General features: G+C 41.2%; 1 protein-coding gene and 2 long non-coding RNA genes across 3 annotated transcripts; 1 reads left to right on the forward strand and 2 right to left on the reverse strand.

Moving 5' to 3' along the window:
* Nucleotides 1-31,491: 31,491 nt before the first annotated feature.
* On the forward strand, nt 31,492-42,088 carry LOC118556786. The gene is made up of 2 exons (XR_004927374.1): nt 31,492-31,590; nt 37,700-42,088. It is a non-coding gene; the product is annotated as an uncharacterized LOC118556786 (long non-coding RNA).
* LOC118556785 lies at nt 32,258-33,747 on the reverse strand. Its single transcript, XR_004927373.1, has 3 exons — nt 33,554-33,747; nt 33,289-33,448; nt 32,258-33,027 (listed from the first exon to the last, which is right to left on the reverse strand). It is a non-coding gene; the product is annotated as an uncharacterized LOC118556785 (long non-coding RNA).
* A 16,967-nt stretch (nt 42,089-59,055) lies between the features above and the next one.
* LOC105922194 (C-C chemokine receptor type 3) lies at nt 59,056-64,729 on the reverse strand. Its single transcript, XM_021313884.2, has 3 exons — nt 64,671-64,729; nt 64,382-64,564; nt 59,056-60,440 (listed from the first exon to the last, which is right to left on the reverse strand). Exons 2-3 carry the CDS (start codon nt 64,549-64,551, stop codon nt 59,549-59,551), a joined length of 1,062 nt encoding a protein of 353 aa, XP_021169559.2. The 5' UTR covers nt 64,552-64,564; nt 64,671-64,729; the 3' UTR covers nt 59,056-59,548.
* Nucleotides 64,730-72,089: the final 7,360 nt, after the last annotated feature.

Raw genomic sequence — 72,089 nt, forward strand, 5'->3', positions numbered from 1 at the left:
CCGCCGTGGGTTACTGCTTCATTTCTTTTCATCTTTTTCCCTGCTTTCCCCCCTCTCTCTTTTCGCTTCTTCTTATCAATTTAATCTCTTTGTCCGAGCTCAAGTCGCGGGCTTTGCTTTAAACTCCCAGTTAGCTGCGCCCTCTCGAAGCGAGGCATTATCCCATCAGCGTAAGCGTGGTTACGTCATTAGGACCTCCCCTCATACGTCATCGTAGCAGCCATCTTGGGAGGGTGACGTGTATCTGAACTGTGAGTTAAGTTAAGATCTGCTAACCACTCATTTTAATCCTTTGTTTATTTTTGTTTTGTTCTTTATTTCCACATATATATTTTGCATGTTAGTTTAGTAATGAGTAAGAATTCCAAAGTTGTTGAATCAGAGAATTACTGTAACAGGGAATTGCTTTTGGTTCAATAAAACCAACGACTGCGGAATAGACATTGTTTTGTGTTCAGTCCAATTCACAGTTGCCTGGGTATTCAGAATTCAGAGCTAACCTCCTTTGGAGTTAACATCTGATATTAATACAGAGACAATATCATTGGATGGTGATAAGGAATAAGGATTTAAACTCTAATTGCAGTTACATTAGGGTTCTCACAGCCTGCTGGATAAACCTCGTCGTTTAACAGTCCGACCTGATCATTTATTCCAGCATAAATGAGTTCATAACAGCAAATTAACTAATGCATTAGTGGTATAAATACTTACAAGCTTATAGCTAACATCACCACCATTTGAACTATATTTGTTATAGCGGAAAATTGAGTTGAATGATTTATTATTTAAATTATAATACCAAATTATAATTAATAATAATAATAATAAGCATATTCAACCAGCTTATGGCATAACACCACATTTCAAGTAATGGTCAGTATGGATTCAGAACTAATCATTCTACATCAATGGCAGTTATGGAATTTACTGAAGAAATTTGCAATGCAATCGAAAACAGAAAATATTTTGTAAGTATTTTTAATCGACCTCAAAAAGACTTGACACTAGAGATCACTCCATTCCTTCTTCACAAACTGAGCAAGTATGGTATAAGAAGGGTAGCACATCAATGGATGCCAAGCTATTTAGAAAATACAAAGCAGTATGTACAGATTAATGATGTAAAATCTGAATTATATGATATAAAGTTTGGAGTACCTCAGGGGTCTGTCTTTTGGCCTAAACTTTTTATCTTGTATATAAATGATTTTGTTTATGCGTCCAAACTCCTTAAATGCATTTTACTTGTAGATGATACTGCCTTATTTTATTCTGGGGAAGACATGACACAAGTGTTGAATGTGGTTAAAGAAGAAATCAAGAGAATTAAGTGATGGTTTGATGTGCACACGTTATCATTAAATCTTGATCAAACAAACTTCATAATATTCAGTAATTGACATAAAAAAATTGATTTTATGCTTAATATTGATGGTACTGAAATTAATAAAATACCTAAGTTTACTTAAGTTTTTGGGTGTCATGCTTGATGATAATTTAAGATGGAAATCACATATAAATTATACACAAGTAAAACTTTCAAAGGCAATTGTGAAATTACATGAAGTGAAGGATTCACTAGATAACAAAGAATTATATATTTTATATAACACTATGATTGTTTCATATCTGACCTATTGTGTGGAAGTTTGGGGAACTGCAATTAAAATTCCATTTTGCGAAAAAGCACCATAAGAATAATAAGTGGAAAACACAATAGAGAGGCAACAAATCCATTATTTCTTCAGTTAAAATAGTTGAAATTTGATGAATCAATAAATAATACTTTGCAAACAATGTTTATATTGTTGATAGAACTAGAGAACCCTAAATCCTTAAACCAAAAAGTTTAGTTCTAAAACGTTTATTGCAATAATGAATAGGGGATGAAGAGCCAGGAAGGCAGTAATAGAGAGGAGACCAGAGCCAGCCAGGCCCCAACTTGTTTCTGATACAGAATCTGTGGAGGGAAATGAATCTTAATCAAACTGTGATGGCTGCATTTACAGCCACACAGATGTGGTAACAAATGCCATTTATGTAATTTAGTTTCTGTCATATAGGGTTTCATTTACATTAATTTACATTATTTGGAATTTATTTATCAGCATAACACTGTGTTTCAAAATTAGTGTGCACATTTTGGTTTACCCTGTTTGGTTATGACTGAGTTTTTCAGTTGCTCTAGTCCCTTGGCTCTAGTTCCCCCCCCCCCCCCCACATCAGTGCTATGGGGGGAAATGGGGTTTTGCTTGATTTGGTTTAGTTTGGTTTGTGTATGTTTTGCCCCATGTGTTTCTTTTGTGGACTGATCAGCCACTATTTAAGTTCGTCTTTGTCCCATTAGTCAGGTCAGTTTGTTTGAGCTAGTTCTGTTATTAGTTATTTTGAGTAGTTTTGTTTCTTTGACCTCTTTTGCTGAATCCATTTTTATTATATTTTATTTTATATTTTTGTTATATTTTATCCTGTTAGATAAAATAACCCTGCTTTTTGAAAATACACCTGTTCCTGACTCCTTACTGCTCGGTCCATCACACATACCCATGGCTAAATTAAGTTATTTGGTTTTCAACAGTTTTTGGTTTTGACAGATTGTGGGTTAAAGTCAATGAAGTGAAGTCTTAGTGGAGTCTTAGGAAGCGAGGAATACCCGTTACACCATCTCAATGTCAATCCATCACTAGGCGATTAGTGGAGTCCACCAGAGCGACTCGCACCAGACTCACCACAGAAGAATGATAGCTACCAGTTGACTGGTAGAGGAGTCAATCAAAAACCAAAACTTTTTTTTTCGGCTTGAAAAAAATGATTGCTTACAGCTGTAAATAATCCATTCTGTAATCCACAGAACATGCATAAGTGGGAGAAAATGGTGCACTTTTTTTCTCATGCATTGACCTTTCCTGGCAAATCTTCCACAATCTTCCAGACATCCCTGACTGCCATCATTATCTCCATTCTATAATTTCTGAACATTCGGCCATCTTGGCGCAGGGAGCCAAAATAAGCGCAGTTTATCTGTGGAAGAAAAGTGATCCAGCAAACGTGCACTGCCATTCTGAAATAATATGCAAGAAGTACAAATAATACAAGATTGAAGGATAGCTAATGCTCTTTTTTAACGGGTGCTAACGGTCTCACACATAAAGCCACAGTCAGCAGTGAGGAAAATAAGCACTGCAGACCCTAAAGCCATGTTAGAAGTCAGGACAGGGTGCAGGGTGCATGTAGCTATAATCCTTCAATTAATTCTCATTCCCCACAAGTGGAGGACCCCTGAGAGCTTCTTGACACTTCTATTAAAAAGCAAAAATGAAACACAGCATGAAGGTGAAGCAAGAGCGATCTCTTTCTACAGCCCATCTCCACAGAGAGCAAAGTTTTGCAGCCTTTTGGGCAAATAGTTACATTTTCTTTCCTGCTCTGTTCAAAAGATAAAGAGTTCTTGTATCACTCCAGGAGAGGAGTGTTGCAAAAGACATTCAGTTCAGGTTTGCATGCTAAATGTATTTTTTTTTTTTTCATTATCACAATAGAAGAAAAAAACTATTCGTTGCTAGTAAATACAACAGTACTACAATGTTTCATTACATTTAACAGGTTCGAAGTTCTCAGCAGAGTTGGAGAAGGATCAAAAAGACATGTTTTGTAACTGAATTAAAACTGTGCTCCTTTTATTTTTACTCCTTCTGTGACTTCTTTTTTTTGTTCATTGGGATTTTTGGAAACTTTATGAAATCTCTTGAAAATACTCGGCCGCATCCTTTTCCCTGTCGGCACAAATCAGACTGTAATACAGCAGCTTCTTTCACAAAGCATGTTAAATCCTACAGCTTCTCTAAACTGACCCTTCTTCTACACAAACCCCCCAGTGCTTCTGTCCAGTTCCATGCACAGGTCAGTTTTAATAAAAGATGATGGCATTGCAGAACCAAAGGAGACATGGATTGGAACTCAGTGGTTGAATCATCTCCTAATCCTGTCAGCAACTTCTGCAGGAGCCTACATCATGGACCAAAATTGCTTGCCTCTGGGCTAGTATCTCCTTCCACATTGCCCCTCTACCTTATTGAGAAAAAATGCTATGCTTTTTGAAACAGTTCAGACTACAGGCCTTTATCATAGGTCCAGATTTATTTGAAGAGGCAGGAAAAAAAAGTTGTGGCAAAATGATAGTATGATTAAAAAAAGGACTTGTTAGTTTGAGAAAATACATGAATACAGCTGAATAAAATTTGACCCATGCTTAACAAGCCATTTTGAACATGTTCATATTTGCACCAAAGAAATTGAGAAGGTATGAGTAAAACTGTATCATGAAATTCCAGTAGTCTATACCCCTTGAACATTTTAATGTTTCTTAACAGTAGAAACCATGGTAAAGAATTATTCAGATCAAACAAATTTTCATACTGGAAGACAACTTGACAAAAATAAAATCAGTTTTAGTAATAAGATTTAGTTTATTACAGGATTCAAACCAACTTAGTCCTATGTGGGGAAAAAAAAAATTCTACAAAATAAAATAACATTCCCAGCTTATCAGAATCAGAATCAAGTTTAATCGCCAAGTAGGTTTGCACTTACAGGGAATTTGACTTGGTGTTGATGGTGCAGACAAAAAATAGAAATACAATAAATTAAAATTGATATATATACACAGAAGCTAAATAAATTCAGTAAACTGTGCATTAATGTAACGCAGAAGCTTGTAAGTCCTGAACGGGGGAGAGAGGCAGTGTCCAGTGTCAAGGGCGGCTCTTGGCCTTGTTCATAAGGCTGGTAGCAGATGGGAAAAAACTGTTCTTGTGGCGTAAGGTTTTGGCCCTGTACGCCTCCAGGACTCTGAGGCGTCCTGGAGGCATACAGGTCCTGGAGAGATGGAAGATTGCAGCCAATCACCTTCTCTGCAGACCGGATGACACGCTGCAGTCTGCTCTTGTCCTTAGCGGTGGCGCCAGCATGCCAGATGGTGATGGAGGAGGTGAGGATGAATTCAATGATGGAGGAGTAGAACTGCACCATCATTGACCTTGGCAGGTTGAATTTCTTCAGCTGCCGCAGGAAGTACATCCTCTGCTGGGCTTTCTTGGTGAGGAAGTTGATGTTCAGCTCCCACTTTAGGTCCTGGGAGATGATAGTTCCCAGGAAGTGGAAAGACTCCACAGTGTCGATGTTGGAGTCACAGAGGGTGATGGGGGTAGCTGGGGCTGAGTTCTTCCTGAAGTCCACAACCATCTCCACTGTTTTTAGAGCGTTGAGCTCCAGGTTGTTCTCCCTGCACCAGTTCGCCAGATGGTCAGCCTCCCACCTGTAGGTGGACTCGTCACCATCAGAGATAAGTCAAATGAGAGTGGTGTCGTCCACGAACTTCAGGAGCTTGACAGACTGATGACTGGAGGTGCAGCTGTTGGTGTACAGGGAGAAGAGCAGAGGAGAAAGAACACAGTCCTGGGGGGAACCAGTGCTGATGAGCTGTGAGTCCGAGACATGTTTTCCCAGCTTCACCTGCTGCTTCCTGTCAGACAGGAAGTCTGTAATCCACCTGCAGGTGGAGTCAGGCACATTCAGCTGGGAGAGCTTCTCCTGAAGCAGAGCTGGGATGATTGTATTGAAGGCAGAGCTGAAATCCACAAATAGGATCCTGGCGTAGGTTCCTGCAGAGTCCAGGTGCTGGAGGATGTGGTGAAGGGCCAGGTTGACAGCGTCGTCTGCAGACCTGTTGGCTCTGTAGGCAAACTGTAGGGGGTCCAGGAGGGGATCGGTGATTTCTTTAAGGTGTGAAAGCACAAGGGGCTCAAAGGACTTCATAACCACAGAGGTCAGAGCGATGGGTCTAAAGTCATTAAGTCCTGTGGTCCTTGGCTTCTTGGGAACAGGGATAATGGTGGAGGATTTGAAGCAGGCTGGCACGTGACATGCCGCCAGTGAGGTGTTTTAAAATGTCTGTGAACATTGCTGCAAAGCCATGAACAATGCAGACGACTCTCCCTGTGGAGAGGAGTGAATGCTGCTTGTCGGGACTTTGATGCAATCAACTGGTTCCCTTATATAGGACATTTTTGACCAATCTGTATAGTATGATTGGTTTTGACTTTGTAAAGTGCCTTGAGATGACATGTTTCATGAATTGGCGCCATATAAATAAAATTTAATTGAATTATATTTACTGGTAAAAAGAGGATGAGTAAATCTAACTACACTCTAAAAACTGAGGACAATTTAAGTAGTCTAGATACTTCCGGCTCTTGTGAAGTTTCTGACTGGTCAAACCATGCACCTAAAAGCCTGTAGCACCTCTGCAGATTACGTCACCATGGCACAAGTGTGTAAACTGCTGGAACTCACCAGAAGGATTTTTAAAGAAATTTGCTCGGGCACAAGAAAAAAAAAAAGCTTCAAAAAGTTGTGTCCATTATGGAATCTTCTAATGGGATCATTGAACTCCTACAGCAAGCCTATGATCTCAAAGTGGGCCTTAAAATGACACAAAAGGACTTTGATGATCTGAGAAAGTCATGCTGAATTTATTCCAAAAACTGCTGTGAAATTAGAGCTAATGTGGACATAATCAGAACAAGCTTGATCTGTTTCAGGAAAGACAGATTATCAAGAGGGTCACATGAGAGCCCGTGTTTTTGTGCAGAGCATTAAAGAGTGTGAATGAAAAAGCATCTCAACCTGAAGAGAAAGCAAGAAAGATTTTCAGTGATAAACTGCACTTTTCTTATCATTTCATGCGGCTGACCTTTTGCTATTTTACACCAAGTCTTAGTTTAACGATTCATGTGCTTCTGTAAATTCACTGTTCATCAGTGACAATACTAACAGAAAATGCCACTGGAAATAAAAGAAAAAAAATGCAAGGATATAGTTTGGTTCATTATGTAAGAAAATGTTTAAATGGAGATGGAATATCACTTTACTTTCAAGGTGACTATGAATTTAGAACATGAGAAGATCTACAAGATGACGATTTAATTCTTTAGAAAATGTAACAGCACTGAAATATTTGGTGGAGTTGATCAAGGTTCCATTCTTGAGCCATTGTTACATAAAACTTATATAATAATTTAACATCTGTCCAATAGTCTTTCTGTAATGATCAGAGGCAGGGGACCCAGAATTCAACCAGGCCAGCAGAGGTTCAGATCAGGTTTTTTAACAAAAATCAAAAACAGGGACAAAAGCCAAAAACACCATTGACCCAAAAGACAGCAGAAAAACAAACAGTGCAGCAAGGCAGGTAAAAACAGGAACAGACAGGCAGAACAGAATAGCTCAGGTTTCTGGAGAAAACCAGAAACCTGAGCCGAACCTGGGTCGAAAATCCAAAAGCAAAGCAAAGTAATCGCAAGTAAAACATATTACATAAACAGAATCAATGTACAAAATCAACCCAAAACCCACACTATGGCACAAACCAAACTAGGACATAACCTAAACTAAAACAGAACTCAAAACTATGACACCAACCATGTTTGGTTATAATACAACTCTGGTTCTTCCGTTCACATTTTTGATTGAATTCTGAAGGTTGCTTATCACTGTTTGAGCTTGATGTTCAGAGTAAAAATAAAAGATGCATATAAGGTCATATTTTGGGAAATATTTACACATTCCTAATAATACATTGGCATAGAGATACCTCAGCTATCATTAAAAACATTTATTGAAGTTGTTGATGAGCACCTACGATGGAAGCATTATACTAATAGGGTTTGCTGGGAAATACACAAATCGAAAGTTACTGCTGTAACTACGGTTCTATGAATCCCGGATGACCGCCAGAGGCGGTGCTTTAAGCACTGAATAATCATTCTTGCGCATGCGCAGGTCGAGTACTAATGACAACAAAGTCACCTGTGACCTGCCGGGGACCCACGTGACTCTATATAGTCACGTGGCACCCGGCGTTCAATCCCTCAATCTTCTCGTGAAAAGCAGAGATTCCGAGGGACCAAGCACTCTGGCGGTCATCCGGGATTCATAGAACCGTAGTTACAGCAGTAACTTTCGTTCTATTTCATCCCTACTGACCGCCAGAGGCGGTGCTTTAAGCACTGGATGACTTATGTCAACAAGGTCACGAGGAATCAGCAATATTCACCTAACGTGTTGTAGATGTATGCTGCTCCAGAATTCTTTGAAGGGGATGAGGCGCAGCCACATTCACCCTGTAAAACCGAGTAAAGGTACTCTGTGATTTCCAGGAGGCCGCACGGCATATAACATCCAACGGCACCCCAGTCATGGCAGCAAACGATGTCGACATGCCCCTTGTAGAGTGGCACTTCACTCCTGTCGGCAGAGGCTGGTCCTGCAAGGCATAAGCCTTGGAGATCAAATCCACAACCCAGTGTGCCAGTCGCTGCTTAGAAAGTGCCTGACCTTTCCTTGAGCCGGCGTAGCAAACAAAAAGGCTATTTGTCTTTTGAAAGGATGCCGTGACATTGATATATGCCTCAAGGGCACGAACAGGGCACAGTGGTTCGGAAGGGCATCCCGTATCAAACCGAGCAAGATGGAGTGGCTGGTTACCGTCCGCCCCCAGTGACACCTTAGGAATGAACGCCGCGTCAGGCCACAGTGTGACACCTGACCCATCAGGATTCCACCGGCAGCAGGGCTCGGCCACCGAGAGAGCCTGCAATTCACCCACACGCTTTGCTGAAACCATCGCCAAAAGGAACGCTGTCTTCAGTGAGAGCCATTTGAGGTCTGCTGATGCCAGGGGCTCAAATGGGTGGGATCGAAGAGCTTCAAGCACCAGAGAAAGGTCCCATGCCGGTGACACAGGGCGGTTGGGTGGATGCAAACGCCGAGCACCTCTCATAAACAGCACAACGTCCTTGTCTCGGCCCACTGTGCAACCATTCAGCCCGACATGCCGAAAGGAAATGGCAGCTACATATACTTTTAAGGTAGATGGAGACCGCCCCTGATCCAGCAATTCCTGCAGGAAGGTCAGTATGTCAGAGACTGAACACTGCACCGGGTCCTGTCCTTTATTACGGCACCAGGTTGCAAAGAGAGCCCACTTGTTATCATAGACAGCTCGTGTGGATGGCGCCCATGCATTAGCCATTGTATGCCCTACTGACCCAGTGTAGCTCGAGAAAGTGGACCCCGGCCTTGCACGGGCCAAATCCAGAGCTGGAGCCGGTCTGGTTTGGGGTGCAAAATCTGACCCCCCAGCTGGGAGAGGAGATCCGTCCTGCAGGGGAGATGCATTGGCGAGCCGGAGCTGAGCTCGTGCAGTAGAGGAAACCAAGTCCTTGCTGGCCAGAAGGGTGCTACCAGCAGAACCCTGTGCCCTTCCTGGCGTACCCTTAGGAGAGTCTGAAGAAGCAGACTGAACGGTGGAAAGGCGTAAAGGAGGGTCCGGGGCCAGTCGTGTGCCAGCGCATCGTGGCCCAGAGGGCTGCTGTCGTCCAAGGAGAACCACAGGGGGCAGTGAAATGCGTCCCTTGAGGCAAAGAGGTCCACGTCCGCCCTGCCGAAGACCTTCCAGATGTCCTCCACTACCTCTTGGTGAAGCTTCCACTCTCCTGGAAGCGGCTTCTGGCGGGACAGAAAATCTGCTGGCACATTCTCTGGCCCGGGGATGTAGGCTGCTCTGAGGCTGGCCAAGTATGGAGTTGCCCAGGTTAGCAGCTGTTGAGTCAAACACAACAGTTTCCTTGACCTGGTACCCCCTTGGTGGTTGATGTGAAAAACCACAGCAGTGTTGTCTGACCTCACTAGCACATGCTTTCCCTGCAAGCCTGGGAGAAAGCTCTGAAGAGACAGAAGTACAGCCTGTAATTCCAGGACATTGATGTGTTCCCTGCACTGCCGCTGGGACCATGTCCCTTGTGCCATTTGGCCCCGCCAGGTTGCACCCCAGCCCGTGGAGGATGCATCCGTAAACACAACTTCCCGACGACACGGGAGGGAGCCGAGCGGAACCCCTGTCGTCATAAATGCCCTGACCCTCCACTGGGACAGAGACTGAAGACACTGAGGCCCCACCCGAAGTCGTCTGAGACGATGAGTGTTCCGTGTGGAGTCCAGACCGAAGCTGTTCAACCACATCTGGAGGGGCCGCAATGACAGCAGTCCCAAGGGCACTACGGCGGATGCGGCTGTGAGCATGCCCAAAAGGCGAAGATACCGCACAAGAGGTGGTGCCATGCCACGCCTGAATTCCGGAAGGATGCTCAATACGCTGTTCACCCGCTGGGGTGACGGGCAAGCGGTCATCGACACAGAATCCATGGCAATGCCCAGGAAGACAGTCTGCTGTGAGGGAGTCAGACTGCTTTTGTCCATGTTTACCTGCAAGCCCAAACATCCCACATGATGGAGCACTAACCGGGTATCTCGGATCGCCTGGTTCCGTGTCGCGGCACAAATGAGCCAGTCGTCCAGGTAAGGGAGGATTCTTATTCCTTGTGCCTGCAGAGGAGAGAGGGCCGCTGCGACACATCGGGTGAACACCCTGGGAGACAGCGAAAGTCCGAACGGGAGGACCTTGAACTGGATGTGCCTCCCCTGAAAGGCAAAACGAAGAAACCGCCAATGTGGCGGAGCGATTGGAACATGAAAATAGGCATCCTTGAGATCTATTGAAGTGAACCAATCGCCCGGGGAAATTGCCTGCAACACTTCCTTGATGGTCAGCATATGAAAAGGCATGACCTTCAGGTACGCATTCAGGCCTCTGAGGTCCAAGACTGGACGCAGGCCCCCCGTCTTCTTCAGAACCAGAAAATATATTGAATAAAAGCCCCCTGGATCCCGCAGGGGGTCCACAGGCACTATAGCGCCCTTGGCCAGCAAGGTGCAGATTTCCTGGTTTAGTGCCTGTGCCTTCACCGGGTCGCGGATCACAGTCATCCTGACCCGGCCAGGGACGGGTGGCCTGCGGCGGAATTGAACACGGTACCCCCTGGACAGTGTGGACAACACCCACAAATCTGGGGTGTGGGCAGCCCAGAAGCCGAGCTGTCCTGGGGTAAAACAACCGACCGCAGGCCCTAAGGCGTCATCTGCGGGCCCCCCGGCCCCTTGAAGGCTTGGGAGGACGCCGACCAGACTGCGTGGCTCGAAAGGAATGAGATGACCTTGCCCCAGCTTGGTCCAAGGCCTCCAGTGCTGCAGAGCCAAAAAGTTCCCCCGGAACGACAGGCAGGGCCCGAAGGGTTCTCCTACAAGGATCAGTAAGAGGCGACTGCGCCAACCAGACCTGGCGGCGAGCATGAACTAGCGTGGACAGTGTGCGTCCAAGCTCTCTAGTCATGAGAGCAAAGGCCTGCAGAGATGCATCAACCAGGCCTTGCGTGGCGTGGTCCAGTGGAACAGACTCCAGTGAGGAAGACAGGGCCAACATAAGATGGGAGAGAGAGTTCCCAATCCGGCCCATGCGGGCCCCAGAGTCATAGGCCTTGCAGAGAAGGTCGTCAGTAATGCGACACTGAGGACGCGGACAACGCGCATTGGGCCGCAAAACCTCATCAGGTGGGACAATAAGAGAGGCAATGCCAGGTTCCACCGCTGGCATCTGCCCCAAGCCAACCCTGGGTGCCTCCTGCATAGCTGCCAGGACCCTGCCATCTGTTGTCAGACGTGAAAGCGCCTTGGTGTCTGACCAGCAAGCATGCAGCTCCCGTATATACTCCCCAGAGGGAGGAACCACAAAGGCAGTCTCTGATCTACTGCGCTTAAAGAAGGCGCTGGAAGCTGCAGGCTGGGTCTGAGGAACATCAATATGTAAACGGGCAAGAGCCGTTCGGATGGCGGCTGTCACAGACTCCCCCGTATCCTCCTGGGAGGCAATGGAATCAGACCCGGAGGCCCCGGAGCCCAGCTCCTGGAGGTCCTCACAGAAGTGGGTGCCAGAGGCCGCCACAGAAATAGCATCATCATCATCCATGACTGACACTTCATCCTGCTGGGGAGGGAGAGCTGCGCTGCCATCACCCCCAGCCTGAAAGGACTGGAGAAGGGCCTTCATTTCGGCCAGCTCCGAGGTGAGATGATCCACTCTTGTGGACAATCTCCCTGCATCAGTCTGTCTGGCTCGTTTTGGCGGCACCAAAGGTGCAGCCACAGTTGGCCGTTTGCACATCGTCTTTCCCGGTGGCAACAGACTATGCGGCGCAGCGCCCGCCCAGTCGGTAGGCTGCTGCAGCGCAGCCAACCGACTCAGTCTGACCGACCGGGGCATGACGGAGCAGTTGAGGCAGGCGTTATCCGACAGCGCCTCCCGGAGATGTTCCACACCAAGACAGGAGGGACACAAATCATGCCCGTCGTCGGGCTGAAGCGGAGCCAGACAGGTCGAGCAACACAAATTTTCCAGCATCATAATGCTAAAGGCGTGATCAGCCCGCCACCAACAAGAAGTCACCACGAGCAGGAAACGCCACCGGCGACTCTGTTGTAGGAAAACTCCCTTAGAGGTTTCGAAGACAGCGTGAGCAGAAACGCCACCAGCGAGTCCGCTTGTTAACCAAGGATGAACTCAACGCGAGCAGAAAACGCCACTGGTGAGTCAGATAAACAAACTTATAGTGAACTCAACGCGAGCAGAAAATGCTACAGGTGAGTCAGATAAACAAACTTATAGTGAACTCAACGCGAGCAGAAAACGCTACTGGTGAGTCAGATAAACTTATAGTGAACTCAACGCGAGCAGAAAACGCTACTGGTGAGTCAGATAAACAAACTTATAGTGAACTCAACGCGAGCAGAAAACGCTACAGGTGAGTCAGATAAACAAACTTATAGTGAACTCAACACGAGCAGAAAACGCTACTGGTGAGTCAGATAAACTTATAGAGAACTCAACGCGAGCAGCAACGCTACTGGTGAGTAAAAAGAACCACAAAAATTACCGTGGTAACTCAGCGCGAGCAGTAAACTACTGCTGAGAAAAGAACAAAACTTACCAGTTCATGTCGCGGCGACCGCAAATCTGGTAAGGTGAAAGCAGCTTGTGCAGCCCCTGGAGGGCGAAACTTACCCGCAGCTCCGACCAAACCCGGTCACGGGGCTACCAGCAACAAGCAGCTAGATTTAGCACGTGCTAAACACAGAAGCAGTCAGCTTCACACGACCATACCTGCGCGCGAGAAGAACGAAGGGATTGAACGCCGGGTGCCACGTGACTATATAGAGTCACGTGGGTCCCTGGCAGGTCACAGGTGACTTTGTTGTCATTAGTACTCGACCTGCGCATGCGCAAGAATGATCATTCAGTGCTTAAAGCACCGCCTCTGGCGGTCAGTAGGGATGAAATAGAACTACAGTTATGATAATGACGGTTAGTCATTACATTACTGCAGACTGTGTTATTGGAGTGGTGGCCTAGTGGTTAGGGTGCCAAGGGGTTGTTTCTTGGAGAGGCTTCAAAGCTCAATGGTTTGAAACTGAGCCTGTCACTCTGGGTCCCTGAGCAAGACCCTTGACCACAGAGTTCTCCTGCGTGCCACTCAGTGTGGCAGCACCCTGCTGCATCAGGGATGGGTTAAATGCTCAGACACATGTCCACTCTGTGGGATTATAAAGGGAAGTCTTTATTAATTTACACTTTAGCATAGTTTGATATACCCATATCTAACAATGTTCTGAAAGTCAAGAGAATATACCAATAGATTTAACTGTGTGTTTCAGGGGCGATTCTAGGATCTGACCTTTAGGGGTGCTCTGCCCCCAGTTTTGACTGTGATCCCTGGCATGAAAAACAGGCTTTCCATTTTTAGTCCAGATGTAAGATTCTTAATGTTGACACATTTTTGAGCTAAAGCTCATCAAACAAGCTAAAATATAGACCCATCCAAAAGCAATGACAAAAAGATTGAAATGTTTTCACTCGATAAAACCTTGTGCATTTGTAAAACCTGCATGATGGCAATAGTTAGACTATTGGTAATTTGTCTATGAGGGTAATGGAAAATGAAGAAATAGGCTAATCTGAACTAACTAATCATACTCTTTTGAATTAGTGAATTACAAACAGTACACTGTGATGTGGAGTGCATACAAACTCAACAGTTGCACATGCCACAACTGCACCATAATGAGTAAGAGGCCTACAGCATGATATCACTTTGTGTTTGTTTATGGGTGTCATGTCATGATTCAGCCTGTCTGCTGCACCATGCACAGGCTCAGACACTTTCCACCTTCCATACAACTCTAGTCTCCTGTTCAATAATCATCCACACCTGTCAGCTACTAATTAGCCAGTATTCGGCACACCTGTCAGCCTCACTATTTAAGCTCACTGCATTCTGTCATTCCTCGTCGGTTCGTTCTGTTTTCCTGCTTACCTCTGTTTTTGCTGCTCACCTCATCCAGTCCGTAGTTCCTCCATTCTCCGCCAGCCTGCTGCAGTTCTGGTTCCAAGTCTCCATTCTGTCGTGCTGCTGGTCAGGCCTGGTTCCAAGTCTCCATTCTGCTGTGCTTCTGTTTCTGCTGCCTCCGTGCTCTGGTTCCAACCTGCTTGCCAGTTCCTGTCTTCACCATCCTCCTGCTTAAGCTCAGTACAGACTCTTGGTTCTTCCTCCACTATCCACAAATTTCAATAAACTGTTAAAACTTAACTCTGTTGTGGTTGTGTTCGGGTTCAATAACAAAACATGACATGTCAATGGTCTTAGTGAAATGTAGTGGTGTCAAAGAGGCATGAAAAATCTTGACCCTTGGACCAAGGTTGCTAGTTGTAATTGACTCACTGCAAGTCATCCTATACTCTAGTGATGCCGAGATGAAGCCTCATGAGGCATTGAACCACTCAGCCAACTGGTTCGAGAAAAGGTTCATTTCTTGTCGGTTCATGTGCACACAGCACCACCTACTGGCAAGTTGTATAATCACAGCCAGCTGTATCTTAACACGTGTGATGCATATCATTTTTGTCTATTATGGCTCTTGGGAATGACTTCACAGAAGGTGTAGGACGAAATCATTTGTCTACATAAATTTTGTATACACATATGTGTATAATAAAATATTGTTTGAATGTATTCTCTGTGTGTAATTATTCCCAAAATAGTAGTGTCATGTGATATGGCATGGTGTGTAATAATGTTTTCCTGTGACTCTAGAAAAATGGCATGGGCTTAATCAGGCAGAGGACAATGAAAGTGCTTGTGGAACTAGGCAGGGGGTAATGAATACGCTAATGCTTGTGCAACTTGGATAATTTCATGCATTTCTATTAAGAAACAATAATTTCTCCACAGTTTTTGGTTTCAAACGACTTCTCTTTTTTGATACTACTTCTCCAACCTTTGAAAAGACACGCTCACATGGCACAGATGATGCCGGGGTGCATAAATAAATAAGTGCAAGTATGTACAGATTGGGGTACTGTGACCAATGATTAGCCCAGTACTATACGGTCCCACAGTTTCCCCTCAGCAGCAACACTGAAGCACACAGAGGTTCCCGCTGCGTCTTTACGCACGATCCAGCTGCTGATGTCTCCTCTCTTTTCAGCTCAATGCAATTCTAGACAGTAACAGTTTATAACATTCTCATCACCTTTCACAGCGACAGGTTTCTCATCTCAGTCGACCAGACAAATCTCTATTGCTCTCCTCAGTGCGCTCTGGGCGGTGAGGTGGGAGGATTTTACCCGATGGTGCGCTGTGTGCGAGGGATAAACAGGGTGGAAATGCATAAATAAAAACTGCAAAGGGCTCCTATACAGTGATCATAGGAGCTGACCGGTCTGAGATCAGCCTCCTGATGTTACAAGTTCTTTAAAATGAAAGCGCGCACCCAAATTACAAGTAACGTAATTTTGCGCACCTGAAAAATTTTGCGCTGAGGCACAGAAATACGGTGCATGTAGTTAAAAAATGCAGAATTAATAAAAACAACTTATAACCAGACGTAGCGTTTTAAACTGCATCTGGTGAGCAGAACTGTTTTATGATCCAGAGTGCAGCCATCACTGGTTCTGAATGAAGGCAATATCTGGCAGCAGCTCTGTTCCCCCGCCCCCTCCCCTCCTGCGTACGTAGTACAGGACTTTACCGGCACACTTTCAACCGCTGGTTAAGACTAAAATTATTCATAACTCTGATCACTCTTCCTGCCGCTCTGTTAACATGAACTGCAGCAGGAATTACTGATGGCCACAAGCTGTGAAAGAAGCTGAAACATCTCAGCAGAAGGCGGAGTTTTTATCATCCGCTGCCCAGATGGGCGTTGGGATTTTTATGCGTGAAAAATGCCATGTTTGCGTGTGACCGTGTGAAGTCAGTGACGGTCAATGCGTGATAGTTGAGAGCACTGATCTCCTATCTATCTATCTCTCTCCTAAACTCTCCAAACACCAAACTAACTGTCTCAAACTAAATAACCACTATCCAAACTCTGCTATCCAAACTATCAAAACTCTATCCACTCTCTCAACTGACCGCAACTCGCCTACAACAACCCACATTTTGAATGGAGCCTGTGGGGTTTCTAAAAGCTGTCGAAGCCACGGAAACATCTGAACCACTTCCCAAAGCAGTCACGTGGTACAGCCGGCCAGCGAGGCTTCGGACGTCATCGTTTTCGGCTCCTCCCCTAAATGAAGCAAGCCTCGATACGCGCTTCACGGAAACGCCCCCTCCATTACTCGAGTTCGACACACGCCTCGAAGCCTCGGCACATAACGTAACATCACTACTATACTCATACGAAAATAAAAATGCAAGAATTCCTCTATAGCAGGAGGGGTAAATTTACCATGGAATAACCTCATTCAATTATTGACCAATACACCCTTCATCTAAGAACAGTACCTTTATTGATAGGTCTCAATCGCTTAACTTGTACAATCACTTTTCTTTTATAATCAACTTGTAAAAACACGTAATATAGCTGGACAGGCCAAAGAAGCCTTAAAAAAAAAGTCCATCTCAAACCACAAATCTCCCCCTCTTCTTTTGGAACACAACATCTTAAACTGGAGGGGTGGGAGGGGGGATTATCCTCACTTTAAAGGTGGCAAATCTAGTAACCAATAATTATTCACACCCTCAAACTGGTAAGAACATATGCCAATAATAATAATAATAATAATTATAATGTATTAATATAACTGATGTTGTCAAGTAGCTAATGGAAATTAACTGACATCACAGTCAAATTATGGAGTCTGTTTTGCCCCATAGTTCTCCTGGCCAGGTGTGGAGACGATGTAAGGCACCTAAAGACCTCTCACAACTGCAACTGCTAACAGGAATGGTTAAAGCTATCTCAATAGTAGCTTTTAGAGAAGGAAACATGTCATCATCCAGCAGGTTGTAGACAGTCAGCATGTCCTCAACATCCCCAGCCTCAGTCTTCCGACGCCTTAAATAGTTCTTAGCTACCATCAGCTCCTCTGACTTAAGGTCAGTGTGATAATGAAGTGCTAGTGCTGACAAATGTGGCTCGGACAAGAATAGGGCAGCTTTCTGATTGCATGCTTAAATTCCATTGAGGAGTTCCTCCCCAACATCAGAAAAATGCTTTTCCAACTCTGTTACCATTCTATCCAAGCAAGGAAATAGAAGCTTCTGTTTAAGAGATTCTGACTTCGAAGAGCCACTAGCCTCACTACCTGCCCCACAAGTAGACTCTACAACATAATCATCCATTCACTTTGTCTCACGCCTCTGGTTAGACAATAGATCTGGGACAGATATATTGTTAGCCTCACATAAGGCCAGAGCTCTGGCATGAAGATCTGCAGCTGTGGCATCACTGCTGCAGATCTTCCCTAAGCGAATCAATCACTGCATTTTTGTATTCCACAGTTTGGGCAAGATCATTGGACTCCTTCTGTAGATATGTGTGTAAACGTGCTGTTACAGACAGGCGAGAATGGAAAACAAACAGCAAATACACTGATGACAAGTTAGAAAGTGTTGCTCTCAGTCCCACTGCAAATGGTGTATTGATGGCATGCAGGCATTCAATGATGGCAAAAAAATTGTCAAGTACTGCATTCACTGAACGAAGTTGGCATGCCCAACGTGTATTTGACAACTGGACGAGTTGACTTGACTGCAACCCTAGCTTTTTTTGTGTGTCTGCAAACTTGTGATGGTTCACAAGTAAGACAGTGAAAAAACAGCAGACACTTTCCAGGATGTCGAAAAATTCTTTGGCCTCAGAAATGGCTCTCCATCATAGGTTTGAGCCACGCATTTCAAGTCATCAATGCTTTTCACCGTCAATTGCTCCTCAATTGTATTGGCAATTGATGCAGCATCAAAACTTTTTAATTCTGTAAGAGATAGCAATCTTTCTCTCACTGTACCCCCTGAAACATACCGAACACAGAGTGACAGCTGCTCCGTCTTTCCATCTTTGGCTTCATCAGCCATAATGGCATACATCTTTGACTCCTTCATCTCGCTTACAACAGCTGCAGTTACCTCTTCTGAACAACACTGTATCATTTCATTCTGAGTAACGGATGAAAGATAAGTAGAATTTAATGGAGGAGTGTATCGTTGCATGAACGGGTCAAATTGTTTCAAAAGATCTATGTATGCCAAGAACATCCCTTTATGGTGACTTTCAGAGGATTCATCATGGCCTCTGAAAGGAATCCCTTGTTTGCCCAGCATGCAGGTGTTATGGAAATATATAATCACTTATATGATAATAGTGTATTTTAAAGTTATACGGATATCAACCCTTAACCCAGTAACCTAAAGATGAGAATGTGTCCAGAGCACAAAGGTGGATTCAGACTTCAGCAAGCGTGTCCCAGCCACGGAATGGATCGGGGAATTTATGAGAGCCTTGTGGAGCAGATAGTGTCTTTAAAATCCCTTTCTCAGGCTCTCAATGTTATTTCAGTTAACTCCCAGCAACCGAGCTAGGGTAGTAGATTACATTTAACGGTCAAATGTCAGGAAACACATGTTTTATCCAGACTCAGCCTCTGCATTAAGATTTGGAGGCTGCACGAAGTAAGTTGCAACTTGTAAGTTGTCTCCCACTTTGGAATTCCAAATTGTAATAAATATATGTTAAACTGTTTTTGCCTCTGAATTCACTGTCTCTTCTCTTGTGGCCAAATCATCGAACCGCTGAACGAGACGGGCCGTGGTGAGCCCATATGAGTCTCGACACAGGTCACTGCTATGACAAGTTTCAGGTACTCGCTTCTCTGTTACCTCAGAGACACATGCTTTCTCTATTTGCTCCACAACACTGGCTTTTGACAGACTAGCTTGGTAACTTTGCCAACGCAGTACACTGTCTTTGTGAGACTAAGTGGTTTCATATTTCTGGAACTATTGCAGTGCCTTCCTCCAATTTTTGACCCTATCAGTCACAAATACATCTTTTTTAAAATTTCGGCCAAACACCCTACAACAATAGCAGAATGCAGCATTCCTTCTACATGAGTATTTAAGCCAGTTGTAGCTTCTGGAACCAATCATATTGGAAGGCTCTCTTTTGAGTGCCAAACAGATCTAGTTTGGCACTCAACAGACTGGGGCAGCTTTACTTGTTTTGGACCAGTGTCTTTGTCACCTAAATCCAAGGTGGAGTCTATAGACACTGTTGCTGCTCCTGATACTACAGCCTGCGCTTGTAGTTCTGTTTCTCCATGCACCACTTCTCCCTGCCCCATACTGTTATGTTACCTCTCACGTTCACTATACTCTCCCTGTCCTTCTCCCTCTGCTTGTATAGAAAGGTAATTCTCATTCCCTCATGCCTAGCCTACTATCTGAACATGTAGCCCACCCGGGACACTACAATAGCTATTATAGACAATTACACTGTTAATGAATTCAATACTGAATGAACTAGGTTAACTTTTACATCTCTAAAACATATCATTCCTGATAGCCCCACCACACTATCACATCAATGACCTATTGTTGCTTAGCCTGCCTGAAAGGATTGAGCTACCATTCAACGTGAATGCTGGGCTATCTAGATGGCAATAGCCTACCGAAGTTTTGTCCCAAACCGTTAAGTTTTTGATTTTAATTGCGTTAGAATTTTAGCCTACCTATCCACTGTTTTCACTAACCTTAAGTGTCTCTGCCTTAATTTTGTTGTCTGCCCGTCCCAACGTTACTCTGCACATCCATGTGTACAGTCACCAGCCTCAGGATGTAAAGGTTGAGTTACGTCATCAACCTGACAGGTAGGCTACATGTGGAGTTCATCAGAGAAGATTCCGATTCAGAATGGAGGATTGAGGATGAGGTTGACCGGTTAATTTTAACATGTCATGGTGTAAAGTTTGTAGTATCTTACAATATCAAAAGTATCTAATGTAGCAGCCAAGCCAATACTTTAAGCCACTGAGGTGCTGCACCGAGGTAATAGAGTTGATGCGCTGATTGTTACCTTGTTGAATAAATTAGAGTCTGAATTGTCAGGGCATGTTGAACACTTTGTCCATTTATTTTCTTCCCATCTTGTCAAAAGTCCATCACAACACAAACATTTCGCCAAGCAGATTTGTTTGTATTTACCTTTTCAGCGGTCAAAAACTGTTTTCCCCTTCCGGGTGGAACACCTAACAAAGAAAAGTTCCTACCTTAAATAGTCATGACCGCTGATTAACCAACTAATTAATTTGCGCTCCTACAGTATCAAACGTAAAATCAGAAATTTTTCAGGGATGCACTGAGCTAAAATTTAGGGGTGCTTGAGCACCTCTAAAAAATGGCCTAAATACGCCACTGATGTGTTTCAAGTCAGTTTTCAGGTGCTTTCTTGTGCATCTTACTAGAGTTCAGCCCTACATCCTCCTAAACATCAGTCCAGCAGAGGTCAGTTCTCAGTCCAATACAGGGAAGCTCAACTTTGGAATGGATTTTCCCACATAGCAAAAGACAGGCCTTTGGTAAAAGGATTCCAAAGGCATCTCAAACTGTATTTGATAGAAGAGTCCTGATTGTGACTTTAGTCAGTATTTATGTATTATATTTCAATTCTCATTTCTATCTTTGAATGTGGTGTTTAAATGTTTTCACATTAATATATTCAACAAATTTATGATCAGCTGAACAAGGATTGTTCCAGCTTTTATTGTTTGGATCATTAAATAAGAAAAATTTTGCCAGATAGATCTCCTGCTCCTTCATCTATTATTGTTTTCCAGGAGCAAACTGAAGGTTAACAGCCTGAGAAGAGACGGCCAGACCTCCTCCTTCACAGTTATCTCTGCCAGCTCTGACAGCCTACAGATAGAATCTCTTGGGAGTGTTCACAGTCTGCCCTCATGCCTCTTCCTGGTGGGACATATCCAAAACATCTTCCTAAGGAGACATATTTATCAGATGCTCAGCAGGAGCAAGCATTCTACCCAGTCCTCCAATAGTCTGTAGAAACCATTAAAGGCCATCCTTTTTTAAACGCCATCCTTTTTTAGCAGCATCTATTTGCAATTAAATTATTTGGTCAATATTAATAGCATATGATCAAGATTTAAGGGAAACTGACTAGTATGTCTACACCACAGGATTTCCACTTAGCTCTACTTAGACTCATATGTCTTAATGTCTCTAGATATTACCCTAGTTTATTGATGAATCTTATTTATACATTTTTTACAACAGCTGTTTCTCCGGGCTTCTTTTGCCCGCTTTAAATTGCCAAAATGTAAATTCAGTAAACTCAAGGAGTTTATTGTATTTGTCCTCATGTCTGACCTTTAAGAAAGAGTAGCAAAAAGAGAGCCTTTGTTGAAAGAACATCATAACAAGTCCCCTTTGTAGTTTGTGAAAAACTACAAAGCCATTCAGATGAGGGCTAAAACTGTACTTTCTGGCCTACATGCAAAGCCAAAGCTCACACATAACTCCAACTGATAATATGTGACAAGACTTTAAAAATACTCTTCACAAATGCTTCTATACAATTTGAATAAAAAAGATTGAGTTGTTTAGCAAAGAATGGGCATATCTCCAAATCCTGCTTCTGTTATTGCAGCAAAATGATGGTTCTAGAAAGTATTGACGCAGGGGGGCTGAATACAAATGGATGCAATTATTTTATAGTTGTGTCAGTAGGAAACTAAATAAAAATTTTTTTCTTGTACTTCGCTAATATGCATACTTTGTGTGTTTGTCATGTGCAATCCTGATAAAACACATTGAAGTTGTTCTAAAACTTGAAAAACATTTAAGGGTTTAAATATTCTTCTATGAACTTTGTTTTCTTACTTCAGTAAATGATGAAAAGTGAACACTAAGGCCAAGAAATTAATTAAGCCATGTCATACCTGAGGCCCACCACTATTGGCATTGTATGGTCTTTCATAATAATCTTACATTTATTGAACACAGAAAAAAAACTTTCAAGAAATAAAACTCTTGTGCTCTATTGTCCTTTCTTTGAACCTTTAGACTCCTGACTGTGGGAAGTAGGGAAGAGACCAGTGGATTCCAGTATATCTAGATGAAGAAGGGGTCACCAACAAAGTTAATCCAACGCTTCCATAAAGAAAAATGAGCTAGAGCCACTACTGCAACACAGAGTCTGACATGTCTGGGTACTTTTACTCGGTACAACAGCTTAACTCAGAGATCACTCAAACTCACTCTATGTAAAAGCTTTATCTTGTTACCTCACACTTGGAAAAAAAGAAACATTGTCTGATCAGTGATGGTGTGGTAGCTCAATTGTTCCAGCAATCAGCAGCCTTGGGAGAACTAACTTTGCTCTGTTTGAAAGAAAGCTCCAACTTAGTGTTGACCCTTGGGTCCAGGAGCAGCAGTTTTGACTTTTTTTAGCTGTGGGAAAGTGAACTAGATGTTTACTTCCATGGAGATGCTAGGGGAATTTGTTTGATCATTTTTCTGTAAGGTCATTGCATGCTTCTGATCAGCAAATGGTCAAAACGCCAACATTCAAAGAGGTAGTTATCTGATGATGGTCAATTATTCAAATGTTTTTATTAGCAATTAGCTACTGTACTTTTACTACTAATACAGGGGAAGCAGCCTGAATATACTTGGGCTTTTATACACAGCATTCCAATTTGTCTTTACAATAAATAACGACAGTGTGGAATCTGTTCTGTGTTACTGGACATTTGAAATTCAGCTGAAATAATTGATCATTTTTAATGTTTTGTGGGAAGTAAAACTCTTAAACTGACAGATGGTGTACTTTCTTTACCATGACCAAATGTGAAAATATCAGGCTACAAAGTCTTCTTCCAATGCACACAGCCCACGCTGTGACTCACCTTGGTGTGAATAATTGTATAAAAAGAATGTATAGTTGATGCCAACTCATTAGCAGCAGTTCTGCATGGAGGAGAGGGTTTTGTGATAATGAACACTTGATATTCAGTTGTTGTTGGCTAAAAAAAAAAATCATGCCGAGAATGATGAGCAGCAGTTGGGGAGCTTTAACAAAACTTTATCTGGAATAAATTCTGAGAAAACTCCAAGTTTGCCTCTGCTCAGAAAAGAGCTATTTATATTTTTGGAAAGAATAAAATTACAATAAGTGCCGTTCCTGAGCCATCATTTGGAAGAAGCCTTCAATTCCTCCATGTAATTGGGGATAAATTCATGGACATTTGTACATATCACTTGTGATGGCATGATGGCATTTTTGGATATTAGGTTCCACATATGCTGATTTAATTTTAGGATTGTATGATTTTTGAAATATTCCCTGTAGGGTTTTAAAAAAGGTTTCAGGTTAAATCTTTTATGATAGCATGAGGGAAAATTATAGTACCAAGATAAAAATAACAAAAAGGGGGGGGAAAAAAACAATTACAATAATATCCATCCATCCATTTTCTGATCCGCTTAATCCCTCATGGGGTCGCGGGGGTCGCTGGTGCCTATCTCCAGCACCCACTGCGCGAGAGGCGGAGTACACCTTTGACAGTTCGCCAGTCTGTCGCAGGGCCAATACAATAATAATTATTTCAAAACTGGTTTAATTTGATTTTCATCAAATTCATCTAAGAATAGTAATCTATCAATTAAATTTAATTTTATATGTATAGTGCCAATTCACAACAGGTCATCTCAGGGCACTTTACAAAGCCAAATTCAATTAAATCATACAGGCAGGTTGGTTAAAAAGCTTCCTATCTAAGGAAACCCAATAGATTGCATCTAGTCTTGACAAGCAGCATTCACTCCTCATGAAAGAGCGTAGAGCCACGGTGGACAGTCATTTGCATTGTCCATGGCTTTGCAGCAATCCCTCATACTGAGCAAGCATGAAGCGACATTGGAGAGGAAAACTCCCAGGAAGGAAAAACCTCCAGCAGAACCGGGCTCAGTATGAACGGTCATCTGCCTCGACTGAGTGGGGGTTAGAGAAGACAAAGCAGAGACACAAAAAGCACAGAAGCTCACATTGATCTAGGAATATTTTCTGTTATATGGCAATAGCAGAAGATCTGGGTGATGATGGATGATGTCACAGCTACTAGAACACCAGACCAAATGTATCTACTATGGAGAGAAAAAAGATAGAACAGGAGGTGAAAAGTTGAAATAACAACAAATGTTGCAAAACCGGAGAACAGTAGGAGAACTCAGCATAGTGAGAAAAATAAACCCTGATGTCCTCCAGCAGCCTAAGCCTATAGCAGCATAACTATAGAGGTAGCTCAGGGTAACATGAGCCACTCTGACTAGAAGCTTTGTCAAAAAGGAAAGTTTTAAGATTAGTCTTAAAAATAGATAGGGTGTCTGCCTCATGGACCAAAACTGGGAGTTGGTTCCACAGGAGAGGAGCCTGATAGCTAAAGGATCTGCCTCCCATTCTACTTTTAGAGACTCTAGGAACCACCAGCAGACCTGCAGTCTGAGAGCGAAGTGCTCTGTTAGGAACATACGGGGTAATCAGAGCTCTGATATATGATAGAGCTTGATTATTAAGCGCTTTATACATGAGAAGGAGAATTTTAAATTATATTCGTGATCCAATTGGATGCCAGTGAAGGGAAGATAATATAGAACTCTTGCTGCAGCTTTTTGGATCAACTGAAAGCTTTTAGCTGTATTTTGTGGACTTCCGTATAGTACAGAATTACAATAGTTCAGCATTGAAGGAGCAGATGCATGGACCAGTTACGTTAAAATGTAACGTTAAATGCAACAAGAGTAACATTACTTTATGAAATAATGTACGAAACTTTATACATTGCCTGAATCTTTCACCAAAAACATAGTAATCAGAGGCACACACATTGAACAATGTCAATCAGTAATTCAAGCTGTGAGGTAATTAGGCAATTATTTTAGCACAACAGTTTCAGAGGAAAAAAGAAACATTAAAAACTATATTATATTCATATCCCACTTTGTAATTCAGGTCTGAATAACCGGCAGCTTTGTGCGTTATACATGGGGGGCTGTGGCCCACCACAAGAGTGGTGGTTAGGAGTAGAAACTATCATACGCAGATTAGAGACTTAAAACATGTAGACAAACATGCGGACATGCTGGTTCCTCTGTGTGATTCATGAGAATAACCACACTATTTTGTTTGTCTCGTCTTGCAACTGGAAGATTGTGGGTTCGATTCCAGCTTCCCCCATCACATGTCGATGTGCCCTTAACCCTTACCGCTGCCGTGAGACAGTAAAGATAGACAGATTGCTGTTTTCAAGTTGCTAAATTGGCAAAAACAAAGTGAAAGGTTTCTAGTCAGTTTTTTGAATAAAAGTTGCTAAATATGGTGACTCTACCGCCATATTTGGGGACTTTTCTATATTTGTGAAGTGCAGAGTCGCTAAGTTAGCAACACTGGACTGTAATCTCTTTTTCCCTTCATTGCCGAGAGCAGGGCAGCTCATGGTAGCCACCAGTAGCCTCATTCACCAGCAGCTTTACAGCGAAAACAGACAGGAGCAAGGGGTGTTGCTTTTTCAAAATAAAGTACATTTTAACACATCATGAAATTCAGATTCATTTGAAACTCTAATTATGATTCGAATAAGTGTGGAACTATACAGTAGCTATGCCATATCTTGTAATGATTCAGAATGAGGACCCAGTATTCAGCCAGACACTTCGGTAGAGATTAACAGGATTTATTTGAAGTGATGAGGGGGAGGATCCGGCAGGCAAAAACAATCCAGGCAGGGTACAGAGCAGAACATCCGAGCAAAAAAACTAACAGGAACTGGGCAGAGTCAAAAAAGCAAACAGGTCAGATACAAAAAATACAGAATGCTGGAGAGCTCTTACCCAGGGGCTGGAGAACGGGTGAGTAAACATGTGCGGCATGAGAAATGACGTTCTGGCAGGGAAGCAGCAAAAGAGACAGACTTAAAAAGGCAGGAGAACAAAGGAGAGAGGGAGAGCCAGTTAAAGAGAACAGGTGGAAGTAATCAGAAGTGGCTGAAAGACTGACAGGAACAGTGGCAGGGAACAGGACAAAACTGAACTGAAAGCTTGCAGAACCCTGACAGAATAATATAAAACAAAGACTAAAATCAAACCCAAACTATTGTTACTGTTTCACCGTGCCGTGACTACGGTGAAGCACCCTCGGTGGACCCAGTTCGTTTTACCCAGTCAGGCGACTCCCACTTACTTTTTACCTTGAATGTAGGACGCATAAAACAGACAAGTATGCTTTTAGTTATATTTTATCTAAGTAAAGACAGAGAAATAGTTACAGTCACACCAGCGCTGATGGGCCCCTGATCGGCAGGAGGCCTCGAGTGCTCATTACACAAACATTATAAAGGGATCTCGGGACACACCCATACAAGGGCGGTACACATCCAAACTGTGACATCAGCAGGGAAGCTGTGTCACCTCCAGGGTGGTATCTGATAGATATGTGCCAATCTTTTGGGTCAGTGCCATCTAAGTGTGCCATGCAGTTCTGGGATAAACAGCTCGTTCCACTTGACCTTGTTGATATCCTAACAGACCCCCTGATGATGTGTCATTATGGCACATCACCAAAGATGATCAACCAGTGGAACGACAACTCTCAGTCTGTCCCTCTCCCAGAACAGTCGGTCATTCCGTCCAGTCCAAGCAATCCACGCACGTCAGCTTCCGGCTTCCAGAGTCCATCCATCTGTGATCTCCACGGCAGTCGATAGTGCGGTTCAGTCTCTGGGGTCACACAGTCTCTGCTGGTGTGACTGAAAAGCACTTTGTAAAAACAGTCCAGTTGTCCGTTAGCCCCCCCTGTTGGTGTGCCCCAAAGGCACATCACAACGAAAATAGTTCCAAGAAAAGGGCCGGACAAACCACAATGGTAACATCTTAGCATCAATCAGCATGAATACATCATAATTCAGCATTTTTTACTCAACACCACAGTCCAAGCATTTTAACTACAATTTAGGGTTCAGCTATTTGAGCTAGGCCTGTTTTAGGTTCCTATGCGCACATTATTTTAAGTTTACTTTAGACTAGATAAGCTAAAGATGTACATTAATCAAGGCCAAATTTGTCTACTCTACCTCCACCCCGAAAAACCTCCTACTTGGTCCTCCACTCTCCATTCCTATGGACAAATATCCATCGCTTTCAACCTCACAAATCCAGGAGTACCAGTAGGGGGCATCATAGGGCAGGCTGAGTCTTCATCACAAAAAACCATCTCTAGGAAATGGCAAAAAAGTGATGGAGCCCCAGTCAAGGGCACTCCCACTCTGGGCCAATCTGAGCGAGAAGACACCCTGTATTGAATCTAGAAATTAGCCTTACCGAGTAACTTATGGATCTGTGATAGCCATCAGATCCTGGTTCTCTATATAACAAAGCAAAAAGTTAGCAAGAACTGCAGGTCTTGGTGTGTGTGTCTGTAACAGAGAGTTTCCATTCTTAGTCATAAAGCCATAGCGATCATCATAATGCAACATCACAGTATAAACATCATAACACATAAAATCAAACATGGTGATGGAAGTCAGTGGAGAAGAGAAAGGAAAAAATCAGGTTTGTGATATAAAAAGAGTCTGTACGTCAATAACGCAAAGTTAAGGAAGCCTTCAGGCCATTCAGGCACAAGGCAGAAAATAATCTAATCGCGCTTAGGGTCTCTTCAGGCAACTCCTCCCGTTGAAGAATAAGGAATCAGAGTTCACTGGCTTCTTCATCCCCAGTCCTCTTCTTGGTTCCTCCGCATGGACAAAAACGATTTAGTTGGATGGTAATGAGTGTCCTGTCCTTTTTCAGGCAATAAGCATTTTATCCCCAGGAAAATGCTCTGTTGAGATGGTTGGCAGACACCAAGCCTTGTTTACTGTTGGATAACAGAAACAAGGTGTAATTAGTGTTCTTATCAAGACTCCCAATCCTTTTTCATTTACCTTCTTCAAACACTTTCACATCCAGATATTTCCGTTCACAATTATTATGCTCTTAGCTTAACCTCCTTTACTGTAATCATTAGATCTTGCATTACCCTTATATAAAAGAAAAATCTGAAAGTTCAACATTATCTGCAGCAGCATTTCTCTATAATCCTTTCCCATGTGTGTCTCACCTTACAATTGTCCAACAGTTGAAAAGATCTCTGCAATAGAAATTTATCATCATATGTTTCATGGCTACTGTGACACGGTTCATCTCAATTTATCTAGCACACAAGGAATTGTATTAAAACCTTTCAGAAACTTCTTACTGAACCAGCTGCAAAATACTTCACATTTTTCTAAAAAGTCCAACAGAAAAACCCTTAAGTTTGTAAAAGAAAGCTCCACTATATATTTGCAGAATAATGTTGTGATGTTAATAAGAAGCAGCCCTATGTACTTCTTGTCTTATTTTGAAAAGCTCAGCTAAGAGAAAGGAAGTGTGTGCATGCCCCTCGCCCACACGGAGTTGTGATTGGTTGCTATTCAGGAAGTGGGTGTAGCCCAGGGCGGAGACAGGAAGTAGTTCTGTGAATCAGTTTCAGCTTGACGTGCATCAACCCAAAAGACTTTTAGTTGAATGCGCCCTCCACCTGAAGTTAAGAGCAATTCTAACCCCATTAATTCTTGATTTTTTAATCACTTCTGTTTGTTTTAACAGACCGCTTTTGTAAGCGACCCTAGTTTTATCTTATGTCCCCCTGTTTGAATCTTGTTTGAAACAAACCTTTAAACTGTAGTATGCTGTGAGCAGTAACTCATTGTTGCTTATTAAACACATCGCCCCCTGACCATGTAAGTAGCTCCATACTGCTCTAGGTCTTTAAACCTTTTTCAGTCATTCAACATTAGTTTAATTGATAATACATCCAAGCATAATTATATCCCCAAGTAAATCAACCCTTTAACAAGTATCTAGTTCTTGTTCTCATGTGTTTAGTTTATCCTTGAAAAACTTTAAGCAGACATTACTCCGAGTGATTTTCTTACATTTTCATACATTTATTATTATTACCTATGTGATCTTATATCCTTATTTTATGTTTGCACCGTCTTGTCCCAGCAGATTAAAAATTCCCATTTTAGAATTTGCTTTTTTGTTTCATCAATCACTGTCTGTTGTGATTATTGAAGAAATTGTGCAGTTCCTTTAAACCCTCTTAAATATTGACCACCCATTGGTAAATGATCAGCTTTAAGTTTTGCCCTTCTTGTAATTCTTTGTTTAGCCTTAGTATCTGCACCTTAAATTGACGAATAGTGGAATTCTTTGTATAAACACTTCTCTATGTCCGTATTTGTTTTGGCCTCTATAATTTTGTTCTTTGTGTTAAGTGTGAACCTGGTCAGGATAGAGAAAGTAATCTCCGATGCTCATTTTGGCAACCCCAGCAAACCCAAAAACAAAAATGTTCACTGTCAGTGTTAGGTTATAGGTAATCCCTGTGGGAACACGACGTCGTCTCCTTTGTTCAACCTGGTTCCAAGCGCCTGGGTCATCGAAACACTCCACCACCTGCGACAAATCTCTGACATTTTCAAACCACAGCAGCAATTCCTGGGTGTCCACACCCCCTGTCTGAAATGTCTCTCGTCGTAAGCCCAGGCTTTCAGTTTATCTTCTGTTAAGTGTCCCCCTTTAGAGCCCATTTACCCCAAAGAGTCCAAGAGTGTGTTCTAGGTACGTTTCCTGAACGCCAACCCCTCCATGTCATGTTCGTGAAACCTTGTAGTTGAATTCCATCACCTGTGAAGCAAAGCAGTCATGCATAGTTCTTTTCAAGATGCTCTCTATCACAGCAGGAGTGTCACTGTCTGATGCCATTGCAGCTCTGATGTTCCTCAGAGCCAACCTTCATGCATTGATATGATGTTGAAGCTGTTATCCTTCCTCATCATCTTGTGTCCAGGAGTCACTTCTGCTGTCCTGACCAGATTCCAAATGTCCAACTAATCTAATTGACCTCATTACTTTTCTGCATGTACAAGAGGACGATCGTTAGATTATTCTGGTCTAAAAGACCACTAGGTTAGTAGATGACTAAACTATATTTATGTGTTCTTTTCTTCTGGATGTTTTAACATTTAGTTAAAGAACAACTATTGTGCTATTTTGTGTTCAAACAGATAGTTGTTAAGTCTCCTCACACCTTTTAGGTAACTGCGTACAATTCCAAACTATTTACATTGGTGCTTTAATCCTAATTTACCCAAGTTATTTATTAGAATAAGGCATCATTCTAAACCTGCAGTTATTCTGCTTATATTGAAAAATTAGCTTGCTCACCCGTTCGTTCAGTCGGTTATGCTATTAACTGTTGCTGTAATGCCTACTTTAACTTTTTCGCCCACTAGTTTTTTCATGATCATAATTATCGCCCATTGATGTAATAGCATACATTGTTCTTATCCACTTTCCTTGTACGTTTAAACGGCCCCTCTATGTAATCCCCAATATAAGTTGTCAAACCTTTTAGGTTTAGCATAATTACTTAAGCTGCTCTATGCTCTCATACCGTAACTTAATATTTTGGTGCAAAAATGGATGTCTTTTACCGGTTCCCCCCTATTTCTTCTCATGCATGATGTATTTTATGAAGCTTATTGTATCTTAAAGGTGCCTCTTTGAATCTTATTCAAAAAACCCCTGAGGGGTTAATAAAATTCCAAAACATATCTATATGTATTTTAAATGATTTAAATAAAAACCTTGTATGGGAGTTCGGGTCATTTTGACCTTTTTCCCTGGCTCTCGCCGATGGAAGCAACAGGAAACCATCTGGAGTCGTTATTTACTAGGACTGTTCCAAAATATGTCAAGTAGCGGAATTAATCGCTCTGTTGTTGTACTTTTAGTGATAAACACTTCCCAGAATTTAAGCCCTGTTGCCAATTGACGTCAATAGCGTGTAACGCACACACACCAATGGAGACACACAGACACTTGTGTTTAACGCACACACATTATGTTCTTTTAAAAAGACGACCATTGTATTTGAATGTCAGAATTCGCACCGGAAACCCGTTTGTACGTTTCTAGGCATAATAAAGACGAATTCTCGTTGTTAAGACAAAGGAACGCCATTTTCTCTGAGTCTTTCTTTCTTTTTATAAGGTTAATAGTTAAGTAATTCTCCCACAAAATTGGTGACCCCGACGTGATAGGAAAAAAGGGAGTTTTTGCCTTCCCGGACAGACGGCTTGGGTTCCCCCGCACGGACCTGGCCCCTCCGCGCTGGGGTGGAGGAGAGAGGACAGAGGTGAGTGAAAATACATTTTTTACTGCTCTGTCTTCTCCTCTCTCTGCTTGTTAGCGATGAATCTGCCGCCTGTGTAATTTGAATTGGGAAGAGCGTTGTTTGTGATTGATTGACAGACGGGAGTGGTCGTTCCTTTGGCTTGACATCTATTTGGTATTTTTCTACGTAGAAAAATAAGTTGTCTAAACATCAAAAGATTTGGAATGATATTTGCTTCCTCCACAGTTGGGCACACATGACAACTTAAAGAAGTGATTGGTTACTCCCAGCCGCTTTTATCGGATGTCCCGTCAAATATGACGTTAGAAGCGACGGCGTATAAGAAATGAATCGGACCAGTACGGGTCTTTGCTGAAGTTTTTCTAATATACATAACTTTTTAGAATCAAAGAGATCATTTCTGAAAGAATTGATCTTATAAATGTTCGGTTGGTCGGAGTCTTTAGGGCGCGGCCCTGTTAATGTAAGCGCTTGGAAAAAGAATAAGGCAGTTCTCGGATCATTCCATGCGTGGAACTCCGATGAAAATGTGGCCTTAACAGAGTTGACTGCAGTCTGTTTTTGGTTGAGTACTCCAGGTTTAGGCAAACGAGGTTAAAGCCTCCTATCAAATTTGAAGCAAAGAGGCCTTGCTGGTGCACGTGAAGTATAAATGTTTATTTTTAACTTTTTTTTTTTTTTGCTCTGGGTCCCATAAAAAACCTGATTTAAATTTTCTGTGCGCACAGTTAAAATCCAGGAACATTGAACATTTGGACCTTTAAGAAAAACAATAAGTCTCCCGGGAGAGTGAGAGTGAAAGGAAAACGTGAGAATGTGGGAATGTTGAAAGGTGATGATTAAGAATGTGTGATTGTTGTTGACGTCTACGTGTGATTATAAAGGATGAGAGCTTTATTGGATGACTAAAACGCATGGATGAATGAAACTGCATGGTTGCTTTTGTTTTGTTTTTGTTTTTTGTTTTTTGTATTCAAGTCCCACTGTTAGAGGTAAAGTTGTCTAGGTTGATGAGCTAAAAAGTGCTTGGAAACTTTTATTGTTGTAAGGAAATCTTGGTGGACCAAGGTGTGTATACTTTTTGAAGCTGTTATGTTGTTAAGATGTGGGTGCAGGTATTTAAACTTTGTATTTGTAAGACTGTTTTGTTTGGGGAAGGAGACGGCTCCGTCTGCCTTTTTTGCCTGTCAGCGGGGCAGAACCACTGGCAGGCTGAGTTATTTTTAGCCTGTTAGTTAAAGACTGCCAAGTAGCTCTCTCCCCCGCCCGAAGGAAAATCTTGCACACACACACTAAGTTCTCCTCAGGCAGAGGAACCACACATACAGCTCTACGCAGGCAAGGAGAGCCACACACACAACACTTTTCACTCCCTCCTCCCGGAGCGTTGCCCCTCCTCTCCCTCTCTCCCCCGCCCGAGGAGAGACAAAAGGACCTCTGAAAAAACAAAAAGTAAAAAAATTTTAGTCTCGCTTTCGCGAGAGAAATTAACCCCGTATTGCATCTCAATTTTTTTTGTTTTTCTTAATGTGGATTAACGAAATGTGGACGATTTGTTAATCTGCGGAAACACACTAAATGACTGTCATCAGGACTCAATCAAAGTTCTGCAAAGATTAGCAGAGGGAGGACACAAGGTCTCCAAACAAAACTACAGTACTGTCAACCACAGGTAGATTACCTAGGAAAGACAAATACCTCAAGGAAGAGTTAGCATTTCACCTTCTCAACTGGAAGGTTTTAGCAAAGCTCCAAGTCCACGGACAGTCAGCGAAATGATGACATTGTTGGGAATGACAGGTTTCAATGCAGACTGGATTGAAAACTATGCAGGAAAACAGCATCGTTTAGAGAACTCCTAAAAGAAGCAGGAAACCAGTTGTTTAAAGCAGCGTTAAAATGGACAACTGAAGCTAAAATAGCTTTTGAGACACTAAAACAGCACTACGATAAATAATTTTACCTGTATGTAGCCAACAGAAAAACATGTACGCGTCAATGTACTAATGCAAGAAACCTCACCCCCACCAACTTGTCAGTGAGAGCCTGCGTCTGCTCCGCTGTCCCCTGACCAAGGAAAAAACTTACAGGGTAGAGTTGAAATGTAACAGTATCTTACAAAAACCTTAACCCTTTGTTACCTCCTTGGCAACCCCTACCGTTTGCCAAATTAAACTCGCTCTGTACAAAGAACATTAACCCATTAATAGCCCTACTGTCGTCGGTTCACTGGATCGATCATTGATTTTGAGGTTGAGTTGAAGCCTACTTAGTATGGATGTTTAATTGGACGTGTGATGTGATGAATGAGGTTATTTGAATATGTGAAATGCATGTGACAAGGTATTAACATTGCATGTTCGGCTTTAAGCATTAACAGCTGTTTCAATCGTAGTGCAGAGCAAACTCGCTGTGTGAAAGCAGACACACACACACACGCGCATGCTTTAAATAACTGCTGACAAGCAACTAGAAACGTAAAACTGTTTATAGCAATTAATAGAATAAATGCCGGCAAGATTATCTATAACATACAAAAGTTTGTGTTTGTCTAAGTGTTGTCTAAATGTTGTGTACGTCTAAGTGTTGTTTAGGGGTATTTTGTGTAAATGTTTAATCTATGTTGCGAAGGCGGTTTACTGACAGTTGTCTGATTCTTGTTTGTGCTATCGCAGTATGTTTTAATAATAATGTTGATAAGCATTATTAACGCAATGACATAATGGATCAACGAGAATTTATTAGTGTAAACAAAGGTCATAAGTTTTAGCTGTCCACAATGCCTGATGTCTCAGTATTCACAAAAGTCCGGACTGAAGTGAATGTTGGCGAATTGCCTTAAGATTATGCATTGGATTGTACTAAATTCTTAGGAATACTGGGGTGTCAGTCAGGCTGGAACTCAATTGTGAGGTTTATTAAAAAGAATCATCATCCATAAGCCTTTGTCAGTATCAGGAGTATGGGTGGAGAAAAGAAAAGAGAAGGAAAAGAGGAAAACCATTAATGATGTCTGTGTATTATGTGCTAATGATGTCTTAAGAACAATGACCATTAGACTTTTGGTATATTTACGGTAACATATACTTGAGTTAATGGTTTAGATAATTAAAGTGTAAATATTACTGAACTTTGCGGTTATGCAAAGACTTTGGAAGTGGTTGTGTCTCTCCACTCCTAAATACCAGGATTGACACAATGCCAGGAGCTGCAGAGCTCTGAGAGGAGAGCAGCAGAGAGGAGGTTGAGACTCCCGACTGCACAACAGGGGCGACCCTAGGAAAAACAGGGCCCCAACATATTTGACGTCTGTCGAATCACTATGAGTCAATAAACCATAAAATTTAAAGCATATGGGAGATCTGGATAATTAAAAACAACTTAAACGGCGAAACTGAAAAGGAGGCTTGTGATCAAAAGGTACTTCTAAATTAGTTCTCTTTTGGTTGGTTCACCATTGAGACTGATTATTAAAATACAAGTTTAATGTAAGCAACAGCTAAAAATTATAGCATTTACAGTGATTAATAAGGTCTAATTTAAATAGAATTAGAGTTGCCAAAGAATAGGTTGTGATAATTGTCATTCTTGTTAAAAACAATAAAATAAAATAACTTAAAGTGAAGATTAAGATGGTGAATTAATTATTTTGCCATTGGGAAACCTCTGTGACTTTGTAAAATTATAAAATGACTTCAGAAAATTGTTTAATTTGGTACAGGGGAAGTAAAGAATAAAATAGAACATAAGCAAAATTAAGGAATCAACTTATTAATCTCTAAATGGTGGATCTGATGAAAAGGGTTGCACATACTGAAATGGCACTGAAGGAGAAATGCCTAATGAGCAGCTGACTGGTGATGGTACAACCTGAGGGTTGTCAACACGGAGAACCAGAACAAAATTTACATCGGCGGGAATCCTGCCCGGATTCCAGAGCGCTGGCTCAATGCCGCTCAGACATGGAGCAGCGAAGGACGCTCAGGCCGTCAGGAAACACGGCTGAGCAAAGGAAGGGTCTCCACGTCCGTTGACAATGACCAGAAAAAGAGCTGCAGCACACTGATATTTGTGAAAACCCAGCGACTGAAGGTCCACCAAAGAAATTAGCACAATCCAATCGATTCGATTAATTCTGGAAGTAAAGTAAAACAAATATTGAGAATGGCAACTAGTTGCTATAATGTATTAAATTATATAAGTGGCTAAAATCAAATTGTCCAGTGTAATTATTAACAGAAAATTCCCAGTGATCAGATAAGTTAACATTTTGTTTTATACCTTTGAAGTTGAACTAGTAGAGTGTTGAATAATAAGACGATGGGTCCTCCCATGACAAAGTAATTAATTACCTCCGGCACTGTTAATTAGGAAACAGGCACTTTTAAGAAGAGGATAGCAGAATTTGAGGATTACAGAACAAATGAGGTATTCAACACTAGAGTGTCACATTATGATTGAATGACACGAGTAGATTGAGAAACCAATAACTTATGTATTTGAAAACAGATTTATGGCTTAATGACGTAAACACTAGAAAAAGATTAAAGTCATAAATTAAAATAATTTGGGTTGAAGATATTTCAGAAATAGTTTTGAACCCTAAACTAAGTACTTTTGTTTATTTCCTTTAAACATTAGACAAGAAGGACATGTTATTTTTTTTTTTTATTCTTGAATAAAAATATTTTTGAAGTGGATTGGGAATCTTTCTGCTAGTATCAGCAGATCACAAGCCTCTGCTCAGTTCAGTGAGTATTTTATTTTGGTAATTAAAACCTTGGGTAACAGTGAATCAATCAGTGACAGTAACCCGATTTTTGTTATAACTATAAAAATCCTAATGTAAAAAGATACATGGGGTATGTGTAAATGCTTCATTTGAAAATTGAGTTTGTTACCGGGTAAACAGACACAGCCACAATACAAAGAGTAATGACAGGACCAGGTTTTGATTGCATGCTTAGCATTAACAACTCAGTCCTGATTGAGAGCACTAACTATTCTGTCTTCAGTCCTGTTTTTTCAGAAGTTGAGATTCTGTCCGGTTCTGGCCAACCTTTTTCTGATGGAAGACACATTGAAAAGACGAGAAGAACAGCTGTAAAGTGAGCATGGAGAGACGGTATGATAAATTATAAAGTGAAAATCAGACTGATGTCAACCTCTGATTTAAGAATAAATCTGAGCAGTCGGTTATATTTTTAGATTAGGATTGCAGTGCAGCATGGAGCAATGAATATTTGAAAAAAAAAAAAAAAAAAAAAGGAAAATTCTAAATTGCTGAACAAAAGAGAGAATAGAAATATACCACTTAGTTTTACTTAGTTCTGGAAGGAAAAAGGGGCCTCAACTTCTAACACTTCTTCTTCTTTTCTTCTACTTTTGCTCCCTTATCTTGCATGAAAACCCTGGTCACTAAATTTTAATCATAAGGATGGAAATTTTTGTTAGGAATATCTTTCAGGAACAGACGGAGAGCAAATTTGCACAGGAGTATGGCTGAGTCTGGGTACTGGCGGAGTAAGCCCTGTGAACATATCCTTTTTAAATTGTGAATTTTGATGAACAATTTTGTGACAAATGAGGACATTTTTGTTTAACCTTTTAAATATGTGAAAAGTCACTATTTTGCAGTTGATGTGGACTTTAAGTTCTAAATGTGCTGATGTATTTTATTTTCTACTGTTCCTATGTCCTGGAGTGGAGCATGGTTAATGGAGAACGGGATGAATTGTCACCGAAGCGGACTTTTATGTAAGGGCTGATAATATAGTGTGAAAAGAAGTTCCTGTCCAGGGATGGTGGTGAAGAGACCAGTCAAACCGGGAGACCTGGTGTACGTGAAGGTGTTCAGACGGAAATGGAACGGCTCGAGATGGGATAGACCCTTTGAGGTCAAACGAGCAACCGCAACCGCCGTCCAAGTTCAGGGAAGTGAAACGTGGTATCATTTGACTCATTGTACTAAAGTACACGCCAGAGACACTGTGAAGCCAGACAGTGCAAAGATAGACACTGTGAAGCCAGACATTGGGAAAAAGTGTGAACAGACGATTTGCAGCAATGAGACTAGTATTAATGACATTTCACCTGTGGATGTTGGCAGAAGTGGTGAACCTAACGACAGCGAGGCCGGAGATGAACTCTCACAGCCTGCAGCCAGCGCCACAGCATCAGCTAACGACAGCTCAACCACGAGAGAAAGCAACGAGTAATGTGGGTCGAGACAGTCGACGTCCAACCATGAACTGTGGGACTTCGGTCTATAAAGGGAAATCCACCTTTGTAGAACAAGATAAGTACAACACAACGTTAATGGGTTTGAACAAGTACACACCAGTGTTTTTGCCAGCTGAACTAAAGTTAACGACTCATCTAGGTCTTAGAGAACACTTAAGAGTAAAAACAAAAAGAATGCGTAAGAAAAGACAGACCCATGCTGAATTCAAATGGAAAGCAACGGTAACCGATACAGAATTTCATACAGAATTAGATACAGAATTTGAGGTAAATGTCTATTACAATACCAGGAAATTATGCGGAAAAAGTGTTAAATAGGAATATAAAGTGTATGGGGCAGACCAGTGTTCAATCCTTTTATACATTAAGGACGATGGTTTTGGCGTAGAAGTAAGAATAGAGTCCCATTGGGATCCTGAGGACAATTACAAATACGACTTAACAATAAAAAATCCAGGTAATGGTAAAGGAGGTACACAAAATGGTGATTTAGAGCGAATAGGAGACAAGGAGATGATTGCTACAGTTCAAATTGTTAATGATCAAATTAGGATTCATGTTGAACCAGACAGTGATAAATATGATTTGGTTGAAAGAAACGTGATTATCTCTAGATTGTTGCAAAAGGGTGACAGACGAAGGATGTGTAATTCGCATGCTAATGTGAGCCATCAATTATCTAGTATAAATCAAGAAAACATTAATTGTAAAATGACTGTTAAGATTACAAATTGTGGATGGATTATTGAAGCAGATGTTATAGCCTTCCGTATTGACAAAACATACGAGTTGAAATTTGAAGACATCCCTTCAAGTGGAAAAGTTGATTCATCTATATTATGGAACCTACCGAAAAAGAGGCTTTACCAAAAGAAATCATTTGTTTCCCCCCAACAACTATGGCTTCTACAACTACTGTAGAAGTGAAGAAATTACTGTCCCAAGTGCACATGTGACTGTACCTACTTCAATCACCACATCAGGACCAAATAAACCGACAACCTTAACAGTTAAGACATTAACAGTTACATCAGCATCTACAATCTTGACTAGCACAATACAAAGTTCAAACAATAACGATAAAACTACACAGGTATATACAAATAAAAAGGAAGTGCTACCAACAGAGGTTGATAACAGTTTAGAAAATGAAAAACCTACGGTGCCTCGACCTGAAAATAGCATAACCGAACCTCCAACAACCGCCACGGCTAAAGCAAATCCACGGACAATAGTTTCAACTGCAGTAGAACCCAAAACAGCAGTAGTTTCAAGTACAGTTAAATCCACAAAGGAAGTTTTAAAAAGTACTAAACCTTCATTAACAAGATTAATTACAACAGTACCTTCTCTGGTTGAGGTAACGTCAAAACCAGGACAACAACCTAATATTAGATTTCAAAGAACCGGATCCAAAACAGTATGGATGCTCTGAAAAAGAAGGATGTGAGGATTTCTCTGAAGGTTTAGATCAATTTTATGAAAAACGCAATCCAAAAGTAGCTATACCAAGAGCAATAAATAAACTACAGGATATTAAATGGCACGGAATCAGACCAAGGGGAGATCCTTTATGGCAAAGAGCCTTACATAACACATGGTATACAACAGCATGGTATACTGTCAGGGAGTTAACTAAAAATGATTGCTTAGTCTGTACTGTTGCTCCGGGAGCAGTACCTATGGTTATTCCAGAAAAATACAGGTCAAAAGAATGTGCAGTAGTGCAGCGTAAAAATGTAGCAATGGTGAGTTCACTTCAAGAGAAGACGCAGTGTAATTTTTTAAATTACCTATGTGTGGTTTGAGTTGCAGACTCTTATATGGTTCAAGAAACTCTCATCAATACTTAGAAAATGGAAAGGGTATAAATTAGAATCATTGTGTGCAGAATTTAACTTTAATACTACAGATAATGTTCCACCTACTGATTATGACATAGATTATGATGCAGACTACGAATGTTTCGTTAGTGGAGGTTTTGAGGACAATGAAGGAATTAATGTAGGAAACACCACTGTGAAATGTAATGTAACTTGGGTGTTATCTTGGTTTAAGCATGCAAATGTAACACCAGTGTTTGCTACAAAGCCCGTTTGGTTTGAAAACCCAGAATTTGTAGAAGAGGACTGTAAAAATATAACTATGACTTTTCCCAAACTTTTCTTTTTAGGAGATCAAACGTATCCAGTGGCAGACAGTTACTGGATGTGTGGTGATGACATGCTAATGAACACTTTACCACTGAAGTGGATAGGACTTTGTGCATTAGTACGAATGAAAGTACCGATAACCTTAGTGTATGAAGGGGTAAAAGAACTAGCTCAAATGGAAACAGGTAAAACTAGGTCCCGTCGGAGTCTAGGAGATTACGGACTAAAGGAAAAAGTTTATTTAAATCTTATTGGTCAACCAAGAGGAATTCCAGATGAATTTAAAGCACAACATGAAGTTAAAGCAGGTTTTGAGTCTATTTTGCCTCAGATTACTATTAATAAAAATGTTGAATGGATAAATTACATTTATTATAATCAGCAGAGGATGATAAATTTCACGGTGGAAGGATTTATGGCACTAGGAGACCAATTACATGAAACAAGTAGAATGGCAATACAAAACAGGCAAGCTTTAGATGGGCTTCTAGCCAGCAAGGGAGGTGTATGTCATATGTTTGGCAATGAGTGCTGTACATATATTCCCATGAACACAGCTCCTAAAGGTTCGTTTAGGGTAGTAATGGCTAAACTTATGAAACTTAGAGAAGAAGTAAAAGAGAATGCTGGAAGAAACAACTGGTCGTGGAAAAGTCTGGAAGAAATTTTAGGAGAATGGGGAGCAATGGCTGCAAAAACAGGAATAATTTTGGTGATAACGCTGATTGTATTCTTTCTAATTGTGTGTTGTGTTGTGCCTGTTTTGAAAAGGTGGATTGTGGGGACAATGTATAGATGGATGACATCAGGCAGCAGCCATCCGAAGGGCTGATCCCCGGCCGCCTGGACACGTCCATGGACTCATGCGTGTGCTACAGACTCATGCCACATGGAAAGGAGCCCCGTGATCGGGATGAACTCTTTTTGTTTTGCTACGTGTCCAGGAACTCATTCAAGCCAAGCACACAACTGAAGATGACTAACCCTATTAACCTTGTTTAAGTTACTCAATAAATAAATAAACAAAATACAATACAATGAAGCTTTGATAGATAAGGTAGCACAGGCGGCCGGTTAGTTTAGTTTATACTATCATAACATTAGATTCTAACATCCATTTCGTTTTTTAATCCTGCGTATCAATATTATTAGCAAGATCATTTACATATGTTGTTTGTTGTTTGTATTATGATGTTTTGTTATTGTATCATGCTTATGTACTCTTTTTATATGACAAGTGCTGGATGTCATTGCGAGTAGCATGGCTGACTTCCAATTGATGCCGTCGGTCAGGTGACCGATGATAACGGCGGATGCTCAGAGGTATAAGAGGTCCATGAAAGACTTTTTCCCCGAGAATGACACATAAATAAGTGATAATTATCGGGGTTTTTTCACTTTCATATCTAAATTGGAAAGATGTTATTGCAAAAGCAATGACTGTTTTGCATACGTGCACTCTCTCTCTGACTCTCTCTCTGTCTCTCTGTCTCTCTCTCTCCTCTATCCATTGGAAATATGTTATTGATTGTAATCTGCACTTATTACATGACATTTTATATCAGCACTTGTGTAGACACCATGATTACATTAGTATGTTATCCATTGGTTGTGTAAGAAATTAGACTTTTTTACATGTTTGTTATTATCACAGCTAGACTTGATCAGTGTGGAGTCAGATTTTCAATATAGAGGTCTTCTAGATATGTCACGCTGTAACGTGCCAAGGGAGGATTTATGGGAGTTCGGGTCATTTTGACCTTTTTCCCTGGCTCTCGCCGATGGAAGCAACAGGAAACCATCTGGAGTCGTTATTTACTAGGACTGTTCCAAAATATGTCAAGTAGCGGAATTAATCGCTCTGTTGTTGTACTTTTAGTGATAAACACTTCCCAGAATTTAAGCCCTGTTGCCAATTGACGTCAATAGCGTGTAACGCACACACACCAATGGAGACACACAGACACTTGTGTTTAACGCACACACATTATGTTCTTTTAAAAAGACGACCATTGTATTTGAATGTCAGAATTCGCACCGGAAACCCGTTTGTACGTTTCTAGGCATAATAAAGACGAATTCTCGTTGTTAAGACAAAGGAACGCCATTTTCTCTGAGTCTTTCTTTCTTTTTATAAGGTTAATAGTTAAGTAATTCTCCCACACTTGTTAGAGAAGTAAAAGAAAATCCTTCTTATTAGCGGCCCAAAATCTCTACCAGCTTTGTTTCCAGACCAGTACCACTTGTCCGAATGCGTTTGACCCTCTTATCGCTCGCTAATAACAGCTCTGACTTAAAACAATTAACATCCTAGGGGTTTAATAATAATCTTGATTGCTTTTAATCTGAAAGTTTTCTTCTAAGCGCATCCGCCAATGTGTATGTTTCTAATGTGTGTTTCGTGTTTTAATTATGTGCAGGAAAATCTGATGTGAAATGCAGAAGGGGTGTCTGCCAACTCATCTTTGTTTCGTGTTGCGGTCCATTGAAGGTTATCCGATGCCTCTGTTTTTGCCCCCGCAATTAGTTGTCCATTTTCAGTCCTCATGTCTCAGTTCAGTACCACAACATCGTTCCAGAACGAACATTGTCCATGAATCTTCTTTCTCCAATCGTTGTGTCTGAAACCACAAGGAATTCTGCCAGCATTTTGCCAATATGGATTTTGTCCAAAATCAAATTTTCTAATACAAGAATTGTCTATCTTCATCCGTAGTGTAGTGTAAATAAGTTGAAAAGAAAAAATCAAAACAAAAATTACAAGAAAACTGTCAACCACATCGTTCCCTCTGAAACAAAATTATTCTTGAAGTTTTTCACCTTTACCCCAGATCTTGATCCCTTAAAAATTTATCCAAGCAAAATATTTTACAGACAGTTCAACCTCTTTGTATAAGTTCATTAATAAAAAACATTTCTCTTAACTTTGTAGCATCACATTCCCCATTAAACCTCTATGCAGCTTCTGCAAAAATTACTGATTTTTTTTTTTTTTTTTTTTTTTTTTGATTAAAAACTGGATTAGGCAGGAGTCAAGTACATCACCTTTTTCTCCGTCCCCTGGACCACTGTGGCACCGTACTAACTTGTCTCTGAGAATGCCTAAAAAGAGACTAAAATCTCTCCGTTAGCACATTCCAATTATATATGACCAGGTTTCCTTGCAAGAAAAAAAGCAGAAAACAGGATAGAAATGTTAATGTGAGTCAGTAGAGAGGGCAGCAGGGGTACATGAACAATTTCCAAAGCCACCTTCTTACCGCTAGAAGGATACTGAATACTGAATTGTACTTTATAACTAAATTTGCCTTGCCTTGCCAAGAAGGTCTCGATATTACCTGTCATAAGTTTGTTAAACTTATCATAATTTGGTCACTTTTGTCAATCCCTGCACGTCCATTTTAGATCATGACTTCTTACCATACGGCCTGAAAGAGCTCACTTTCCAGAGTCTTCTGTCGGAACAAAGTGGCTTTACAGTTTCATCTCACATCATCTGAAAGAAGTAACTCAGAGAAAAACAATTCTGTTAGTGTATTAGGTGACAAAAGAAAACCTGGTCTTTTTAGTGTCTCGGTCTTTTTAGTGTCTTGGTTCTTAATGTGATGTGTCTAAGTTCTTGGTTGGTCCAGGGGAGGTAGGAATCTCTCGTTCCTTTTCTTTCAGCGTTTTGTATTAAAACTTCTCATTTTCTTAAACTATCTGCCGAGCAACCTCAAATGTTGTCACTTTTTTGCCGCTGGTGATGTAAAAATTAAAGCAAAGGAATCATTTAACAAAGAAATAATCAAAAATGCACAAAACAATAAAAACCCGAAAGTAAAAAGTCTCCCAAAGCGTGCATCATGTGTGTTCCAATATCTTATAGCATTCTTTTGATTTCTTTCTAGCTCTTTCGATCATGCAAACTTAGTTATTAATGCTTTTCAATCTTAATTGGTTAAGGGTGAAACTTTAAAGCAACCGTTTTCTCTTTCAGGCTTTTGAGCTTCTAGTGTTTTTCTATACATGATAAGAGTTTTCCCCGTAATTCAGCACATTGAGAAAGCTTACCCAAAAACAAAGAGATTAGAAGTAGAATCTAACTCTTCACAAGCTGGCTTTATTTCATTCTTTCCCTCTGACATAGTTTTCGTGCCCCCAGGCCAGAACACACAGACCCAGCCTTGCCATAACATTCAGATGTTTACATCATGGTCAGATTTGTTTATCATATCTATTGTCCTGTTTCAGATTAAACTGACCCTCTGAGGCTTGCCTCAGCTCAGCATAACTGATAACATCAGATGCTTTTGTAACCGATGACATGCTTAATGTGGCCTTGTGATATCTTGACACTTCTCAAAATTTCTCATTAGCTGCATTCAAATCCCCAGTTTAAAAGAAATAAAATAAATTAATACAGAACCCTTAGAAAAGCAACCATATTTAGTCCCATACAGTCTGTTTAAAGCAGTTTGTCTCATCTATTTAAATCAAAAATCATGTATATCTTAGTGCTCTTAAATTCTTCTTTTTAGGTAGCTGTAAAATCCTTTTCTCCCAAACATTCTCCCATATGCTCCCCATATGCTGTTTGCCATTTTATTAATGTTCTAAAATTACAATATAAAAGCTTTTTCTCTGTTATTATTTCAGCTGTCATGAATTCATTGACAAACACAAGCCAAGCACAATCTAATAGCATAATTGAATACAGCCCTAACGCCTCTGGTTGCTGTACTGCATATTTAAGCTCCAAACAACAAAAACTTTTATCCCCAGTCCCAAGTATTTCTTACAGCCCTGGGATATTTTCTGTTTAAGACACGTTAGCATATCTCAGTGTAACAATTTAATTTGGCCGGATGTTTAATGTGGGAAGAAAACAAACTGTTATTGAAATCTCTCTTTACCTTTCTTCAGCTTTTAGTTAACGTAGTTCATGATTAAAAACGTCATTTGAATTACGGAGCTGCAGTTCTCCCAAAACAAATGAACATTCTGAAACCATGAACATCACACAGACGAACGTTTAGTTACATACGATACACAAATACATACATTTACATACAAAGATGACATTCAGACAGACAAACACGTGCAGGCCTGCTTTTTCTGACTGTCTTAAATAGTTCTATGTTTTTCATAGTTTTTAAACGTCTATAGCAACGCCGAAAGATGTATTTTCAACGTGTTAAGTTCCCGCTTAGTTTAAAAGTGGAGAGCTTGCGCTGGCTACGACCCCCGAATGTTTCGTCCAAACACGGTTTTACTCTTCAGCCCCGCAAGGATACAACTCTGTGTCTCGCAGACACCTGGACGCTTACCCCTTTTTGAAAGTTATACGTTGCATTTAATAGTTACGAACAATTTTATCCACAACGGAAGTCCCAGTCGGTCCCCACGTAAACGCTTCCCCGGTGCAACGCCCTTTTAGTTCCGTTTCCGTTTCCTTTTTATTTTTTATTTTATTAAAAACTTTCGCTTTTCTTTTTCTTATTAATCCAACTGCCCCGACCAACTGGTTGCACTTTGAACACCCCCCTGCGCCAAAAACCCCCAAAACAAAACAAAACACAAATACATTTATCTGTAACCTCACTTACACACAAAGACCCATTTGCACACACACACACAGACACACTCAATATCCGCGGATCCAAGCAGTCTCTCCCCCACTCACTCTGACTCATTAATCTCATTTCAACAGACACAATATATTGTACAAGACATGACGAAGGCAACAATATCAGACAGACAGCTTGCGCGCAAACTTTCAACATTCTGTTCACATATGCTGAAGCCGTCTCCCCTGCCCAACGTGTAGTGTCATTTAAAAAAGGCCAGAATCCGTACTTACTGGATAAAAATGTCCTCAATGTGCTCCAAAGTTGCCGTGCCACTGGGGCCAAAGGAGCAGCTGTTCCTAGTACGTCAGTTCCAGCAGAGACTTCAACCGCATGTACCTCTTGTGGTTCCAGGTATGCTGATAAGCCAGTCCTCACATCCCCAATAGCCAATACATACCCGCTTAAAGTCTCCACGAATGCTTTGATCCAAAGGTGCGCCCCTTTTCTGGGATCAGGGAACATGTGCCTCAGATGAACGTTGTCAGCACATGAAAGAGGGCTGTAAACAGCTGCATTCACCTGTCCTGTAGCACTGTGAGTCTGAAACAATGGCAGTTGCACACTTTGTTTTGTTGCAGGTAAAGAAAGATCAGTTTCGCTAGAATGCAGGTTACATCTGGGTCTTACGTCACAGCTTATCTGTCCCCCACATAACACCATACCAGGCACCTGCACCGAAGGGTCTGATGAAGTCACCACACTCCTGGCCTTGGATAACAGTTCTCCCTTATCACCATGCAGATTGTTTTGCATAGTTGTGTACTTACCTTCTTGTTTGAAAGAAGATGATTCCCTTACCCCCTGCAGATTTTCACTCTCTTGTTGTTTGTCGAGGCCTGAGAAGCACATGCTGAAATACAGTTCAGTTAGTTTTATCAAGCCTGCTATTTTGATTTCCTCTTTTTGGTATTTTTCTCGAGCAAACTCACCTGCATCACCCGTTTCTACTTGTGCTAGGGCTAATCTATTTTTTAACATCTGTAAATAGTAAGTGCACATTTTGGCCTCTGGTGGTGACCCTTCTGTATCACCAAAAACCCCGTCTCTCCTCATTTTTTCACACCACTCCTCAAATTGTTTTAAATGGTTTTCAGCATCTTTGTGTGGGAAGTTTGCCATTATGCTCCTTTTTCCTGTCTCCAGCAGTGTTCCTAAAGAACCCCCCTGGAGCTCATTTTCTGCCTGATTCTCAGCCATTCCAGCACTCACACGTCTTGGCCAACCTGCTGGGACAGCGTCCTGACCCCGGTCCAATGAGAGCTTATTTTTTATCTCTCAGACACCAAAACTTATTATGTTCCTATATGCCTTATTATTGTGTTTTTACACGGCAATTTCAATGAGCCAGTGTACTCAGGATGAGAAGGCCCTTACCCTTCACTTCACTTCCACGGCTCAATGACAATAACGTGTCTCACACACACACACACACACACACACATACACTCACACTCTCTGGCCAATCTTTTAGTTAACTCTGTACGTACCTTCGGTCTTGCTGGTTGTGTGTGTGTCCAGCTCACGGGTATATCTCGGCATTGCTGTCTCTACGACAGGTTCTCGGCTTCTCAAACTAGATATCTTGAACTCACTGGCTGATTTTCTATATTTGTCTGTAATCGGGGTTTTAACAGAGCCACCCTCCGTCAAACCTCCGCATTCATACTATTGTGTATTTGCCTGGTCTTGTTCTCAATCTCATACGCGCTCGTTTTTCGAAAAGGCAGCTTTTATATTTCCGTGAAGACGAAAGATTTTATGTTAGTCCCCGCGGAAGATAAGGGGCTCTAAACCCACGTTTTCTAGGCTACACGATGTTTTAGAAGCCACGCGTAATGGCGTGTCTGTCAGAATGGCCGCTTTTATGCTAGACACAGAGGAAGACGTATTTTCCTCTGTGCCTAACAAGGGACCTCTAAACCCAATATTCTCAAGGTTCACAATATTTTCAGAAGCTTGGCCAAAACTTCCCGGACTTTCACCTCTGTGACCGCACGCAAATCCCAAATCCTTATCGATTATCGATACGTTTGCAAACAATTATCCTCAAACCTTTCTCTGCCTTTAGAAATACAAAAAGTCGGCCCTCCAGGAAGAAAAAGACACTAGGAGATGAATGAAATCTCCTTACCTTTTTTGCGGCCGCAAGCTGTGTGTTTTTCTTCCGGAATGGCGTCCTGACCGAAAAAACGGAAGGTGGTATGTCGTCCTTTGGGTCCGGGCGGAAACACCATTTTGTTACTGCTTCACCGTGCCGTGACTACGGTGAAGCACCCTCGGTGGACCCAGTTCGTTTTACCCAGTCAGGCGACTCCCACTTACTTTTTACCTTGAATGTAGGACGCATAAAACAGACAAGTATGCTTTTAGTTATATTTTATCTAAGTAAAGACAGAGAAATAGTTACAGTCACACCAGCGCTGATGGGCCCCTGATCGGCAGGAGGCCTCGAGTGCTCATTACACAAACATTATAAAGGGATCTCGGGACACACCCATACAAGGGCGGTACACATCCAAACTGTGACATCAGCAGGGAAGCTGTGTCACCTCCAGGGTGGTATCTGATAGATATGTGCCAATCTTTTGGGTCAGTGCCATCTAAGTGTGCCATGCAGTTCTGGGATAAACAGCTCGTTCCACTTGACCTTGTTGATATCCTAACACTATTCCATAATCCAAAACTAAGACAGAACCTAAAATCATGACATATCTGTAATGATTGTGAAGGTTGAGGACCCAGTATTCAGCCAGACAAACGGAATGCCGATAAAATATATTTATTTTGTTACTGCTGATGGGACAGGGAGCAGAACAGGTGATGCAGTCCAGTTTCAAAAAAAAGGGGAAAAACAAGAAACTTAATCCAAAAACCAGTCCAGAGTCAAAAATGTGAAAAAAAACATAATCAAGAGTGTCCAAAGCAGACTCCAAAAACAGAATCCTATAAACAGATCCGAGGACGGCAACAAATAAACGTTTCGAAGCCACTAGGAGCAAACCAAGCTGTACTAGTCATAAACAGGATCAGCTACACAGCAAACAGGATGGCTCAGAAATGCTGGACATAAGACAGGATAGAATCGACAGGTAACAAGACACTGGATCAGACTCACCGGTAACTATAGCAGAACGAACTGGCACTGATGACTGACTGAACAGGGATTAAATAGAGCTGAGACCAGGTGAAGCCAGTAAATGATAACTGCAGGAGGGGTGGAGCAGAGCAGGTGTGTAAAGAGAATAATCAAACCAGCCATCAGTGCCGAGTTCCCAACAGAAAACAGAAGCCTGGAGTTGGCCCAACCATGTCTGCAGGGCGTGGCACCATCTTGTTGACCCACAAATGCTGTAGTCTTCAAGAACTCGCAGTTAAATGTAATGGTTCGCATTTTCTTGAGCCATGTTTGTGCTTCGGTGGCACCAAATCTCTCTTGCCTTCTTCTATGACTGATTGCCTTCCTTCTTCACCCATGAGCTGCACTACTTAAGTGCTTCAAAGCCGCTGGTTGCTCACAATATTATCAACCATCTTCTGCCAATAGAAATCCAGAGTTTCGTTTCCACGCTCCCTTGTGCTTTTGTTATTTACCTTTTTCCATGACCACGGATTTGCCCGTGATAGATCTCTACTGCTCCTCTGATATCTTTACACCAACCAATTATCAATACTCACCAAATCTCTCTAATAAGCATTGCCTCATCTGCCTCTCTGTGATTGGCCATTGCCTGAACGCTTTTGGATGCTTGGACAATGGAGCTGTTTGTAAGGATCATTAGTTTCTTTGTCACCTCCGGCGTCAAGCCTCACAGACTGAGGAGGTGCGCTCGAGTGATCTCCCAGCTTAAGACTCACAGGCGACGTGACTCAACCAAGTCCCTGTGTTCCCAATCGGCCAGCTACTCTCACGTCACTGTAGCTGCAGCTCTGCAGGACGAGCACGACGAGCCATTTCCTGCCCTGCGTTACTGATTCTTCTTTAATAAGAATCAGTAACGCAGGGCAGAAAATCCCCCCGTGTTGTGGCTGGATTTTCAGGTCCACTGAGTGTTTTGCATCAGAATAATCTGACCACAATAGACCCGTTGCCCGCACAGGAGTGGTGATCAGGAGAAACTGTCAGAAGCAGATTAGAGACTAACATGCAGATGACATGCTGACAAATTCCTAACTGAATTTCTGCTTCCTCTGTGTGATTCATAATCAAAACTACACCCTTTTTTTTCACTACAACAGAGCAAATATGACGAAGTCCCTAATTTTTTATTTTTTAGTTTCTGAGGCAAAAATGGCCACTTATTATCTGGGCATTACAGTTTTTAACATTGCGGTGAAATGTTCCCATTGCATTTAACCTGTCTTCTAGCATTCCGTTGACTGCGCTGCCACTGTGGCATCATTCAGTGTAAAGAAGGACCCGTCTTACAGTAGCGAGCGTCTCTGTCAGGATGAACAGGCCAAACATTGACCCAGCTATTGTGAGAAGTGTTTGACCTCACATTTTAAAAGGCACGTCTAAGAAATACTAAGGAAATATTTTCACATATTTCAGTGAAAACACAATTATTTCAATGTGGTATGGTTTTTATTGGTGACGTACTTTTTGCTTTATGGAAGATAATGGAGTAAGTTACAAAATTATGTTAAGTCCTCTGATTTGATCTGGAGCTAATTCCTGCACTATAATTGCCTTTTTTTGAATCCTTTAAAAGCTCTTTCCATTAAATAGATGCTATTTTCCACGTCACAGACGGTGTGTGAATACTGTTGGGTTACAGCAACATGGGTTTTCACCTGAACGTTTGTGTGTTTTATATCATTAATCATATCAGTCACTTCCTATAGCAGCGAGTGAGAAGCCGCTGTAACAGCACACTGGCTGCTTCTTGTTAACACACAGGTCACGCACAGCAGCTGCCCTTAGCTGGAGTTATTTTTGCCAACAGCAAATAACATTTTAATTAAACCTTTACAGTGGAAAAATATTGGATTGTTGTACAGCACTTAAAAAGTCTGTTCAACCAAACACCATACTAGATCATTTCCTCTGCAGTTCTACTGAAACGGTTGTGCAAGACATAATTTCCGCTTTCCACCCTGACATTTATAAAGCATGTCTAATCTTCATGCGGTCTCTTTACTGCAGAAGCTGTGGGTATAAAAGCAGACTCTTCAAACTCCTGCCCGGCCTTGACTTTTCTCGCCAGATACTGGAGCAAAAAGGAAGACAAGACTTCTTAGCTAAAAGTATTCCTTCACACTGACGCACAGATTTTGCTGTTCTGGTCCTCCATGAAGAAAGAATGGTGTAAATCTAAGACTGGGCAGGAATTATTCACACACCAGCATACAAAAAATGTGTAATAATAATGAAACAGCACAATTAATTTTCAGTACAGCTTCACTTTATTTCACACCTAAATATCAAACAAACAAAAAAAATCGATTGCAATCAACAAATACAATAAAATACAATACAATTAAACATGCGAAATGTACGCAATAATTTCTGTCACATCCCCCGGATTATTTTAGTGGTTGGTTCTGGGGATCCTGCAACTATCGGTCTTTCACCTTTTAGTATTAGTTGTTAGTCTGTAGATTCTGTTTCTTCCTTCTTGTTTCCTGTCATTATTTATTCTGTTCATTATGGATTTAGTTACTCTTGTTTAATTTAGATCCTTATTTTCCTGCCTTTGTCTTCAGTTCAGTCATTTGGGGGTTTATTTATTTATTGAGCCATTGCTCTTCCTTTCCCTCTGCCCTTCAGGAACTCTACCTGTGGTTTCATTATCACCTGAATAACTCACCTGTTCCTCCCGCCTTCATCCTCACTCTCCTCCCAGTGTTTAAGCAGTCTTAAGGTTTCATATTCCGGCCAAACATTCCTTGTTTTTTGTTCCATGCTTCACCTGCTTTCTGTGATTTCTCTCATCTGTTTCTGGATCCATGCTGTAAGTTCAATCTTGTTCATTTACTAAACTTGCCATTTTTAGTCTATTAAAGCCGAAAAATTGACAAATATACATATTGCACAAAATAAAGTATAATAGAACCCAGTGTAGAAGTTATCAGGTTTTAAATATTAGAAGATAATCCAAAGTGCAGACAAGAGCTTGAGAGTATATTGAATAGTTGAAGAGTGTTTTTTGTAAAAAAATAATGCGGAATCTAGGCTTATCAGGTGAAAGGAAGACAGAAACCAAGAACACGGCACAGAAGAGACCAAAATGACGGATGAGGACCTGACAATCAGTAAAGATGGGCTGAAAAAGAATTAATATATATATATATATATATATATATATATATATATATATATATATATATATATATATATATATATATATATATATATATATATATATATATATATATATATATACACACACAGAGGGCAGAGAGCTGACATAAGTAGAATTAGAATCTAAAAGGGAAGCATTAGAATGGTCAAATCTGAAGAGAAAAAAGTATACGGAAGTCCACAAAATTAAAAGCCAATTTAACAGAAGCACCAAAATAAAGAACAGAAGTTAACTAAAACAAGAACGAAATCTAACAATCACAAGAATGTTTAATAATCATACATGCTGGTCGGAAAACTAGACTAATGACAAAACCCAGGATCGAAGGATGAACACAAAAGTGCAAAAACATAACAAGACTGCAGGATCCCCATGGAGCTACAATAAGTAATCAGACCCCTAGGGACCCTGACAAACTCAACAAAGTAAAGATTGCAAAAAAACTGTGCAATAATATACATACTGTAGCAATGTCCTATATTAAAGCTATAGTTGGTAATCTTGTTCAGAAACACTTTGTGATATTGGGTGATATGGTCCTTCCATCTTGACAGTAGCTAACACATTATTTACTCAGAAAAAGGAGGTTTAAAAATGAGATCTCTGTGAAAGCTGCGAGCCTGTACAAACTGACGAACCGAATTCATCAGAGTTTTGTCCTGCCATGCTAATTATCCTGATGCGCTCATGTAATGGCAATGTGCACGTTTGTTCCTTGTTAGTTTCCACTTGCTGACTGTGCATGCGCACTTCTAGTGTTTATGTATCCGGCTAGCTTTTGCGTTTGTGTCGTTCATTGTAGCTCCGCTGCTCTAACCGTATACTTTGAAAATGGCTGAGGGTGGCAAGAAGCAAACCGTGTACAAGTTTATGAAAAGAAGAGGAAGGCCTCAGTCGAAAGAAATGAGACCAGAGTGGATTTGTGAGATTTTTCTATGTGATCCCCCCGAGGAGCGGAAGAGCAAGTAAGATGGTCGTGCGCATCCACAGTTATTCACAAAGGGACTTGGTTATATTTCTGGAAAAATCGCTGACCTTTAAACATTGGGCACTATAAATTGTAGAAATTGTTTTGGTTCTCTAAGACCAAACTATAAGACTAAACTCTGTTCTGACCTGATTAGTTAAAACAGGCGTTCAGTCAGCAGGATCTAATGGTGCAGCTTTTACTTCACTGTGCCAACTGAGGTTGAGGAGAATGTTCTAAATGTTGTAGCATTAACACAGAAAGCGTTACCAGAAACAGGACCGGTTGTTGCAACATGGCTGGAGACTGAGGTGGAGGTGTGAAGATGCAGGTCTTACATATTTCTGAAGTGCTCTTCCTGTATCTGACTAGAGTTTAATTCAGCAAACATTGTTCTTCCTCAAAGATTTTTTACAAAATGTGAGGTTTTGCTATTAAGCTTAAACAGACTCCATAAATATGGCTGAAACCTGTGTGTACCAAGCATTCTGCTTGAAGAAGGCCATCACTTTGTTCTTTCAGCAGTACAGATGTGCTGTGAAGGGGCCACATTGAGAGTTTTGCTGTTGAGTGCAAAAGCCATTTATGAAAGTGCAGAAAACTCAGGACCTTGCAGAAATTTGGTAGAATGTGGCATCTATGAACAAGTTCACACTGCAAGGAAATGCAACCCAAACACAATATTTTTGTCCACTGCTAAACAGCTTTCTAATAACAACAAGGAGAGATACCGGCCAGCATCTGCTTTTTAAAAAAACAAAAATCAAGAATTTTTTTTTTGATACGAAACTTCATCGGATGCTTTTAGAAACCATTACTTCACCATTACTTCCATAAATAGTGTGCTGCTGTATGATGTTTCTTTCTGTTGTCTGCGCACCCGGGTTGCTTTGCAGTCTTGAACGTTCAGAAAGCAGTATGACGGCAGTCACATTTAATAGTACTGTATTTTTTAGACTATCGGGCACACTTAAAATTCTTACATTTTCTGACAAAAATGTATGCACCTTATGGTCAGAAAAATACGGTGGTATGAATAGCCACATAAAAAAAAAAAAAAAAATCTGATTTCAGCAAAAAATTGGCATCCAGACCTGCAGTGTGAACGTAGTCTAAGTTGCTTTTCAGGCTTCTCTGGATTTCGTACTGTGAACCTGAAGCCAGACCTCTCACAGAAACAAACTCACTTTTCTCAGTGCAATTTGAAATCTTACAGGTTAAATACTTTCACCTATATTTGGTGTTCATGGATAGGATCAAGACAGAGTTGATGAGAGCACATGCTTTGGTAGCCTTTGGAGTCAATATGGACAAAATCTCTTTGTGACATAAACCTAATGCTGGTGAACTGAATTTACTAGTATAGCTTAACCGAATAACTTCTCATTTGGCTATAGAGGGTTATTTTTCTTGTCCTTGCTATTGTTGACAGGAGCGATGGCAGTGAGAGACAGATTTTACTGAGACAAGGCTCACACTGACCACGGTGTGGGTTGCAGTCCTGATCCAGTTCTGATTTGCCACAAACAAATACTCACACCGCTCCTTGGGAAACTGTGGCCACCTGCGGCTCCAGCTGCAGAAAGGGCGCTTGTGATTACATAGGTTCACATGGTTCTTTCTGTTGCTGTCCCTCATAAATTATTACAAAACAGCTGTGGTTTTCATTTTTAGGGTAAAACTCATCCGTGTATACAGCTGTCAATTTAGCGTAATTTGGTGAGGTAATTTTATTTTCAAATTCACCAAAGCTTTATCCTGTTTAGCACCCCACATTTTCCCGTAAAATTCGGGAGCTTGATCCTGCGACCGCTGTGGTGTCTGGTCAAACTTCCTTCTTGCAAACTTTTTTGCAAGTTGCTCAGTACAGCAAAATGTTAGGATCCCCGGGGTTGTCTTTATTTATGGCTCCCAGGGAATCCTGCAGTCTGCCTGTCACACCTTCATTCTGTTAATCCCTTCATCCTCATGATATCGTTTGTTTAGTTTTCTGTTCTACATTTAGGTTAACACAACTAAAACATATCGGGTGTATGTTTGATTGTTTATTGTTTGGTTAGTTATGTTTTGTTACATTAGTAGACCTTTTAGATCGGCAAACAGGCGTAGATTGGAGGCAACCAGACTTTTGTTCAGTTCTTTCTGAAAACGTTTCGATACCTATCCAGGAGTCTTTGTCATTTCTGGTGGCTCGCACTTGAGCTCCAGAATGTTGCAACATTTTTCAGAAAAAAAACTGAAGGAAACTTCGGTTGCCTCCGATTTAAGCCTGTTTGCTGTTGCGATAACCAGAACTCAGAATATGCACAGGCATCCTGTTAGATCCTTATTTCATGCTTACCTTTCTTTAGCTTAGTTTCTGTTCTGTCATTTATGTTATTAGTATACTATGGCTATGATAAATTTAGTTTCTTATTCCTAGATTCTGTTTTCCCTCTACTCCTGCCAGTTCATTGCCCCTCCTTTCCTGCTGCTGATTGTTTCAATCTGTTCAACAGGGGTCCGTTCTTCGTACGTTGCTTAAAACATCCGAGATCAAATGACACATCCAAGATGATTTCATCCGGCTAATCATGATCCGGCTAATTGGGTTCTTCCAACACACCTGTTGTTTACGATTAGTATGGCTGGATTGAGTTATCTGAGACAACTGCGTGTTCATGCCTTTGTTTAAAAGGGGAAATGTATCGATAGTAGAAACATTGATCAGCAACGCTGCTATTGGCTGTTCAGCATGGCCAAAGAACGCCCACAGTTTTTCTCCCAGCAGAACACGAGCTTGGAAGGTTATGCCGAATTTGAGGCATTAATTAAAACACCTCAAAATCTGTTAAAGCCAGGAGAGAGGGCTGGCAAAAAGCAGCAGACAAATTAATGCGTAAATACTGTCCATGGTAGATGTTTCTATCACTTTCTACAGTATGAATTTTTGCATTTTAATAATCTCATATTTACTTTGTTCTTTTATGTCAGAGCCTCCACGGGACCCACTAGAACATGGGGACAAGTAAAAGTGAAATACAAGAATATTCTACAAAATGGTAGCCTTTAATTATTATACTTTATTTTGAAAAGGCACTTGTTCCAAATTTCAGTGTCATTCCTTAGACACTGGAAATAAAGGACATGTGCAAACTGGGAATCTTAACTAAAAAAAATCTTTATCCATAAAAAATTAAAATTTTCCTTTTCCAAGTCATCCACAGTTTACACGGTAAAACTGTATTGCTCCGTGTCTCTAGATAATCCATCCATAGTTTTTTCTAATACGATATACGGCTCGACAGGAAGCAAGCCTTTCAAAGTAAAACTAAACTTCACAATAAAATGGCCCGAACAAATCTTCTTACTCAATAGGATAAAAATAAAAAGCAAACCATCATACAAATAACTTAAATATTTTAGATTTATGGCTCTAACACCACTTTTTCCTCTTTAAAAGCCACTGGTAAATTATGTGTTTGTCTGTTTATAACAGCCACCAAGAAAAATCTCTCTACAATTACACTGTCGCGCTGCGCTAAAGGATCCTGTCTATTGCGCAATACGCGATTAATTCAAAAAGCTCTAAAATTATTCTTGCACCTTCCGCAACAGGTTGCAGTCGTAAAAATGGACATGGCTATGACAGACTTCCCTATCTCCTCCGCTTATAAAGCTGCGATCTAATCTTGTTTACATGAAATGAGCCTGCTCTCGAGCAGGCTTAAGCTGGCGCACATGTTGCTATGACAACAAGTGCAGGAAGTCTTTCGAAGAACCAAACGATCCAAGATCATGCCAAATCGTCAACAATGAAATCCTGCTAACTGAGTTAGCGACGTACGAAGAACGAACCCCTGTGCCCAATTATCCACCCAATGTTTCCTTCTGACTCTTCCCCTTCAAGTTCTGCTATCCCTGTCAGAGTCTTTGTTACGTTGTGTTATCCGGCTCTGTTCAAATCTTTGTGGTGAGCCTGATTCCAAGGGTTGAACTGCATTCATCATTAAATTATCATCAGCTTCAACATGCAACTCCTGAGCTCTTGTCTGCGTACTGGTCCCCTCACAACAAAGCTGACACAAACAGCTTACGTTTTGCTAAACTGGGCATTCACCAGTGGTGCAATAGCTATTGATGAACACCTTTGTAAGTCTTTATCAGCAAGTCCTCATCCATGTGATGGGGGATGCTACTGAACTAAAGGGAGTAGGATTGTATTTCACAATTTTAGAAATAAAGATTTTCCACTGTCAACATGTTTGGAGTTACTTTTTATTTAAGAGTACCAAATAAACTCCTTTAATCCAATCTGGTCAATAAAAAACATAAAGTTGTCTGCTAACAATAAAAGTAATGTTCTTAGGATATAACAGATTTTCACACACAAAATACACAAACCGAATGTAACAAACAGTAACACTAAAACAACACCATGTAATACACAATGTTTAAACATAATGCAGTCTACAAAACAAAAGATACACAAAACACAAAAAATTACGACAGTATTCACAAACTATTTACAGATCAGTTTACATAAATAGACCTACATAGTCGAGATGTTACCATCTATCGACTCACGGATTCTTGGACATGTGGGTGTACAACCGCAGTGAGTATGGCAAAAAAAAACATCAGATTTGTTTCTATATTTGTTATTATCCACATTGGCAAAAAGTTTAGATCCTTCTGAAGGAAAATAACCCACTATCATACTTCTATCACCATATCCCACTGTGGTAATGGTGTACTGTTGGTAGTGGGCTGTTGTTTTAGCGCTAACTAACTTTTTGAAGAGGTGGTCTGATGTTATAGTTTGGATTAGTCAAACTCAAGCTGAATCCTTAAAATTCTAATTATAGCTCCTTGCTTGTGCTCCTTGACCTTCTATGAGGTCAATAGTAAGAACTCTATCCTGTGGAGCAAAGGAGCTTTGGACTGCTGTGCCGATGTCAGGCAGTATGACTCATACATCCTTATGCGATGGAAATGCAATGTGAGGTGGGCTGTGCTTATACATTGTGCCATGTATACACGTCTACTGTGTCTGCAGAGTCCTTACCAACTGGACACTTCGGGGGCAGCCTCACTCTTCCAAAAGTTATTAGAAGATTTTTTTTCCTGACTGATATCTTTGAGCAATGAGAGCCATTAGATTCTTTGTTATCCCTCTGCAGTGACCACTGAAGTCAGGCAGCAGCTCCCCCGCGACACTGTATGGAAAACCGGGTATAAAATAAACAAGATCTATCCATCCATCCATTTTCTGACCCACTTAGTTCCTCATGGGGTCGCGGGGGGTGCTGGTGCCTATCTCCAGCGTTCACTGGGCGAGAGGCTGGGTACACCCTGGACAGGTCGCCAGTCTGTCGCAGGGCAACACAGAGACAGACAGAACAAACAACCATTCCATGCACACACTCACACCTGAGCTAAACAAGATCAAAAAGCAAAAAAAAAAGGACCACAAAGTATTTTCACAATGTATTGGTTTATGCATGTGCACACTTTTTTCTTTCCGTTAGTTAAATTGTGTTGGATACGTGTAAAATTAAAGGTGCTAGTTTGTTTAAAATATTTTGTCTCTTGTTTGACTTCACAGGTTTTAAATATCTGTGAAGTCATTAGGAGGCCAATCACACCATGGACAGGTCACATGTCATTTACAGGGACCACACAGACACACTGGACAAAACAAAAAAGTCACACCTAAGGGTAGTTTCGAGGGACCGATTAGCCAACAGGCATTTCTTTTTGGGAATGTGGGAGGAAGTCAGAGTACCAGGTGAGAACCCATGCAGTGCACAGGGGGAACATGCAAGCTCCATAAAGAAAAAACCCAGCACATCACTTGAAACCTGTACCTTTTTGTTGCAAAGTAATAGTGCTAACAACCGTGTCCCTGTGCAGCATAGATTAAGGTTGGACTTGCCTTTTTACACTAACTATTCGTCTTATTGGCACAATTGTTACTTTAAATATAAAGATATTTTTTTCCCTAGGTGAATGTCTCTAGGTTTATCATGAGGAGTAGTAATAAAGACCATTCTTTGAATGATTAACTTGTTTATGCTCTTACAAAAAAATTTTTTTTGGCTTAATGTTTCACTAGCTAATGGTAGAGAAGAAGCACAACTGAGAAATTGCAGCTTTCCCATATTTCTCATTGTGCTTCTATTTCAATATGTTGTTTTTTTATGGAAATGCTTTATAGTTATACTTGTTAATTTTCGAATCATCATTACTTTGTTTAATTGTGACTGATTGTATCATATTGCTAAATATTAGATATTTATTAAATCAAAATTTAAGCAATCGGACTACCAGGTAAAATTCATCAGCTGCTTATGGATCTGTAATGAAACAAATTATTGGCAGTGTATTGCATATCACATAGGTGACAAGGCAGAGATACCTTATACTAGTAAATGTCTGCTACCAACTCAGTATGATGAAAGTATTTTGTAAGGTGTAAAAACATGCTTACACTAGACGCATTATCATAGCAAGGGCACATTGTTGCGGTTTTTTAGCCATGTATATTTATGGCCATTTTCAATTAATTTCAATGTTTTTTCTGGAAGATTGAGATTCATTGTATATTTTTGGGGTCAAGGTTATGAAACATTTTTTCTATATTTTAATAGAGTTTTTAATCTGATAATTTAAATCCATGAATCCATTTGTATTGTTCTATAATAAACTCATATTTTGCCTCCCATCACTTTGTTCAGTTGATGTAATTTTTGTCGACATGTGGGTTCTGGTGATTTCAGGTACAGAGATGTACTTTTTCAAGTTCGGGAAATTTCCTATCAGCAGCTGCCTGAAGTAGTTCTGGAATTTTCTCCCTACAAATGTGTAAAAGATGGGGCTGATACAAAAGTAAAAGTATGCCATGTCAAGAGTGATCTGATGGGCATAAAGAAGTTTCTTTGTCGCCTCACAGTCTAGTTCTTCATTATGTATGAGGAGTTCTATAATGTTAAAAGGTGTCCAGCAGATAAAAAACAGCAGCACAATGAAAAAGATCAGCCTGACTGTCTTAAATTTAGTAGCTATTCTGGATGAGATGACTGTGATTGTGATCTTGATGTAACAGTACATAATAATCGCCAGAGGGAAAATAAAGAAAACCAAAAGTTGAATATAAAATCCAGAATTTCTTAGTCTGTTCACGTCAATACCTTCAAGGTCACGAGGATACTCATCACAAAGGGTATTGTTTTCTATACGGTTATAGTAAGTGTTGTGGAGGAGCATTGGCCTAATGCAAGCTAAACCACTCCCCAGCCACACCACTGCACAAGAAATGAACGCATAGCGCTGATTTCTCACCTGTGCTGCAGGCACCGAATACACAACAGCGAGGTGTCGGTCAAATGTCAGCAGAGTTAAAAAGAAGACAGAACTGTAAAAGCCCATATAGTATGCACTGAAGACTGTCTTGCACATAACAGAGCCAAAAATCCAGTCTTTGAGCTGCATGTAGATGGCGACAAAGGGAAGACTGCTCATGAAGATCAGGGAAGACGCCACCAGGTTCAGGAGCAAGATGTTGGTCACCGTGGTCAGCCTCTCAAACCTGGAAGGTAGTTGGATAGGAAAGAGTTAACCGCATAAAATCCACACTTGATATGTTTACACTTTTTGGCATTCAGTATTTTAAAGGGAACAATTACAGGCTCTCGTGTAGCAGGTAATTCGGCGCAAGAGCAATTACAGCTTAGCCAGTTGACTGCCGCCTTAACTTCCGCATCTAGTCAGCTAGTTACTACAACTCCTAGCGCTCCGCCTCCTAGCAATCTTGCAACAGAATCTACCGATCAGTCCTCCCCTGTCTCTGAGAGCTCGTCTCCGAGCCCCGAGAAATTCTCTGGAGACAGTGGAGATTGCGGTGGATTTCTCTTTCAATGTGCTTTAGTTTTCAATCGTTCTTCCCGCTCCTTTTCCGCCGATCATGCCAAGATTTCTTTTGTTTTACGGTTATTAACCGGCAGAGCCCTTAGATGGGCGGAGGCTCGCTTCCCCGATTGCAGATCCTTCGGTTGCACATTTGACGATTTCATAAGGGAATTTCATCGGGATAATCTTAGTGTTTCCGCCTTAGTTGATTCCGGCTGTGACATCATCCAGAGAAGACAGATCACCCGCTACTACCATCTAATGTAGAACAGATTACTAGATCAATGTGTGCTTCTGTGCTTGTTTGTCTCTCTTGTTGTGTCTCTGCTCTGTCTTCTGTAACCCCCAGTCGGTCGAGGCAGATGACCGTTCATACTGAGCCCGGTTCTGACGGAGGTTTTTCCTTCCTGTTAATGGGGAGTTTTTCTTTCCACTGTCGCTTCATGCTTGCTCAGTATGAGGGATTGCAGCAAAGCCATGTACAATGCAGACGACTCTCCCTGTGGCTCTACGCTTCCCCAGGAGTGAATGCTGCTTGTCGGGACTTTGATGCAATCAACTGGTTCCCTTATATAGGAACTTTTTGACCAATCTGTATAATATGATTGATTTTGACTTTGTAAAGTGCTTCGAGATGACATGTTTCATGAATTGGCACTATATAAATAAAATTTAATTGAATTGATTAGTCTTACAACGCCTGCTTGAGAACCACCTGTTTGCTAAGGCCAAAAAGTGTGAGTTTCACAAGGCTTCAGTCTTGTTTCTGCCTAATTTTAGAGGGTGGACAAGTAAAATCAGATCCAAATAAGATTAAGGCAGTAGTAGAGTGGCCGACTCCTGACTTGAGAAAGAAACTACAGCGATTTTTAGGATTCGCCAACTTTTACAGAAGGTTTATTAGAAACTATAGCCAGATCGCGTCCCCTCTGCATGCTCTCCCAAGGTTCCGTTCATTTGGAGCCCAGAGGCGGAGGCCTCATTTACGGAACTGAAAGCCAGATTCTCACAAGCCCCCATTTGGGTACACCCCGATCCTTCTAAACAATTCACTCTAGAAATTGACGCGTCCGACACTGGGGTTGGGGCTGTTCTTTCTCAACAGTCCGACTGTGATTTTTTCTCATCTTCTGTCTCCAGCCGAGCAAAATTATGATGTTGGAAATAGGGAGTTACTGGCTATTAAGCTAGCTTTAGAGGAGTGGCAGCCCTTTGTTATATGGACCAATCATAAAAATCTCTCCTACCTGGAGTCCGCCTGACGTCTGAACCCTCGACAAGCTCGTTCCTTTTTTTCCCACAGTTTAACCTATCTATAACTTACCGGCCCGGTTCCAGAAACGTCAAGCCTGATGCCCTTTCCAGACAGTTTGCTCCCCAGGAACACGGGAGAGAACCAGCACCAATCTTTCCACCCACATGTACCTTTGGTGCCCTCCAGTGGAATCTAGAGTACCGCACTGCTCAGGTGTTATTGTTGGACCCGGACCCAGGCACCGGCCCCACCGGACTCACTTATGTCCCAAGATCCGTCCACCCTGAAGTTCTGTGTTGGTGTCATGACTAAATTATCAGCTCACCCAAGAATATATAGAACTCAATCTCAGGTGTCTCGTCCTTTCTGGTGGCTCTTTTGGAGTAACATTAGACCAGAACTGCTTGATATGATCCAAAATCATCTCTCAATTTGAGGCTGAATGTAAGTTTCAGTCAAGCAGCCTGTCATAATCATGTCACAAGCAGTTTAACTAAAAGAAAACCATGATCAACATAAACAATATTAAAACCCAGGGTTACATTCCCAGGCTAATAATGATTTTGCAACATATTTACATTAAAATGGTTTTGATAAATATTCAGCAGTGTTGTGGATGAAATAGTGGATAAGGTAAATAAAAATACTAGAACAGTCTGGCAAGTTTACAAAATGATACCAATTCACTGTAGTCTAATGTAGCCTTTAAAACCAGGAAAAGACAGCAAGTAAGTCTGCTATATAACAATATTACAATAATCAACATCTAAAATTACATCTAGTCTTGAATCACAATATCAATCTAATAATGCCCAGCCCTAGTTGTAATAGTCAATGCTTACATTTTAAAATTGAATGCAATTAGGCAGAAACCTGCCAGATTAAGAAGGTTTCTGCCTAATTTGGCTTCTTTTGAACATTGGGCTGGAAGAAATAGATTTGGTCTGGTGGTTAAAATTTGGGCAACTTTTCATTTGGCAAATTTTTAAAGAACAAATTAATAGGAAATTCTGGAGAAAAGAAAAGTATTTACATTTTAATAAAATTCATCTCCTTGCGCTCATTTAATTTATTTATTATGAAATGAGTAGAATCTGTCAAACCTATTTCTGCACCATTATTGCCTTTTTGCACATAAAAATTGGCTGAACTTTCTTCTATATACTGTTTTTGCACACTCTTTTTATTCTCCTGTAGTGTTTACATTCTGATCACTGCTGCAGCCTATATTGCAATGCTACCTATTCCACCTGCAATCCCTTACACTATCGTATGCTGTATGCAACGGAATTTCGTTCTGTATGCACTCTGTACATACAAATGACAATAAAGTTGTCTAAGTCTAAGAACCTGCCTTTATCAATGACTAATAGTCATTGGGTGAACAAGTCTCACTATGAAAGTGAACATACACAGGTTATTTGCTTGCATGATTGCAGATTTTGTGGAGAGCCTGTATGTTTTTTTACGTTTTTTTATTTGCTTTAGTGCAATTGTGTGCTAATGGTGTGTTCTTTATTGTGTTTAATAATTATTCGCTTTTTAGATTTGGGCTGGTATTTTTTTAGATTGCCACATATTGCATTGTGTCTGGGCTGGAAACTATCACACAGATCTGGTAACCCTGCTGTTGCTTTGAACTGAAAAAGCCGTTTGGATGAAGAGCGATACGTCCTTAACCACAGAGATGAAGTCTGGCTGTTTGATTTTTTTTTTTTTTTTAGGCTACACTGCAGCAACTTTTTGTAAACATGTGTAATTCTTCAAATTACATGTTGTGACAAGAAGCAATTGGAAGACTGGACCAAATGGTGATCAGGATTACTTGAAAGATTTATAATGTACTATATAAGGCCTTTCAGTCAAACCCCATGGTGTCTTTTTTCAGCTAGTGTCTGTCATTGTCATTTGAGTTTCCATGAGCACATAGAGTATTCTCACATTATTCTTGTCGGGGTAGGAGAAGAGGCTTGGCAAACAGCGGTGGAGCACAGAAGACTCTTGGGCTTTGAGATAGAAGCATTCAACCCACTCACTCTTCACTACCTACCATACTTCATTCTCTGTAGGAGTGAAAATAACAAGCTTCCACAGTACTATGACTTCATCTTATTTTCCCAGTGTTTCTTTTTTCAGACAGCCTCATTACATTGCCCTGCAAGTATTCTAGTCTTCTTGTTAAAGAAGTGCTTCTCTTTTGAGTCACACATTCTCTGTCCATTTAAAATGGCAAAATAAAATGTCATTGTGTAGTTCATTTTTGTGGTGTGGAAATTTCAGCAGCCCACCTTGAAATAGTGAATAGATTTAAGTTAGTTATTTTAGCTAACTTGATACACTTTCTCAATGGTTCTACTTGAACTTACCGATAGATGATAATCAGGACCAGCCCATTGCCGAGGAGGCTGAAGGCAAACATGAAGTAGTAGAGGATGGAGAGCCGAGCCCCCAGATTGTTATTACTGTCCATGTTGCATGGTGTAACCGGTTTGTAGGTCTCAGTGCCGTAGTCATATTCAGATGTTGTTGTTTCCATCTTTTTGTAAACTCTGTCAAAAGCAGAAACAACACACTAAAGGAAGCACAGCAAGAAATCCAAGGAACTCTGAAGGACTATGAATATAAAGCAGAAGTTTAAAGGAGCAAGATTCTTACTATTGCTGAGAAGCCTCTGCTTTTCACTCTGAGCTTTGGTCCCACACAAAATGAGTGGAAGTCACTCTGTGATAAGTCACCAAATTAGAGGAAGTTCTAAAGTAAGGAGTTTGAGTTACTATGAATGTGTGGGTGGGTCTGTGTTGCAAGAATGATTCTGCAAACAAAACCGCTGTTCACTTTTTATTCCACGCTTTGTTGAACCTGTTGGCCTGAACATGTTGTAATTTTCCTATTAACTTAAAAATTGCTGTTTGTGACACATAAAAACTCATATTTACTTCAAAATTGTATATTCTTTGTCACCATTTGTTCACCTGTACAATGCATGCTGGGTTACTGACGTAGTTTGGTCCTACTGGACTGTACCCTACAGAGTGATCTGAGTTGTTTATTGTATTGTGTTTGACTGGTGTAAATTTAAACAATACCAAACTGTGTCGCTGATGGCTGTAACTTTATTGCTTCCCACATGAAAAAAGAAAAGAAAAGCACAATTGGAAAAAGCCGTTGGAAGAAGACAACTTTCTAAGGACCCACATTTGTGCTCTCAAAACTTCTCTCCAGAAGACTTTGGGTCATTTGTACGAACAAAATTGATGAAGGAGCTAACAGGTGGATATTACCCTTGCAAGCTAAAACCAGCTGCAGTGCTCACTATTTTAATCAATTAAGCGCCTGTACCCTGCCGCCTTGTGAGCGAAAGGCGCTGGGCAAAACATCAGAGACAGGCAACACCAGAAGCCCTTTTAAATAACGAAGCTAGTGCCACTGCCGCTGGTACCGAATGTGAAATCACGGACCCGACACCGGACCAAAGACCAGATCCTAAACAGGTGTTAACCGATTGAAGACCATCCGATCAGAACATATGCAAGCGTTATTTCACCTGACTCCGGACATAGAACACTACTTGTCGGGATCACACAGTATGTGTCATTCATTGTTTATTATTATAATTTTTTTTATTATTACATTATCATCAATTTCAACGCACTCCAGTTCAAACTAAAAAGGTTTAACGATACTCGTTGCTGTTCTGGCAGGACGGAGCTAGCGCTAAAGGACCTAGCATAAGTCATTTACCCAGAATGCATTGCAGCGTAAACAACATGGTGATGTCCATGTGACAATATTGTATTTATGAAAACTAAACATCTTATTGTAATTTTACTGTATTGTTTCTACATCTAAGATAGATATTTCTCAAATAAAGTCTATTGTTACAACTAATTGTGGATCCCTTTAAAGTCACATCCACCCAAACAGTACCAGGACACATGCGAAGCATGTTAACATAACACATCTATCATCAATGATGAATATCTGTCAAAGCTTTAAAAATGACTGGCCATAATTGTGCAAAACGAAAAGCCAATAAAGGCAAGAAATGCTTCTAGCAAGGTTGATTCCCTGTAAGCGCACATGAAAAATTACCTTAAAAACATCAGCATAACAAATTCACATCCATGATTTTACCTGCACTAATTTTATAGCACCTGACTATTGTGGATGGATGGATGGATGGATGGATGGATGGATGGATGGATGGATGGATGGATGGATGGATGGATGGATGGATGGATGGATGGATACTAGACTTGGGATCAAAGATTGGTAAAACATCCACATGAGTTTCTTGTACATTCTGAAAAATGACAGTGTCATCAGGATGTACAGCCAACATTTGCTGTAATATACACCTGCTTCTTATAGCTGGTCCTGCTTGTTTTCATGCCACAGCTCAACGAGCTTGTGTCCACAGCTTCCACACACTTTCTTTAAAATTGAATGGGCTGACAGCTTGGTTTGGACTTCCTAAACCCTGTGACCAGGGGTCTCGTTTACAAAGCTTGCATATTCTTGCTTTTTTTTTTTTTTTTTGCGCATGCGCGAAAAGCAGCATGCTGCAGTTACATCGCTCCGTTTTGCTTTTTAACTTTCTTGCTTTTATCTCTTGTTTTTTCACGGTAACTCTGTGAATTCAATTCAATTCAATTCAATTTTATTTATATAGCGCCAATTCATGTCATCTCAAGGTACTTTACAAAGTCATAATCAATCAGTATTGTCCTCTCTAACGATGATCGTTCTCAGAGAGTTTTCGTGCTTTTCTGTGTTGTTTTAATCATGCCGCGCTCATTGGGACACGCTGCCTTTCTTTACTCCGGAGAACAGCTGATCGCTCTAATGCCGACCGGAGTGGTAGCCAGACCATCTGAAATACCACCCGAACTCTGGAGAAAAACACGCCGAGGTTGCAGAGGAGGAAAGCAACATCGGGGGATGAAAGAAGGGTCGAGACGGGACGGGCTTATTGAAAGGAGAAGATTTAAGCGGTGTCTCCCCTCTGTTGTTATGGGAAATGTGTGGTCCCTTAGCAACAAAACGAGCTAATGGCGCTAACGCGGAGCCAACCGGAGTACCGGGAGTGCAGTCTGATGTGTTTCAACAAGACATGGCTTCACAAGGACATTACGGACCAGACTGTCTCCGTGGATGGCTTTCACACCGTCCGGGCCGACCGGGACACTAAGAGCGGTAAGCGGAAAGGAGGGGGGCTTGCCATTCTTGTAAACAGCAGATGGTGTTACCCGGGTCACATCACCATTAAAGAACAGCTCTGTAGCCCGGATGTTGAACTGCTAGCCGTTGGATTCCATCCTTACCAGTTGCCTAGAGATATCCCACATGTCATCGCTGCTGTCCTGTACATCCCTCCCTCTGCAAACCCAACATCTGCCTGCAGCATCATACACACCACCATCTCCAAAACTACAGACCCTCCACCTCTCCCCCCTGCTTCACATAATGTCCTCCACAACTTGAGGACCTCCCCCCTCCCCCTACTGTTACCTCTACAGTGTCCTTCACTCCTGACCTGGTGAGAAGACAGCTAACACTCCGGCAAAGCTGCTGGCGCCAATGGTGTATTCCCCAGGTTGCTCAAAGCTTGTGCCTACCAGCTGTGTGGAGTTCTTAGCCTAGTCTTCAGCCTGAGCCTGCACCTCCAGAGAGTCCTGTACTGTGGAAGACGTCCTGCCTCGTTCCTGTGCCAAAGACGCTGCGTCCTAGCGGCCCTCAGGACTACAGACCGGTGGCACTGACGTCCCATATCATGAAAACCTTTGAGAGGCTAGTCCTGGAGCGGCTAAGGCCCATGGTCAGGCCCTTCAACGATTCACTACAGTTCGCCTACCAGCCCCGCCTGGGAGTTGAGGACAGCATCATCTTCCTGCTGAACAGAGTCTACACTCATCTGGACAAGCCGGCGAGCACTGTGAGAATCATGTTCTGTGATTTCTCCAGTGCCTTCAACACCATCCGTCTGGCTCTACTGGGTGAGAAGATGACGGCGATGCAGGTGGAAGCCCCCTTGGTGTCCTGGATCGTTGATTACCTGACGGGGAGACCACAGTATGTATGCCTACAGAACTGTGTGTCTGACAGGGTGGTCAGCAACACTGGGGCCCCTCAGGGGACTGTCCTCTCCCCCTTCCTCTTCACCCTTTTCACCTCAACTATTGCATTGAGTCCTGCCACCTTCAGAAGTTTTCTGATGACTCTTCAATAGTTGGCTGCATTGAAAAGGGGGATGAGAGTGAATATAGGACTGTGGTGGGCAACTTTGTCACTTGGAGTGGTCACTGACAACAACAGACTGAACAAACAGATCAGGAGGGCCGGTGATGTTGTGGGGGAGGAGCTGGACACTCTGACCACTGTGGCAGAGAGGAGGATGCTGTCCAGGCTACAGTCCATCTTAGACAATGTCTCACACCCTCTCCATGACACACTGGCCCAGCAGAGGAGCTCCTTCAGCAGAAGACTCCTATTACCCAGATGCACCACAGAGCGCCACAGGAAATCATTCCTGCCTGTGGTCATCAATCTTTACAATGCCTCCCTCAGTGATTCAGACACCCCCCCCCCCTCTGTAACTGACATTTATTCATTCTTTGCACTGTTCTTGTACAATCACTTTACTTGGATTTATTTATTTATTTATATATATATATATATATATATATATATATATATATATATATATATATATATATATATATATATATATATATATATCTTGACTTATATATGTATATATTGACTTATATATGTATATATTTATATTACTTAGTGTGGATTGTTGTATATATATATATATATATATATATATATATATATATATATATATATATATATATATAGAAATGTGTGTATATCTGGAGCATGTGACAAAAGTAATTTTGCTCTGGGATTATTAAAGTATTTCCGATTCTGATTCACAAAATGGTGCCTGAAACTTGCATATGTCACATGACATGCAAAACTTGGGATCTATAAAACAAAACATGATGGGAAAATGTGCAGTCCTCACTGCAACTCTGACCCATGTGTACTCTCATTTTAAAGATGGTGGAAATTGGTGACAGAGATGGTATAGTTGTAAATCAAAGCCAATCTGCATGATGATTCCTCTCAGACGTTCAATTTTACTCCATATCAGACTTTAATCATAGATCAACTTTATCATAAGTGTTCAAAACCGCAGTGTTATTCATGCTTGAGCTGATGACACATAACTATACAGAAGGACCTTTCAAATAAAAGAAATGGCCATAAACCAGCTTAGATCTGCACATTTTTTTTGGGGTGATTTCCACCATCACCTTCCTCTCTCGATAATTACCGGTGTCACGTGTACCACAGATTAACATAGAAATTGTGACAAGGTGTGAAGCGATTACTTTAATTTCTGTAAACAGTTTAACAAACTCGTGCTTAATGCTATGCAGCGGATGCATTGGTACTGCTGGAGGAAGTTGCAATGGGAGAATCAGTAAGGAACACAGTTTCAAGGATCAAAGATTTCCTGGCCAATGATGAGGACTGGATTATGATATAAGATAGAAGCGACAATGGCTACACCCCCACCCCACGGGCAGGGTCCTAACATGTTCTCCAAACCTTGGAAGGCATAGGAAATGTGGTCACTGCTCAAACCCATGCTGCACACAGTGTACCATCTGCTTACTAAAATGCTTTTTGTAGTGTGCTTTTTTTTATTGGTGGGGGGTTAAATGTCATCTGACATTTAAAACTGGAACTTTTTAACAAGTTATTTTAATGCGGACACCAAATGTGCTTATTTACACACTTAACAAATTTTAATTTATGACACATACTGTGTGATCACGAACACCAGCACCAGGTTCCTCCTTACGTTCTGCCCTCTATATGCTGCAAATTTCAGTTGGAAATTATTTGTGTGGCACCAGACAACAAAGTTTGGTAAAAGTTCTGACTTCTATTCCTCTTCATCTCTTTTGGTCATCTCTCCACAAGTGGTGGGCTCACTCAAGAGTTGACTGACATTCACCTTTTCAGGCTGAGCCCCAGGAGTAAAAGTTTGATGATAAGGTAGGTAGCACAGGTAAGTTTACTCACTCTTTTATTAGCTTTCAGCCTCAGATTGAGGATTTCAAGTATGCTTATTGTTTTACGGTTGTTGGATTGGGTGTTTGATTGGCAGATCGTGGCTTCACCTCCAGGTGTGTAGGCAGTTCCTGCCTGTTATGGTAAAGAAAAAACTTTGCAAAAACACTTAAATGATGGCATGAAATATGGATTATCATCATGTTTTAAGAAGTACATCCTAGATACAGGCAAGTGAAATGAGTTTCCTCCATAAGGTGATTACTGAATCAATGTGTGCTTCTGTGCTTTTTTGTCTGTCTTGTTGTGTCTCTGCTCTGTCTTCTCTAACCCCCAGTCGGTCGAGGCAGATGACCGTTCACACTGAGCCTGGTTCTGCTGGAGGTTTTTCCTTCCCGTTAAAGGGGAATCTTTCTTTCCACTGTCGCTTCATGCTTGCTCAGTATGAGAGATTGCTGGGATTCCTGTGGCTCTATGCTCCTTCATGAGGAGTGAATGCTGCTTGTCAAGACTTAATGCAATCTACTGGGTTTCCTGAGGTAGGAATTTTTTTTTTTGACCAATCTGTATAATCTGATTGAATTTGACTTTGGAAAGTGCCTTGAGATGACATGTTTCATTAATTGGCGCTATATAAATAAAATTGAATTGAATTGAATTGAAGGTGACAGAATCAGCCTTCAAGATTGGAGGAAGAGCTCCATTATCTAGAAGGATCTCAGAGTGGAGGTGGTCCTCCTCCATATCAAAAAGTGACAGTTGAGGTTTTCACATGCTCATCAACAAGCATGCTATTCCCATAACTCTCTACCGAAGGTAGTGGTGCACACATCACTAATTAATAACTTAAGCTATCTTAAAGAGTAACCACATAGTAACAATTGTCACCGTCCCTTATACTTTCCTTACATGGGTTTTTCAGGCATCTCCCTCTGGGAAAAGACGTGAGGGCAGACTCAAAACTAAAGTGCAGACAGGAACTAAGAATCTGCATAATCAATATCAGGATCAGGATTCAATAAAACAATTTTAAAAAGTGAGCTTTCACAGTCACAAGAACCAAAAATGAAGAACAGGGCAGAGTGACAGACTATGAGGCAAAATAACCCCGGGATCATGACAGGCAAGCATCAGTGGCAAAGGAGGACAGGGCCCTGGTGCTCAGAGGTTCAATGGAGCAGGCTATGGTTTTTGAAGGTGATATGAAAGACTGGAAGCATCAGAAAAAGCCCTCTGAAGAAGTAGAGGTGTCGTGGCAATGGCAATGGCAATGGCGTCCATGTCTGGAAGCGCTGTGCTTCCAGTGGAATTGGCATTGTTTGGGGACTGGTACTGATAGGGTTATTAAAGATAACCCCTTTTATCCTAGAATGAAAACCACACAACACAAGTTTTAGACATTTCTATAGAAAAGGACAGAGGAACCCAAACGGAGAACTACACTCCCTTAAGGTTTAGGAACGTCTGCGCCGGGTCATCTCTGCCCTCTTGCTTTTATTTTCACACATCAGGAGAAAAGGGTCAGGGGGGTTGGGTCAGGAGGTTACAATATGAGGGTTGAAAAAGGGTCAGGAGGCTTCAGGAATTTACAACATGGGGGTGGAAAACAAACATGGGAGCAAGCTTTGTTGCGGCCTGATCTGGGAAAACTATTTATTCTCCCTGTCTAAGGTTAAATACAACAGAACCTTCCTGAAAGCAAACTCTTAAAACAAACCAAATACCTGAAACTTGATAGAAATAAAATGATTACATTCACATTTTCCAACATTTCCCCCCTTTTAATCATTTTCTTTAAAGCTTAACTTAACCTACTTCAAGTATTCTTTCATTTTCAATTTGTTAAGCATTTAACAAGGGAAAAGTTAAACTACAGGTTGTATTTCTTCAAAAGGGATTTGTGAAAGCATTTGATATTGAAATACTACATTTCCCATAGTTTTAGCAATCATAGACTTTAGGCATGGGATTACACAAGCAGTA

The sequence above is a fragment of the Fundulus heteroclitus genome, chromosome 21, assembly GCF_011125445.2.
Source record: "Fundulus heteroclitus isolate FHET01 chromosome 21, MU-UCD_Fhet_4.1, whole genome shotgun sequence".
NCBI classification, from domain to species: Eukaryota; Metazoa; Chordata; class Actinopteri; order Cyprinodontiformes; family Fundulidae; genus Fundulus; species Fundulus heteroclitus.

What these genes read in the sequence shown, in the direction of transcription:
- LOC105922194 (XM_021313884.2), bottom strand. Translation starts at nt 64,551, where the DNA reads ATGGAAACAACAACATCTGAATATGACTACGGCACTGAGACCTACAAA. An exon ending in GTCCTGATTATCATCTATCG is followed by an intron (nt 60,441 to 64,381) that starts GTAAGTTCAAGT and finishes ACTACCTTCCAG; the next exon opens with GTTTGAGAGGCTGACCACGG.